This window comes from Pongo pygmaeus, chromosome 11, assembly GCF_028885625.2.
Source record: "Pongo pygmaeus isolate AG05252 chromosome 11, NHGRI_mPonPyg2-v2.0_pri, whole genome shotgun sequence".
NCBI lineage: Eukaryota > Metazoa > Chordata > Mammalia > Primates > Hominidae > Pongo > Pongo pygmaeus.
Genome location: NC_072384.2, coordinates 12,767,087 through 12,839,175, shown reverse-complemented (window position 1 = coordinate 12,839,175; position 72,089 = coordinate 12,767,087).

Here is a 72,089-nt window from a genome sequence, read left to right as displayed (position 1 = left end):
TCAACTCTGTGAGTTGAATGAATGCATCGTGAAGAACTTTCTGAGAATGCTTCTCTGTAGTTTTTAGGTGAAGATATTCCATATCCCAGCACAGGCCTCGAAGTGCTCCAAATAACCACTTGCAGATTTTACCAAAAGAGTGTTTCAAAACTGCTCTTTCTACAGGTAAGTTCAAGTCTGTGAGTTGAATGCACTCAACACAAAGAAGTTTCTGAGAATGCTTCTGTTCAGTTTTTATGTGAAGATATTTCCTTTTCCAGCATAGGCCTCAAACGGCTCCAAATATCCACTTGCAGATTCTACAAAAAGAGTGTTTCCAAACTTCTCTATCAATTGGTAGGTTCAACTCTGTGAGTTGAATGAACTCATCACAAAGAAGTTTCTGAGAATCCTTCTCTCTAGTTTTTATGTGAAGATATTTCCTTTTCCAACATAGGCCTCAAGGTGCTCCGAATAAACACTTGCAGATTCTACAAACGTAATGTTTCAAAACTGTTCTATCAAAAGAAACGTTCAAGTCTGTGAGTTGAATGCACTCATCGCACAGAAGTTTCTGAGAATGCTTCTGTCTAGTTTTTAGGTGAAGATATTTCCTTTTCCAGCATAGGCCTCAAAACGCTCCAAATATCCTCTTGCAGATTCCACAAAAAGAGTGTTTCAAAACTGTTCTATCAAAAGGAAGGTTCAACTCTGTGAGTTGAATGAATGCATCGTGAAGAAATTTCTGAGAATGCTTCTCTGTAGTTTTTAGGTGAAGATATTCCATATCCCAGCACAGGCCTCGAAGTGCTCCAAATAACCACTTGCAGATTTCACCAAAAGAGTGTTTCAAAACTGCTCTTTCTACAGGTAAGTTCAAGTCCGTGAGTTGAATACACTCAACACAAAGAAGTTTCTGAGAATGCTTCTGTTCAGTTTTTATGTGAAGATATTTCCTTTTCCAGCATAGGCCTCAAAAGGCTCCAAATATCCACTTGCAGATTCTACAAAAAGAGTGTTTCCAAACTTCTCTATCAATTGCTAGGTTCAACTCTGTGAGTTGAATGAACTCATCACAAAGAAGTTTCTGAGAATCCTTCTCTCTAGTTTTTATGTGAAGATATTTCCTTTTCCAACATAGGCCTCAAGGTGCTCCGAATAAACACTTGCAGATTCTACAAACGTAATGTTTCAAAACTGTTCTATCAAAAGAAACGTTCAAGTCTGTGAGTTGAATGCACTCATCGCACAGAAGTTTCTGAGAAGGCTTCTGTCTAGTTTTTAGGTGAAGATATTTCCTTTTCCAGCATAGGCCTCAAAACGCTCCAAATATCCTCTTGCAGATTCCACAAAAAGAGTGTTTCAAAACTGTTCTATCAAAAGGAAGGTTCAACTCTGTGAGTTGAATGAATGCATCGTGAAGAACTTTCTGAGAATGCTTCTCTGTAGTTTTTAGGTGAAGATATTCCGTATCCCAGCACAGGCCTCGAAGTGCTCCAAATAACCACTTGCAGATTTTACCAAAAGAGTGTTTCAAAACTGCTCTTTCTACAGGTAAGTTCAAGTCTGTGAGTTGAATGCACTCAACACAAAGAAGTTTCTGAGAATGCTTCTGTTCAGTTTTTATGTGAAGATATTTCCTTTTCCAGCATAGGCCTCAAACGGCTCCAAATATCCACTTGCAGATTCTACAAAAAGAGTGTTTCCAAACTTCTCTATCAATTGCTAGGTTCAACTCTGTGAGTTGAATGAACTCATCACAAAGAAGTTTCTGAGAATCCTTCTCTCTAGTTTTTATGTGAAGATATTTCCTTTTCCAACATAGGCCTCAAGGTGCTCCGAATAAACACTTGCAGATTCTACAAACGTAATGTTTCAAAACTGTTCTATCAAAAGAAACGTTCAAGTCTGTGAGTTGAATGCACTCATCGCACAGAAGTTTCTGAGAATGCTTCTGTCTAGTTTTTAGGTGAAGATATTTCCTTTTCCAGCATAGGCCTCAAAACGCTCCAAATATCCTCCTGCAGATTCTACAGAAAGAGTGTTTCAAAACTGTTCTATCAAAAGGAAGGTTCAACTCTGTGAGTTGAATGAATGCATCGTGAAGAACTTTCTGAGAATGCTTCTCTGTAGTTTTTAGGTGAAGATATTCCATATCCCAGCACAGGCCTCGAAGTGCTCCAAATAACCACTTGCAGATTTTACCAAAAGAGTGTTTCAAAACTGCTCTTTCTATAGGTAAGTTCAAGTCTGTGAGTTGAATGCACTCAACACAAAGAAGTTTCTGAAAATGCTTCTGTTCAGTTTTTATGTGAAGATATTTCCTTTTCCAGCATAGGCCTCAAACGGCTCCAAATATCCACTTGCAGATTCTACAAAAAGAGTGTTTCCAAACTTCTCTATCAATTGGTAGGTTCAACTCTGTGAGTTGAATGAACTCATCACAAAGAAGTTTCTGAGAATCCTTCTCTCTAGTTTTTATGTGAAGATATTTCCTTTTCCAACATAGGCCTCAAGGTGCTCCGAATAAACACTTGCAGATTCTACAAACGTAATGTTTCAAAACTGTTCTATCAAAAGAAACGTTCAAGTCTGTGAGTTGAATGCACTCATCGCACAGAAGTTTCTGAGAATGCTTCTGTCTAGTTTTTAGGTGAAGATATTTCCTTTTCCAGCATAGGCCTCAAAACGCTCCAAATATCCTCTTGCAGATTCCACAAAAAGAGTGTTTCAAAACTGTTCTATCAAAAGGAAGGTTCAACTCTGTGAGTTGAATGAATGCATCGTGAAGAACTTTCTGAGAATGCTTCTCTGTAGTTTTTAGGTGAAGATATTCCATATCCCAGCACAGGCCTCGAAGTGCTCCAAATAACCACTTGCAGATTTTACCAAAACAGTGTTTCAAAACTGCTCTTTCTACAGGTAAGTTCAAGTCTGTGAGTTGAATGCACTCAACACAAAGAAGTTTCTGAGAATGCTTCTGTTCAGTTTTTATGTGAAGATATTTCCTTTTCCAGCATAGGCCTCAAACGGCTCCAAATATCCACTTGCAGATTCTACAAAAAGAGTGTTTCCAAACTTCTCTATCAATTGGTAGGTTCAACTCTGTGAGTTGAATGAACTCATCACAAAGAAGTTTCTGAGAATCCTTCTCTCTAGTTTTTATGTGAAGATATTTACTTTTCCAACATAGGCCTCAAGGTGCTCCGAATAAACACTTGCAGATTCTACAAACGTAATGTTTCAAAACTGTTCTATCAAAAGAAACGTTCAAGTCTGTGAGTTGAATGCACTCATCGCACAGAAGTTTCTGAGAATGCTTCTGTCTAGTTTTTAGGTGAAGATATTTCCTTTTCCAGCATAGGCCTCAAAACGCTCCAAATATCCTCTTGCAGATTCCACAAAAAGAGTGTTTCAAAACTGTTCTATCAAAAGGAAGGTTCAACTCTGTGAGTTGAATGAATGCATCGTGAAGAACTTTCTGAGAATGCTTCTCTGTAGTTTTTAGGTGAAGATATTCCATATCCCAGCACAGGCCTCGAAGGGCTCCAAATAACCACTTGCAGATTTTACCAAAAGAGTGTTTCAAAACTGCTCTTTCTACAGGTAAGTTCAAGTCCGTGAGTTGAATGCACTCAACACAAAGAAGTTTCTGAGAATGCTTCTGTTCAGTTTTTATGTGAAGATATTTCCTTTTCCAGCTAGGCCTCAAAAGGCTCCAAATATCCACTTGCAGATTCTACAAAAAGAGTGTTTCCAAACTTCTCTATCAATTGCTAGGTTCAACTCTGTGAGTTGAATGAACTCATCACAAAGAAGTTTCTGAGAATCCTTCTCTCTAGTTTTTATGTGAAGATATTTCCTTTTCCAACATAGGCCTCAAGGTGCTCCGAATAAACACTTGCAGATTCTACAAACGTAATGTTTCAAAACTGTTCTATCAAAAGAAACGTTCAAGTCTGTGAGTTGAATGCACTCATCGCACAGAAGTTTCTGAGAATGCTTCTGTCTAGTTTTTAGGTGAAGATATTTCCTTTTCCAGCATAGGCCTCAAAACGCTCCAAATATCCTCTTGCAGATTCCACAAAAAGAGTGTTTCAAAACTGTTCTATCAAAAGGAAGGTTCAACTCTGTGAGTTGAATGAATGCATCGTGAAGAAATTTCTGAGAATGCTTCTCTGTAGTTTTTAGGTGAAGATATTCCATATCCCAGCACAGGCCTCGAAGTGCTCCAAATAACCACTTGCAGATTTTATCAAAAGAGTGTTTCAAAACTGCTCTTTCTACAGGTAAGTTCAAGTCTGTGAGTTGAATGCACTCAACACAAAGAAGTTTCTGAGAATGCTTCTGTTCAGTTTTTATGTGAAGATATTTCCGTTTCCAGCATAGGCCTCAAACGGCTCCAAATATCCACTTGCAGATTCTACAAAAAGAGTGTTTCCAAACTTCTCTATCAATTGGTAGGTTCAACTCTGTGAGTTGAATGAACTCATCACAAAGAAGTTTCTGAGAATCCTTCTCTCTAGTTTTTATGTGAAGATATTTCCTTTTCCAACATAGGCCTCAAGGTGCTCCGAATAAACACTTGCAGATTCTACAAACGTAATGTTTCAAAACTGTTCTATCAAAAGAAACGTTCAAGTCTGTGAGTTGAATGCACTCATCGCACAGAAGTTTCTGAGAACGCTTCTGTCTAGTTTTTAGGTGAAGATATTTCCTTTTCCAGCATAGGCCTCAAAACGCTCCAAATATCCTCTTGCAGATTCCACAAAAAGAGTGTTTCAAAACTGTTCTATCAAAAGGAAGGTTCAACTCTGTGAGTTGAATGAATGCATCGTGAAGAACTTTCTGAGAATGCTTCTCTGTAGTTTTTAGGTGAAGATATTCCATATCCCAGCACAGGCCTCGAAGTGCTCCAAATAACCACTTGCAGATTTTACCAAAAGAGTGTTTCAAAACTGCTCTTTCTACAGGTAAGTTCAAGTCCGTGAGTTGAATGCACTCAACACAAAGAAGTTTCTGAGAATGCTTCTGTTCAGTTTTTATGTGAAGATATTTCCTTTTCCAGCATAGGCCTCAAACGGCTCCAAATATCCACTTGCAGATTCTACAAAAAGAGTGTTTCCAAACTTCTCTATCAATTGCTAGGTTCAACTCTGTGAGTTGAATGAACTCATCACAAAGAAGTTTCTGAGAATCCTTCTCTCTAGTTTTTATGTGAAGATATTTCCTTTTCCAACATAGGCCTCAAGGTGCTCCGAATAAACACTTGCAGATTCTACAAACGTAATGTTTCAAAACTGTTCTATCAAAAGAAACGTTCAAGTCTGTGAGTTGAATGCACTCATCGCACAGAAGTTTCTGAGAATGCTTCTGTCTAGTTTTTAGGTGAAGATATTTCCTTTTCCAGCATAGGCCTCAAAACGCTCCAAATATCCTCTTGCAGATTCCACAAAAAGAGTGTTTCAAAACTGTTCTATCAAAAGGAAGGTTCAACTCTGTGAGTTGAATGAATGCATCATGAAGAACTTTCTGAGAATGCTTCTCTGTAGTTTTTAGGTGAAGATATTCCATATCACAGCACAGGCCTCGAAGTGCTCCAAATAACCACTTGCAGATTTTACCAAAAGAGTGTTTCAAAACTGCTCTTTCTACAGGTAAGTTCAAGTCTGTGAGTTGAATGCACTCAACACAAAGAAGTTTCTGAGAATGCTTCTGTTCAGTTTTTATGTGAAGATATTTCCTTTTCCAGCATAGGCCTCAAACGGCTCCAAATATCCACTTGCAGATTCTACAAAAAGAGTGTTTCCAAACTTCTCTATCAATTGGTAGGTTCAACTCTGTGAGTTGAATGAACTCATCACAAAGAAGTTTCTGAGAATCCTTCTCTCTAGTTTTTATGTGAAGATATTTCCTTTTCCAACATAGGCCTCAAGGTGCTCCGAATAAACACTTGCAGATTCTACAAACGTAATGTTTCAAAACTGTTCTATCAAAAGAAACGTTCAAGTCTGTGAGTTGAATGCACTCATCGCACAGAAGTTTCTGAGAATGCTTCTGTCTAGTTTTTAGGTGAAGATATTTCCTTTTCCAGCATAGGCCTCAAAACGCTCCAAATATCCTCTTGCAGATTCTACAGAAAGAGTGTTTCAAAACTGTTCTATCAAAAGGAAGGTTCAACTCTGTGAGTTGAATGAATGCATCGTGAAGAACTTTCTGAGAATGCTTCTCTGTAGTTTTTAGGTGAAGATATTCCATATCCCAGCACAGGCCTCGAAGTGCTCCAAATAACCACTTGCAGATTTTACCAAAAGAGTGTTTCAAAACTGCTCTTTCTACAGGTAAGTTCAAGTCTGTGAGTTGAATGCACTCAACACAAAGAAGTTTCTGAGAATGCTTCTGTTCAGTTTTTATGTGAAGATATTTCCTTTTCCAGCATAGGCCTCAAACGGCTCCAAATATCCACTTGCAGATTCTACAAAAAGAGTGTTTCCAAACTTCTCTATCAATTGGTAGGTTCAACTCTGTGAGTTGAATGAACTCATCACAAAGAAGTTTCTGAGAATCCTTCTCTCTAGTTTTTATGTGAAGATATTTCCTTTTCCAACATAGGCCTCAAGGTGCTCCGAATAAACACTTGCAGATTCTACAAACGTAATGTTTCAAAACTGTTCTATCAAAAGAAACCTTCAAGTCTGTGAGTTGAATGCACTCATCGCACAGAAGTTTCTGAGAATGCTTCTGTCTAGTTTTTAGGTGAAGATATTTCCTTTTCCAGCATAGGCCTCAAAACGCTCCAAATATCCTCTTGCAGATTCCACAAAAAGAGTGTTTCAGAACTGTTCTATCAAAAGGAAGGTTCAACTCTGTGAGTTGAATGAATGCATCATGAAGAACTTTCTGAGAATGCTTCTCTGTAGTTTTTAGGTGAAGATATTCCATATCCCAGCACAGACCTCGAAGTGCTCCAAATAACCACTTGCAGATTTTACCAAAAGAGTGTTTCAAAACTGCTCTTTCTACAGGTAAGTTCAAGTCTGTGAGTTGAATGCACTCAACACAAAGAAGTTTCTGAGAATGCTTCTATTCAGTTTTTATGTGAAGATATTTCCTTTTCCAGCATAGGCCTCAAACGGCTCCAAATATCCACTTGCAGATACTACAAAAAGAGTGTTTCTAAACTTCTCTATCAATTGCTAGGTTCAACTCTGTGAGTTGAATGAACTCATCACAAAGAAGTTTCTGAGAATCCTTCTCTCTAGTTTTTATGTGAAGATATTTCCTTTTCCAACATAGGCCTCAAGGTGCTCCGAATAAACACTTGCAGATTCTACAAACGTAATGTTTCAAAACTGTTCTATCAAAAGAAACGTTCAAGTCTGTGAGTTGAATGCACTCATCGCACAGAAGTTTCTGAGAATGCTTCTGTCTAGTTTTTAGGTGAAGATATTTCCTTTTCCAGCATAGGCCTCAAAACGCTCCAAATATCCTCTTGCAGATTCTACAGAAAGAGTGTTTCAAAACTGTTCTATCAAAAGGAAGGTTCAACTCTGTGAGTTGAATGAATGCATCGTGAAGAACTTTCTGAGAATGCTTCTCTGTAGTTTTTAGGTGAAGATATTCCATATCCCAGCACAGGCCTCGAAGGGCTCCAAATAACCACTTGCAGATTTTACCAAAAGAGTGTTTCAAAACTGCTCTTTCTATAGGTAAGTTCAAGTCTGTGAGTTGAATGCACTCAACACAAAGAAGTTTCTGAGAATGCTTCTGTTCAGTTTTTATGTGAAGATATTTCCTTTTCCAGCATAGGCCTCAAAAGGCTCCAAATATCCACTTGCAGATTCTACAAAAAGAGTGTTTCCAAACTTCTCTATCAATTGGTAGGTTCAACTCTGTGAGTTGAATGAACTCATCACAAAGAAGTTTCTGAGAATCCTTCTCTCTAGTTTTTATGTGAAGATATTTCCTTTTCCAACATAGGCCTCAAGGTGCTCAGAATAAACACTTGCAGATTCTACAAACGTAATGTTTCAAAACTCTTCTATCAAAAGAAACGTTCAAGTCTGTGAGTTGAATGCACTCATCGCACAGAAGTTTCTGAGAATGCTTCTGTCTAGTTTTTAGGTGAAGATATTTCCTTTTCCAGCATAGGCCTCAAAACGCTCCAAATATCCTCTTGCAGATTCCACAGAAAGAGTGTTTCAAAACTGTTCTATCAAAAGGAAGGTTCAACTCTGTGAGTTGAATGAATGCATAGTGAAGAACTTTCTGAGAATGCTTCTCTGTAGTTTTTAGGTGAAGATATTCCATATCCCAGCACAGGCCTCGAAGTGCTCCAAATAACCACTTGCAGATTTTATCAAAAGAGTGTTTCAAAACTGCTCTTTCTACAGGTAAGTTCAAGTCCGTGAGTTGAATGCACTCAACACAAAGAAGTTTCTGAGAATGCTTCTGTTCAGTTTTTATGTGAAGATATTTCCTTTTCCAGCATAGGCCTCAAAAGGCTCCAAATATCCACTTGCAGATTCTACAAAAAGAGTGTTTCCAAACTTCTCTATCAATTGCTAGGTTCCACTCTGTGAGTTGAATGAACTCATCACAAAGAAGTTTCTGAGAATCCTTCTCTCTAGTTTTTATGTGAAGATATTTCCTTTTCCAACATAGGCCTCAAGGTGCTCCGAATAAACACTTGCAGATTCTACAAACGTAATGTTTCAAAACTGTTCTATCAAAAGAAACGTTCAAGTCTGTGAGTTGAATGCACTCATCGCACAGAAGTTTCTGAGAAGGCTTCTGTCTAGTTTTTAGGTGAAGATATTTCTTTTTCCAGCATAGGCCTCAAAACGCTCCAAATATCCTCTTGCAGATTCCACAAAAAGAGTGTTTCAAAACTGTTCTATCAAAAGGAAGGTTCAACTCTGTGAGTTGAATGAATGCATCGTGAAGAAATTTCTGAGAATGCTTCTCTGTAGTTTTTAGGTGAAGATATTCCATATCCCAGCACAGGCCTCGAAGTGCTCCAAATAACCACTTGCAGATTTTATCAAAAGAGTGTTTCAAAACTGCTCTTTCTACAGGTAAGTTCAAGTCTGTGAGTTGAATGCACTCAACACAAAGAAGTTTCTGAGAATGCTTCTGTTCAGTTTTTATGTGAAGATATTTCCTTTTCCAGCATAGGCCTCAAACGGCTCCAAATATCCACTTGCAGATTCTACAAAAAGAGTGTTTCCAAACTTCTCTATCAATTGGTAGGTTCAACTCTGTGAGTTGAATGAACTCATCACAAAGAAGTTTCTGAGAATCCTTCTCTATAGTTTTTATGTGAAGATATTTCCTTTTCCAACATAGGCCTCAAGGTGCTCCGAATAAACACTTGCAGATTCTACAAACGTAATGTTTCAAAACTGTTCTATCAAAAGAAACGTTCAAGTCTGTGAGTTGAATGCACTCATCGCACAGAAGTTTCTGAGAACGCTTCTGTCTAGTTTTTAGGTGAAGATATTTCCTTTTCCAGCATAGGCCTCAAAACGCTCCAAATATCCTCTTGCAGATTCCACAAAAAGAGTGTTTCAAAACTGTTCTATCAAAAGGAAGTTTCAACTCTGTGAGTTGAATGAATGCATCGTGAAGAACTTTCTGAGAATGCTTCTCTGTAGTTTTTAGGTGAAGATATTCCATATCCCAGCACAGGCCTCGAAGTGCTCCAAATAACCACTTGCAGATTTTACCAAAAGAGTGTTTCAAAACTGCTCTTTCTACAGGTAAGTTCAAGTCTGTGAGTTGAATGCACTCAACACAAAGAAGTTTCTGAGAATGCTTCTATTCAGTTTTTATGTGAAGATATTTCCTTTTCCAGCATAGGCCTCAAACGGCTCCAAATATCCACTTGCAGATTCTACAAAAAGAGTGTTTCCAAACTTCTCTATCAATTGCTAGGTTCAACTCTGTGAGTTGAATGAACTCATCACAAAGAAGTTTCTGAGAATCCTTCTCTCTAGTTTTTATGTGAAGATATTTCCTTTTCCAACATAGGCCTCAAGGTGCTCCGAATAAACACTTGCAGATTCTACAAACGTAATGTTTCAAAACTGTTCTATCAAAAGAAACGTTCAAGTCTGTGAGTTGAATGCACTCATCGCACAGAAGTTTCTGAGAATGCTTCTGTCTAGTTTTTAGGTGAAGATATTTCCTTTTCCAGCATAGGCCTCAAAACGCTCCAAATATCCTCTTGCAGATTCTACAGAAAGAGTGTTTCAAAACTGTTCTATCAAAAGGAAGGTTCAACTCTGTGAGTTGAATGAATGCATCGTGAAGAACTTTCTGAGAATGCTTCTCTGTAGTTTTTAGGTGAAGATATTCCATATCCCAGCACAGGCCTCGAAGTGCTCCAAATAACCACTTGCAGATTTTACCAAAAGAGTGTTTCAAAACTGCTCTTTCTACGGGTAAGTTCAAGTCCATGAGTTGAATGCACTCAACACAAAGAAGTTTCTGAGAATGCTTCTGTTCAGTTTTTATGTGAAGATATTTCCTTTTCCAGCATAGGCCTCAAAAGGCTCCAAATATCCACTTGCAGATTCTACAAAAAGAGTGTTTCCAAACTTCTCTATCAATTGGTAGGTTCAACTCTGTGAGTTGAATGAACTCATCACAAAGAAGTTTCTGAGAATCCTTCTCTCTAGTTTTTATGTGAAGATATTTCCTTTTCCAACATAGGCCTCAAGGTGCTCAGAATAAACACTTGCAGATTCTACAAACGTAATGTTTCAAAACTCTTCTATCAAAAGAAACGTTCAAGTCTGTGAGTTGAATGCACTCATCGCACAGAAGTTTCTGAGAATGCTTCTGTCTAGTTTTTAGGTGAAGATATTTCCTTTTCCAGCATAGGCCTCAAAACGCTCCAAATATCCTCTTGCAGATTCCACAGAAAGAGTGTTTCAAAACTGTTCTATCAAAAGGAAGGTTCAACTCTGTGAGTTGAATGAATGCATAGTGAAGAACTTTCTGAGAATGCTTCTCTGTAGTTTTTAGGTGAAGATATTCCATATCCCAGCACAGGCCTCGAAGTGCTCCAAATAACCACTTGCAGATTTTATCAAAAGAGTGTTTGAAAACTGCTCTTTCTACAGGTAAGTTCAAGTCCGTGAGTTGAATGCACTCAACACAAAGAAGTTTCTGAGAATGCTTCTGTTCAGTTTTTATGTGAAGATATTTCCTTTTCCAGCATAGGCCTCAAACGGCTCCAAATATCCACTTGCAGATTCTACAAAAAGAGTGTTTCCAAACTTCTCTATCAATTGCTAGGTTCAACTCTGTGAGTTGAATGAACTCATCACAAAGAAGTTTCTGAGAATCCTTCTCTCTAGTTTTTATGTGAAGATATTTCCTTTTCCAACATAGGCCTCAAGGTGCTCCGAATAAACACTTGCAGATTCTACAAACGTAATGTTTCAAAACTGTTCTATCAAAAGAAACGTTCAAGTCTGTGAGTTGAATGCACTCATCGCACAGAAGTTTCTGAGAATGCTTCTGTCTAGTTTTTAGGTGAAGATATATCCTTTTCCAGCATAGGCCTCAAAACGCTCCAAATATCCTCTTGCAGATTCCACAAAAAGAGTGTTTCAAAACTGTTCTATCAAAAGGAAGGTTCAACTCTGTGAGTTGAATGAATGCATCATGAAGAACTTTCTGAAAATGCTTCTCTGTAGTTTTTAGGTGAAGATATTCCATATCCCAGCACAGGCCTCGAAGTGCTCCAAATAACCACTTGCAGATTTTACCAAAAGAGTGTTTCAAAACTGCTCTTTCTACAGGTAAGTTCAAGTCTGTGAGTTGAATGCACTCAACACAAAGAAGTTTCTGAGAATGCTTCTGTTCAGTTTTTATATGAAGATATTTCCTTTTCCAGCATAGGCCTCAAACGGCTCCAAATATCCACTTGCAGATTCTACATAAAGAGTGTTTCCAAACTTCTCTATCAATTGGTAGGTTCAACTCTGTGAGTTGAATGAACTCATCACAAAGAAGTTTCTGAGAATCCTTCTCTCTAGTTTTTATGTGAAGATATTTCCTTTTCCAACATAGGCCTCAAGGTGCTCCGAATAAACACTTGCAGATTCTACAAACGTAATGTTTCAAAACTGTTCTATCAAAAGAAACGTTCAAGTCTGTGAGTTGAATGCACTCATCGCACAGAAGTTTCTGAGAACGCTTCAGTCTAGTTTTTAGGTGAAGATATTTCCTTTTCCAGCATAGGCCTCAAAACGCTCCAAATATCCTCTTGCAGATTCCACAAAAAGAGTGTTTCAAAACTGTTCTATCAAAAGGAAGGTTCAACTCTGTGAGTTGAATGAATGCATCGTGAAGAACTTTCTGAGAATGCTTCTCTGTAGTTTTTAGGTGAAGATATTCCATATCCCAGCACAGGCCTCGAAGTGCTCCAAATAACCACTTGCAGATTTTACCAAAAGAGTGTTTCAAAACTGCTCTTTCTACAGGTAAGTTCAAGTCCGTGAGTTGAATGCACTCAACACAAAGAAGTTTCTGAGAATGCTTCTGTTCAGTTTTTATGTGAAGATATTTCCTTTTCCAGCATAGGCCTCAAACGGCTCCAAATATCCACTTGCAGATTCTACAAAAAGAGTGTTTCCAAACTTCTCTATCAATTGGTAGGTTCAACTCTGTGAGTTGAATGAACTCATCACAAAGAAGTTTCTGAGAATCCTTCTCTCTAGTTTTTATGTGAAGATATTTCCTTTTCCAACATAGGCCTCAAGGTGCTCCGAATAAACACTTGCAGATTCTACAAACGTAATGTTTCAAAACTGTTCTATCAAAAGAAACGTTCAAGTCTGTGAGTTGAATGCACTCATCGCACAGAAGTTTCTGAGAATGCTTGTCTAGTTTTTAGGTGAAGATATTTCCTTTTCCAGCATAGGCCTCAAAACGCTCCAAATATCCTCTTGCAGATTCTACAGAAAGAGTGTTTCAAAACTGTTCTATCAAAAGGAAGGTTCAACTCTGTGAGTTGAATGAATGCATCGTGAAGAACTTTCTGAGAATGCTTCTCTGTAGTTTTTAGGTGAAGATATTCCATATCCCAGCACAGGCCTCGAAGTGCTCCAAATAACCACTTGCAGATTTTACCAAAAGAGTGTTTCAAAACTGCTCTTTCTACGGGTAAGTTCAAGTCCGTGAGTTGAATGCACTCAACACAAAGAAGTTTCTGAGAATGCTTCTGTTCAGTTTTTATGTGAAGATATTTCCTTTTCCAGCATAGGCCTCAAAAGGCTCCAAATATCCACTTGCAGATTCTACAAAAAGAGTGTTTCCAAACTTCTCTATCAATTGGTAGGTTCAACTCTGTGAGTTGAATGAACTCATCACAAAGAAGTTTCTGAGAATCCTTCTCTCTAGTTTTTATGTGAAGATATTTCCTTTTCCAACATAGGCCTCAAGGTGCTCAGAATAAACACTTGCAGATTCTACAAACGTAATGTTTCAAAACTCTTCTATCAAAAGAAACGTTCAAGTCTGTGAGTTGAATGCACTCATCGCACAGAAGTTTCTGAGAATGCTTCTGTCTAGTTTTTAGGTGAAGATATTTCCTTTTCCAGCATAGGCCTCAAAACGCTCCAAATATCCTCTTGCAGATTCCACAGAAAGAGTGTTTCAAAACTGTTCTATCAAAAGGAAGGTTCAACTCTGTGAGTTGAATGAATGCATAGTGAAGAACTTTCTGAGAATGCTTCTCTGTAGTTTTTAGGTGAAGATATTCCATATCCCAGCACAGGCCTCGAAGTGCTCCAAATAACCACTTGCAGATTTTATCAAAAGAGTGTTTGAAAACTGCTCTTTCTACAGGTAAGTTCAAGTCCGTGAGTTGAATGCACTCAACACAAAGAAGTTTCTGAGAATGCTTCTGTTCAGTTTTTATGTGAAGATATTTCCTTTTCCAGCATAGGCCTCAAAAGGCTCCAAATATCCACTTGCAGATTCTACAAAAAGAGTGTTTCCAAACTTCTCTATCAATTGCTAGGTTCCACTCTGTGAGTTGAATGAACTCATCACAAAGAAGTTTCTGAGAATCCTTCTCTCTAGTTTTTATGTGAAGATATTTCCTTTTCCAACATAGGCCTCAAGGTGCTCCGAATAAACACTTGCAGATTCTACAAACGTAATGTTTCAAAACTGTTCTATCAAAAGAAACGTTCAAGTCTGTGAGTTGAATGCACTCATCGCACAGAAGTTTCTGAGAAGGCTTCTGTCTAGTTTTTAGGTGAAGATATTTCTTTTTCCAGCATAGGCCTCAAAACGCTCCAAATATCCTCTTGCAGATTCCACAAAAAGAGTGTTTCAAAACTGTTCTATCAAAAGGAAGGTTCAACTCTGTGAGTTGAATGAATGCATCGTGAAGAAATTTCTGAGAATGCTTCTCTGTAGTTTTTAGGTGAAGATATTCCATATCCCAGCACAGGCCTCGAAGTGCTCCAAATAACCACTTGCAGATTTTATCAAAAGAGTGTTTCAAAACTGCTCTTTCTACAGGTAAGTTCAAGTCTGTGAGTTGAATGCACTCAGCACAAAGAAGTTTCTGAGAATGCTTCTGTTCAGTTTTTATGTGAAGATATTTCCTTTTCCAGCATAGGCCTCAAACGGCTCCAAATATCCACTTGCAGATTCTACAAAAAGAGTGTTTCCAAACTTCTCTATCAATTGGTAGGTTCAACTCTGTGAGTTGAATGAACTCATCACAAAGTAGTTTCTGAGAATCCTTCTCTATAGTTTTTATGTGAAGATATTTCCTTTTCCAACATAGGCCTCAAGGTGCTCCGAATAAACACTTGCAGATTCTACAAACGTAATGTTTCAAAACTGTTCTATCAAAAGAAACGTTCAAGTCTGTGAGTTGAATGCACTCATCGCACAGAAGTTTCTGAGAACGCTTCTGTCTAGTTTTTAGGTGAAGATATTTCCTTTTCCAGCATAGGCCTCAAAACGCTCCAAATATCCTCTTGCAGATTCCACAAAAAGAGTGTTTCAAAACTGTTCTATCAAAAGGAAGTTTCAACTCTGTGAGTTGAATGAATGCATCGTGAAGAACTTTCTGAGAATGCTTCTCTGTAGTTTTTAGGTGAAGATATTCCATATCCCAGCACAGGCCTCGAAGTGCTCCAAATAACCACTTGCAGATTTTACCAAAAGAGTGTTTCAAAACTGCTCTTTCTACAGGTAAGTTCAAGTCTGTGAGTTGAATGCACTCAACACAAAGAAGTTTCTGAGAATGCTTCTATTCAGTTTTTATGTGAAGAGATTTCCTTTTCCAGCATAGGCCTCAAACGGCTCCAAATATCCACTTGCAGATTCTACAAAAAGAGTGTTTCCAAACTTCTCTATCAATTGCTAGGTTCAACTCTGTGAGTTGAATGAACTCATCACAAAGAAGTTTCTGAGAATCCTTCTCTCTAGTTTTTATGTGAAGATATTTCCTTTTCCAACATAGGCCTCAAGGTGCTCCGAATAAACACTTGCAGATTCTACAAACGTAATGTTTCAAAACTGTTCTATCAAAAGAAACGTTCAAGTCTGTGAGTTGAATGCACTCATCGCACAGAAGTTTCTGAGAATGCTTCTGTCTAGTTTTTAGGTGAAGATATTTCCTTTTCCAGCATAGGCCTCAAAACGCTCCAAATATCCTCTTGCAGATTCTACAGAAAGAGTGTTTCAAAACTGTTCTATCAAAAGGAAGGTTCAACTCTGTGAGTTGAATGAATGCATCGTGAAGAACTTTCTGAGAATGCTTCTCTGTAGTTTTTAGGTGAAGATATTCCATATCCCAGCACAGGCCTCGAAGTGCTCCAAATAACCACTTGCAGATTTTACCAAAAGAGTGTTTCAAAACTGCTCTTTCTATAGGTAAGTTCAAGTCTGTGAGTTGAATGAACTCAACACAAAGAAGTTTCTGAGAATGCTTCTGTTCAGTTTTTATGTGAAGATATTTCCTTTTCCAGCATAGGCCTCAAACGGCTCCAAATATCCACTTGCAGATTCTACAAAAAGAGTGTTTCCAAACTTCTCTATCAATTGGTAGGTTCAACTCTGTGAGTTGAATGAACTCATCACAAAGAAGTTTCTGAGAATCCTTCTCTCTAGTTTTTATGTGAAGATATTTCCTTTTCCAACATAGGCCTCAAGGTGCTCCGAATAAACACTTGCAGATTCTACAAACGTAATGTTTCAAAACTGTTCTATCAAAAGAAACGTTCAAGTCTGTGAGTTGAATGCACTCATCGCACAGAAGTTTCTGAGAATGCTTCTGTCTAGTTTATAGGTGAAGATATTTCCTTTTCCAGCATAGGCCTCAAAACGCTCCAAATATCCTCTTGCAGATTCCACAAAAAGAGTGTTTCAAAACTGTTCTATCAAAAGGAAGGTTCAACTCTGTGAGTTGAATGAATGCATCGTGAAGAACTTTCTGAGAATGCTTCTCTGTAGTTTTTAGGTGAAGATATTCTATATCCCAGCACAGGCCTCGAAGTGCTCCAAATAACCACTTGCAGATTTTACCAAAAGAGTGTTTCAAAACTGCTCTTTCTACAGGTAAGTTCAAGTCCGTGAGTTGAATGCACTCAACACAAAGAAGTTTCTGAGAATGCTTCTGTTCAGTTTTTATGTGAAGATATTTCCTTTTCCAGCATAGGCCTCAAACGGCTCCAAATATCCACTTGCAGATTCTACAAAAAGAGTGTTTCCAAACTTCTCTATCAATTGGTAGGTTCAACTCTGTGAGTTGAATGAACTCATCACAAAGAAGTTTCTGAGAATCCTTCTCTCTAGTTTTTATGTGAAGATATTTCCTTTTCCAACATAGGCCTCAAGGTGCTCCGAATAAACACTTGCAGATTCTACAAACGTAATGTTTCAAAACTGTTCTATCAAAAGAAACGTTCAAGTCTGTGAGTTGAATGCACTCATCGCACAGAAGTTTCTGAGAATGATTCTGTCTAGTTTTTAGGTGAAGATATATCCTTTTCCAGCATAGGCCTCAAAACGCTCCAAATATCCTCTTGCAGATTCCACAAAAAGAGTGTTTCAAAACTGTTCTATCAAAAGGAAGGTTCAACTCTGTGAGTTGAATGAATGCATCATGAAGAACTTTCTGAAAATGCTTCTCTGTAGTTTTTAGGTGAAGATATTCCATATCCCAGCACAGGCCTCGAAGTGCTCCAAATAACCACTTGCAGATTTTACCAAAAGAGTGTTTCAAAACTGCTCTTTCTACAGGTAAGTTCAAGTCTGTGAGTTGAATGCACTCAACACAAAGAAGTTTCTGAGAATGCTTCTGTTCAGTTTTTATATGAAGATATTTCCTTTTCCAGCATAGGCCTCAAACGGCTCCAAATATCCACTTGCAGATTCTACAAAAAGAGTGTTTCCAAACTTCTCTATCAATTGGTAGGTTCAACTCTGTGAGTTGAATGAACTCATCACAAAGAAGTTTCTGAGAATCCTTCTCTCTAGTTTTTATGTGAAGATATTTCCTTTTCCAACATAGGCCTCAAGGTGCTCCGAATAAACACTTGCAGATTCTACAAACGTAATGTTTCAAAACTGTTCTATCAAAAGAAACGTTCAAGTCTGTGAGTTGAATGCACTCATCGCACAGAAGTTTCTGAGAATGCTTCTGTCTAGTTTTTAGGTGAAGATATTTCCTTTTCCAGCATAGGCCTCAAAACGCTCCAAATATCCTCTTGCAGATTCCACAAAAAGAGTGTTTCAAAACTGTTCTATCAAAAGGAAGGTTCAACTCTGTGAGTTGAATGAATGCATCGTGAAGAAATTTCTGAGAATGCTTCTCTGTAGTTTTTAGGTGAAGATATTCCATATCCCAGCCCAGGCCTCGAAGTGCTCCAAATAACCACTTGCAGATTTTATCAAAAGAGTGTTTCAAAACTGCTCTTTCTACAGGTAAGTTCAAGTCTGTGAGTTGAATGCACTCAACACAAAGAAGTTTCTGAGAATGCTTCTGTTCAGTTTTTATGTGAAGATATTTCCTTTTCCAGCATAGGCCTCAAACGGCTCCAAATATCCACTTGCAGATTCTACATAAAGAGTGTTTCCAAACTTCTCTATCAATTGGTAGGTTCAACTCTGTGAGTTGAATGAACTCATCACAAAGAAGTTTCTGAGAATCCTTCTCTCTAGTTTTTATGTGAAGATATTTCCTTTTCCAACATAGGCCTCAAGGTGCTCCGAATAAACACTTGCAGATTCTACAAACGTAATGTTTCAAAACTGTTCTATCAAAAGAAACGTTCAAGTCTGTGAGTTGAATGCACTCATCGCACAGAAGTTTCTGAGAACGCTTCAGTCTAGTTTTTAGGTGAAGATATTTCCTTTTCCAGCATAGGCCTCAAAACGCTCCAAATATCCTCTTGCAGATTCCACAAAAAGAGTGTTTCAAAACTGTTCTATCAAAAGGAAGGTTCAACTCTGTGAGTTGAATGAATGCATCGTGAAGAACTTTCTGAGAATGCTTCTCTGTAGTTTTTAGGTGAAGATATTCCATATCCCAGCACAGGCCTCGAAGTGCTCCAAATAACCACTTGCAGATTTTACCAAAAGAGTGTTTCAAAACTGCTCTTTCTACAGGTAAGTTCAAGTCCGTGAGTTGAATGCACTCAACACAAAGAAGTTTCTGAGAATGCTTCTGTTCAGTTTTTATGTGAAGATATTTCCTTTTCCAGCATAGGCCTCAAACGGCTCCAAATATCCACTTGCAGATTCTACAAAAAGAGTGTTTCCAAACTTCTCTATCAATTGGTAGGTTCAACTCTGTGAGTTGAATGAACTCATCACAAAGAAGTTTCTGAGAATCCTTCTCTCTAGTTTTTATGTGAAGATATTTCCTTTTCCAACATAGGCCTCAAGGTGCTCCGAATAAACACTTTCAGATTCTACAAACGTAATGTTTCAAAACTGTTCTATCAAAAGAAACGTTCAAGTCTGTGAGTTGAATGCACTCATCGCACAGAAGTTTCTGAGAATGCTTGTCTAGTTTTTAGGTGAAGATATTTCCTTTTCCAGCATAGGCCTCAAAACGCTCCAAATATCCTCTTGCAGATTCTACAGAAAGAGTGTTTCAAAACTGTTCTATCAAAAGGAAGGTTCAACTCTGTGAGTTGAATGAATGCATCGTGAAGAACTTTCTGAGAATGCTTCTCTGTAGTTTTTAGGTGAAGATATTCCATATCCCAGCACAGGCCTCGAAGTGCTCCAAATAACCACTTGCAGATTTTACCAAAAGAGTGTTTCAAAACTGCTCTTTCTACGGGTAAGTTCAAGTCCGTGAGTTGAATGCACTCAACACAAAGAAGTTTCTGAGAATGCTTCTGTTCAGTTTTTATGTGAAGATATTTCCTTTTCCAGCATAGGCCTCAAAAGGCTCCAAATATCCACTTGCAGATTCTACAAAAAGAGTGTTTCCAAACTTCTCTATCAATTGGTAGGTTCAACTCTGTGAGTTGAATGAACTCATCACAAAGAAGTTTCTGAGAATCCTTCTCTCTAGTTTTTATGTGAAGATATTTCCTTTTCCAACATAGGCCTCAAGGTGCTCCGAATAAACACTTGCAGATTCTACAAACGTAATGTTTCAAAACTGTTCTATCAAAAGAAACGTTCAAGTCTGTGAGTTGAATGCACTCATCGCACAGAAGTTTCTGAGAATGCTTCTGTCTAGTTTTTAGGTGAAGATATTTCCTTTTCCAGCATAGGCCTCAAAACGCTCCAAATATCCTCTTGCAGATTCCACAGAAAGAGTGTTTCAAAACTGTTCTATCAAAAGGAAGGTTCAACTCTGTGAGTTGAATGAATGCATCGTGAAGAACTTTCTGAGAATGCTTCTCTGTAGTTTTTAGGTGAAGATATTCCATATCCCAGCCCAGGCCTCGAAGTGCTCCAAATAACCACTTGCAGATTTTACCAAAAGAGTGTTTCAAAACTGCTCTTTCTACAGGTAAGTTCAAGTCCGTGAGTTGAATGCACTCAACACAAAGAAGTTTCTGAGAATGCTTCTGTTCAGTTTTTATGTGAAGATATTTCCTTTTCCAGCATAGGCCTCAAACGGCTCCAAATATCCACTTGCAGATTCTACAAAAAGAGTGTTTTCAAACTTCTCTATCAATTGGTAGGTTCAACTCTGTGAGTTGAATGAACTCATCACAAAGAAGTTTCTGAGAATCCTTCTCTCTAGTTTTTATGTGAAGATATTTCCTTTTCCAACATAGGCCTCAAGGTGCTCCGAATAAACACTTGCAGATTCTACAAACGTAATGTTTCAAAACTGTTCTATCAAAAGAAACGTTCAAGTCTGTGAGTTGAATGCACTCATCGCACAGAAGTTTCTGAGAATGCTTCTGTCTAGTTTTTAGGTGAAGATATTTCCTTTTCCAGCATAGGCCTCAAAACGCTCCAAATATCCTCTTGCAGATTCCACAAAAAGAGTGTTTCAAAACTGTTCTATCAAAAGGAAGGTTCAACTCTGTGAGTTGAATGAATGCATCGTGAAGAACTTTCTGAGAATGCTTCTCTGTAGTTTTTAGGTGAAGATATTCCATATCCCAGCACAGGCCTCGAAGTGCTCCAAATAACCACTTGCAGATTTTACCAAAAGAGTGTTTCAAAACTGCTCTTTCTACAGGTAAGTTCAAGTCTGTGAGTTGAATGCACTCAACACAAAGAAGTTTCTGAGAATGCTTCTGTTCAGTTTTTATGTGAAGATATTTCCTTTTCCAGCATAGGCCTCAAACGGCTCCAAATATCCACTTGCAGATTCTACAAAAAGAGTGTTTCCAAACTTCTCTATCAATTGGTAGGTTCAACTCTGTGAGTTGAATGAACTCATCACAAAGAAGTTTCTGAGAATCCTTCTCTCTAGTTTTTATGTGAAGATATTTCCTTTTCCAACATAGGCCTCAAGGTGCTCCAAATAAACACTTGCAGATTCTACAAACGTAATGTTTCAAAACTGTTCTATCAAAAGAAACGTTCAAGTCTGTGAGTTGAATGCACTCATCGCACAGAAGTTTCTGAGAATGCTTCTGTCTAGTTTTTAGGTGAAGATATTTAATTTTCCAGCATAGGCCTCAAAACGCTCCAAATATCCTCTTGCAGATTCCACAAAAAGAGTGTTTCAAAACTGTTCTATCAAAAGGAAGGTTCAACTCTGTGAGTTGAATGAATGCATCGTGAAGAACTTTCTGAGAATGCTTCTCTGTAGTTTTTAGGTGAAGATATTCCATATCCCAGCACAGGCCTCGTAGTGCTCCAAATAACCACTTGCAGATTTTACCAAAAGAGTGTTTCAAAACTGCTCTTTCTACAGGTAAGTTCAAGTCCGTGAGTTGAATGCACTCAACACAAAGAAGTTTCTGAGAATGCTTCTGTTCAGTTTTTATGTGAAGATATTTCCTTTTCCAGCATAGGCCTCAAACGGCTCCAAATATCCACTTGCAGATTCTACAAAAAGAGTGTTTCCAAACTTCTCTATCAATTGGTAGGTTCAACTCTGTGAGTTGAATGAACTCATCACAAAGAAGTTTCTGAGAATCCTTCTCTCTAGTTTTTATGTGAAGATATTTCCTTTTCCAACATAGGCCTCAAGGTGCTCCGAATAAACACTTGCAGATTCTACAAACGTAATGTTTCAAAACTGTTCTATCAAAAGAAACGTTCAAGTCTGTGAGTTGAATGCACTCATCGCACAGAAGTTTCTGAGAATGCTTCTGTCTAGTTTTTAGGTGAAGATATTTCCTTTTCCAGCATAGGCCTCAAAACGCTCCAAATATCCTCTTGCAGATTCCACAAAAAGAGTGTTTCAAAACTGTTCTATCAAAAGGAAGGTTCAACTCTGTGAGTTGAATGAATGCATCATGAAGAACTTTCTGAGAATGCTTCTCTGTAGTTTTTAGGTGAAGATATTCCATATCCCAGCACAGGCCTCGAAGTGCTCCAAATAACCACTTGCAGATTTTACCAAAACAGTGTTTCAAAACTGCTCTTTCTACAGGTAAGTTCAAGTCTGTGAGTTGAATGCACTCAACACAAAGAAGTTTCTGAGAATGCTTCTGTTCAGTTTTTATGTGAAGATATTTCCTTTTCCAGCATAGGCCTCAAACGGCTCCAAATATCCACTTGCAGATTCTACAAAAAGAGTGTTTCCAAACTTCTCTATCAATTGGTAGGTTCAACTCTGTGAGTTGAATGAACTCATCACAAAGAAGTTTCTGAGAATCCTTCTCTCTAGTTTTTATGTGAAGATATTTCCTTTTCCAACATAGGCCTCAAGGTGCTCCGAATAAACACTTGCAGATTCTACAAACGTAATGTTTCAAAACTGTTCTATCAAAAGAAACGTTCAAGTCTGTGAGTTGAATGCACTCATCGCACAGAAGTTTCTGAGAATGCTTCTGTCTAGTTTTTAGGTGAAGATATTTCCTTTTCCAGCATAGGCCTCAAAACGCTCCAAATATCCTCTTGGAGATTCTACAGAAAGAGTGTTTCAAAACTCTTCTATCAAAAGGAAGGTTCAACTCTGTGAGTTGAATGAATGCATCGTGAAGAACTTTCTGAGAATGCTTCTCTGTAGTTTTTAGGTGAAGATATTCCATATCCCAGCACAGGCCTCGAAGTGCTCCAAATAACCACTTGCAGATTTTACCAAAAGAGTGTTTCAAGACTGCTCTTTCTATAGGTAAGTTCAAGTCCGTGAGTTGAATGCACTCAACACAAAGAAGTTTCTGAGAATGCTTCTGTTCAGTTTTTATGTGAAGATATTTCCTTTTCCAGCATAGGCCTCAAACGGCTCCAAATATCCACTTGCAGATTCTACAAAAAGAGTGTTTCCAAACTTCTCTATCAATTGCTAGGTTCAACTCTGTGAGTTGAATGAACTCATCACAAAGAAGTTTCTGAGAATCCTTCTCTCTAGTTTTTATGTGAAGATATTTCCTTTTCCAACATAGGCCTCAAGGTGCTCCGAATAAACACTTGCAGATTCTACAAACGTAATGTTTCAAAACTGTTCTATCAAAAGAAACGTTCAAGTCTGTGAGTTGAATGCACTCATCGCACAGAAGTTTCTGAGAATGCTTCTGTCTAGTTTTTAGGTGAAGATATTTCCTTTTCCAGCATAGGCCTCAAAACGCTCCAAATATCCTCTTGCAGATTCCACAAAAAGAGTGTTTCAAAACTGTTCTATCAAAAGGAAGGTTCAACTCTGTGAGTTGAATGAATGCATCGTGAAGAACTTTCTGAGAATGCTTCTCTGTAGTTTTTAGGTGAAGATATTCCATATCCCAGCACAGGCCTCGAAGTGCTCCAAATAACCACTTGCAGATTTTACCAAAAGAGTGTTTCAAAACTGCTCTTTCTACAGGTAAGTTCAAGTCTGTGAGTTGAATGCACTCAACACAAAGAAGTTTCTGAGAATGCTTCTGTTCAGTTTTTATGTGAAGATATTTCCTTTTCCAGCATAGGCCTCAAACGGCTCCAAATATCCACTTGCAGATTCTACAAAAAGAGTGTTTCCAAACTTCTCTATCAATTGGTAGGTTCAACTCTGTGAGTTGAATGAACTCATCACAAAGAAGTTTCTGAGAATCCTTCTCTCTAGTTTTTATGTGAAGAGATTTCCTTTTCCAACATAGGCCTCAAGGTGCTCCGAATAAACACTTGCAGATTCTACAAACGTAATGTTTCAAAACTGTTCTATCAAAAGAAACGTTCAAGTCTGTGAGTTGAATGCACTCATCGCACAGAAGTTTCTGAGAATGCTTCTGTCTAGTTTTTAGGTGAAGATATTTCCTTTTCCAGCATAGGCCACAAAACGCTCCAAATATCCTCTTGCAGATTCCACAAAAAGAGTGTTTCAAAACTGTTCTATCAAAAGGAAGGTTCAACTCTGTGAGTTGAATGAATGCATCGTGAAGAAATTTCTGAGAATGCTTCTCTGTAGTTTTTAGGTGAAGATATTCCATATCCCAGCACAGGCCTCGAAGTGCTCCAAATAACCACTTGCAGATTTCACCAAAAGAGTGTTTCAAAACTGCTCTTTCTACAGGTAAGTTCAAGTCCGTGAGTTGAATACACTCAACACAAAGAAGTTTCTGAGAATGCTTCTGTTCAGTTTTTATGTGAAGATATTTCCTTTTCCAGCATAGGCCTCAAAAGGCTCCAAATATCCACTTGCAGATTCTACAAAAAGAGTGTTTCCAAACTTCTCTATCAATTGCTAGGTTCAACTCTGTGAGTTGAATGAACTCATCACAAAGAAGTTTCTGAGAATCCTTCTCTCTAGTTTTTATGTGAAGATATTTCCTTTTCCAACATAGGCCTCAAGGTGCTCCGAATAAACACTTGCAGATTCTACAAACGTAATGTTTCAAAACTGTTCTATCAAAAGAAACGTTCAAGTCTGTGAGTTGAATGCACTCATCGCACAGAAGTTTCTGAGAAGGCTTCTGTCTAGTTTTTAGGTGAAGATATTTCCTTTTCCAGCATAGGCCTCAAAACGCTCCAAATATCCTCTTGCAGATTCCACAAAAAGAGTGTTTCAAAACTGTTCTATCAAAAGGAAGGTTCAACTCTGTGAGTTGAATGAATGCATCGTGAAGAACTTTCTGAGAATGCTTCTCTGTAGTTTTTAGGTGAAGATATTCCGTATCCCAGCACAGGCCTCGAAGTGCTCCAAATAACCACTTGCAGATTTTACCAAAAGAGTGTTTCAAAACTGCTCTTTCTACAGGTAAGTTCAAGTCTGTGAGTTGAATGCACTCAACACAAAGAAGTTTCTGAGAATGCTTCTGTTCAGTTTTTATGTGAAGATATTTCCTTTTCCAGCATAGGCCTCAAACGGCTCCAAATATCCACTTGCAGATTCTACAAAAAGAGTGTTTCCAAACTTCTCTATCAATTGCTAGGTTCAACTCTGTGAGTTGAATGAACTCATCACAAAGAAGTTTCTGAGAATCCTTCTCTCTAGTTTTTATGTGAAGATATTTCCTTTTCCAACATAGGCCTCAAGGTGCTCCGAATAAACACTTGCAGATTCTACAAACGTAATGTTTCAAAACTGTTCTATCAAAAGAAACGTTCAAGTCTGTGAGTTGAATGCACTCATCGCACAGAAGTTTCTGAGAATGCTTCTGTCTAGTTTTTAGGTGAAGATATTTCCTTTTCCAGCATAGGCCTCAAAACGCTCCAAATATCCTCTTGCAGATTCCACAAAAAGAGTGTTTCAAAACTGTTCTATCAAAAGGAAGGTTCAACTCTGTGAGTTGAATGAATGCATCGTGAAGAAATTTCTGAGAATGCTTCTCTGTAGTTTTTAGGTGAAGATATTCCATATCCCAGCCCAGGCCTCGAAGTGCTCCAAATAACCACTTGCAGATTTTATCAAAAGAGTGTTTCAAAACTGCTCTTTCTACAGGTAAGTTCAAGTCTGTGAGTTGAATGCACTCAACACAAAGAAGTTTCTGAGAATGCTTCTGTTCAGTTTTTATGTGAAGATATTTCCTTTTCCAGCATAGGCCTCAAACGGCTCCAAATATCCACTTGCAGATTCTACATAAAGAGTGTTTCCAAACTTCTCTATCAATTGGTAGGTTCAACTCTGTGAGTTGAATGAACTCATCACAAAGAAGTTTCTGAGAATCCTTCTCTCTAGTTTTTATGTGAAGATATTTCCTTTTCCAACATAGGCCTCAAGGTGCTCCGAATAAACACTTGCAGATTCTACAAACGTAATGTTTCAAAACTGTTCTATCAAAAGAAACGTTCAAGTCTGTGAGTTGAATGCACTCATCGCACAGAAGTTTCTGAGAACGCTTCAGTCTAGTTTTTAGGTGAAGATATTTCCTTTTCCAGCATAGGCCTCAAAACGCTCCAAATATCCTCTTGCAGATTCCACAAAAAGAGTGTTTCAAAACTGTTCTATCAAAAGGAAGGTTCAACTCTGTGAGTTGAATGAATGCATCGTGAAGAACTTTCTGAGAATGCTTCTCTGTAGTTTTTAGGTGAAGATATTCCATATCCCAGCACAGGTCTCGAAGTGCTCCAAATAACCACTTGCAGATTTTACCAAAAGAGTGTTTCAAAACTGCTCTTTCTACAGGTAAGTTCAAGTCCGTGAGTTGAATGCACTCAACACAAAGAAGTTTCTGAGAATGCTTCTGTTCAGTTTTTATGTGAAGATATTTCCTTTTCCAGCATAGGCCTCAAACGGCTCCAAATATCCACTTGCAGATTCTACAAAAAGAGTGTTTCCAAACTTCTCTATCAATTGGTAGGTTCAACTCTGTGAGTTGAATGAACTCATCACAAAGAAGTTTCTGAGAATCCTTCTCTCTAGTTTTTATGTGAAGATATTTCCTTTTCCAACATAGGCCTCAAGGTGCTCCGAATAAACACTTGCAGATTCTACAAACGTAATGTTTCAAAACTGTTCTATCAAAAGAAACGTTCAAGTCTGTGAGTTGAATGCACTCATCGCACAGAAGTTTCTGAGAATGCTTGTCTAGTTTTTAGGTGAAGATATTTCCTTTTCCAGCATAGGCCTCAAAACGCTCCAAATATCCTCTTGCAGATTCTACAGAAAGAGTGTTTCAAAACTGTTCTATCAAAAGGAAGGTTCAACTCTGTGAGTTGAATGAATGCATCGTGAAGAACTTTCTGAGAATGCTTCTCTGTAGTTTTTAGGTGAAGATATTCCATATCCCAGCACAGGCCTCGAAGTGCTCCAAATAACCACTTGCAGATTTTACCAAAAGAGTGTTTCAAAACTGCTCTTTCTACGGGTAAGTTCAAGTCCGTGAGTTGAATGCACTCAACACAAAGAAGTTTCTGAGAATGCTTCTGTTCAGTTTTTATGTGAAGATATTTCCTTTTCCAGCATAGGTCTCAAAAGGCTCCAAATATCCACTTGCAGATTCTACAAAAAGAGTGTTTCCAAACTTCTCTATCAATTGGTAGGTTCAACTCTGTGAGTTGAATGAACTCATCACAAAGAAGTTTCTGAGAATCCTTCTCTCTAGTTTTTATGTGAAGATATTTCCTTTTCCAACATAGGCCTCAAGGTGCTCCGAATAAACACTTGCAGATTCTACAAACGTAATGTTTCCAAACTGTTCTATCAAAAGAAACGTTCAAGTCTGTGAGTTGAATGCACTCATCGCACAGAAGTTTCTGAGAATGCTTCTGTCTAGTTTTTAGGTGAAGATATTTCCTTTTCCAGCATAGGCCTCAAAACGCTCCAAATATCCTCTTGCAGATTCCACAGAAAGAGTGTTTCAAAACTGTTCTATCAAAAGGAAGGTTCAACTCTGTGAGTTGAATGAATGCATCGTGAAGAACTTTCTGAGAATGCTTCTCTGTAGTTTTTAGGTGAAGATATTCCATATCCCAGCCCAGGCCTCGAAGTGCTCCAAATAACCACTTGCAGATTTTACCAAAAGAGTGTTTCAAAACTGCTCTTTCTACAGGTAAGTTCAAGTCCGTGAGTTGAATGCACTCAACACAAAGAAGTTTCTGAGAATGCTTCTGTTCAGTTTTTATGTGAAGATATTTCCTTTTCCAGCATAGGCCTCAAACGGCTCCAAATATCCACTTGCAGATTCTACAAAAAGAGTGTTTTCAAACTTCTCTATCAATTGGTAGGTTCAACTCTGTGAGTTGAATGAACTCATCACAAAGAAGTTTCTGAGAATCCTTCTCTCTAGTTTTTATGTGAAGATATTTCCTTTTCCAACATAGGCCTCAAGGTGCTCCGAATAAACACTTGCAGATTCTACAAACGTAATGTTTCAAAACTGTTCTATCAAAAGAAACGTTCAAGTCTGTGAGTTGAATGCACTCATCGCACAGAAGTTTCTGAGAATGCTTCTGTCTAGTTTTTAGGTGAAGATATTTCCTTTTCCAGCATAGGCCTCAAAACGCTCCAAATATCCTCTTGCAGATTCCACAAAAAGAGTGTTTCAAAACTGTTCTATCAAAAGGAAGGTTCAACTCTGTGAGTTGAATGAATGCATCGTGAAGAACTTTCTGAGAATGCTTCTCTGTAGTTTTTAGGTGAAGATATTCCATATCCCAGCACAGGCCTCGAAGTGCTCCAAATAACCACTTGCAGATTTTACCAAAAGAGTGTTTCAAAACTGCTCTTTCTACAGGTAAGTTCAAGTCTGTGAGTTGAATGCACTCAACACAAAGAAGTTTCTGAGAATGCTTCTGTTCAGTTTTTATGTGAAGATATTTCCTTTTCCAGCATAGGCCTCAAACGGCTCCAAATATCCACTTGCAGATTCTACAAAAAGAGTGTTTCCAAACTTCTCTATCAATTGCTAGGTTCAACTCTGTGAGTTGAATGAACTCATCACAAAGAAGTTTCTGAGAATCCTTCTCTCTAGTTTTTATGTGAAGATATTTCCTTTTCCAACATAGGCCTCAAGGTGCTCCAAATAAACACTTGCAGATTCTACAAACGTAATGTTTCAAAACTGTTCTATCAAAAGAAACGTTCAAGTCTGTGAGTTGAATGCACTCATCGCACAGAAGTTTCTGAGAATGCTTCTGTCTAGTTTTTAGGTGAAGATATTTAATTTTCCAGCATAGGCCTCAAAACGCTCCAAATATCCTCTTGCAGATTCCACAAAAAGAGTGTTTCAAAACTGTTCTATCAAAAGGAAGGTTCAACTCTGTGAGTTGAATGAATGCATCGTGAAGAACTTTCTGAGAATGCTTCTCTGTAGTTTTTAGGTGAAGATATTCCATATCCCAGCACAGGCCTCGTAGTGCTCCAAATAACCACTTGCAGATTTTACCAAAAGAGTGTTTCAAAACTGCTCTTTCTACAGGTAAGTTCAAGTCCGTGAGTTGAATGCACTCAACACAAAGAAGTTTCTGAGAATGCTTCTGTTCAGTTTTTATGTGAAGATATTTCCTTTTCCAGCATAGGCCTCAAACGGCTCCAAATATCCACTTGCAGATTCTACAAAAAGAGTGTTTCCAAACTTCTCTATCAATTGGTAGGTTCAACTCTGTGAGTTGAATGAACTCATCACAAAGAAGTTTCTGAGAATCCTTCTCTCTAGTTTTTATGTGAAGATATTTCCTTTTCCAACATAGGCCTCAAGGTGCTCCGAATAAACACTTGCAGATTCTACAAACGTAATGTTTCAAAACTGTTCTATCAAAAGAAACGTTCAAGTCTGTGAGTTGAATGCACTCATCGCACAGAAGTTTCTGAGAATGCTTCTGTCTAGTTTTTAGGTGAAGATATTTCCTTTTCCAGCATAGGCCTCAAAACGCTCCAAATATCCTCTTGCAGATTCCACAAAAAGAGTGTTTCAAAACTGTTCTATCAAAAGGAAGGTTCAACTCTGTGAGTTGAATGAATGCATCATGAAGAACTTTCTGAGAATGCTTCTCTGTAGTTTTTAGGTGAAGATATTCCATATCCCAGCACAGGCCTCGAAGTGCTCCAAATAACCACTTGCAGATTTTACCAAAACAGTGTTTCAAAACTGCTCTTTCTACAGGTAAGTTCAAGTCTGTGAGTTGAATGCACTCAACACAAAGAAGTTTCTGAGAATGCTTCTGTTCAGTTTTTATGTGAAGATATTTCCTTTTCCAGCATAGGCCTCAAACGGCTCCAAATATCCACTTGCAGATTCTACAAAAAGAGTGTTTCCAAACTTCTCTATCAATTGGTAGGTTCAACTCTGTGAGTTGAATGAACTCATCACAAAGAAGTTTCTGAGAATCCTTCTCTCTAGTTTTTATGTGAAGATATTTCCTTTTCCAACATAGGCCTCAAGGTGCTCCGAATAAACACTTGCAGATTCTACAAACGTAATGTTTCAAAACTGTTCTATCAAAAGAAACGTTCAAGTCTGTGAGTTGAATGCACTCATCGCACAGAAGTTTCTGAGAATGCTTCTGTCTAGTTTTTAGGTGAAGATATTTCCTTTTCCAGCATAGGCCTCAAAACGCTCCAAATATCCTCTTGGAGATTCTACAGAAAGAGTGTTTCAAAACTCTTCTATCAAAAGGAAGGTTCAACTCTGTGAGTTGAATGAATGCATCGTGAAGAACTTTCTGAGAATGCTTCTCTGTAGTTTTTAGGTGAAGATATTCCATATCCCAGCACAGGCCTCGAAGTGCTCCAAATAACCACTTGCAGATTTTACCAAAAGAGTGTTTCAAGACTGCTCTTTCTATAGGTAAGTTCAAGTCCGTGAGTTGAATGCACTCAACACAAAGAAGTTTCTGAGAATGCTTCTGTTCAGTTTTTATGTGAAGATATTTCCTTTTCCAGCATAGGCCTCAAACGGCTCCAAATATCCACTTGCAGATTCTACAAAAAGAGTGTTTCCAAACTTCTCTATCAATTGCTAGGTTCAACTCTGTGAGTTGAATGAACTCATCACAAAGAAGTTTCTGAGAATCCTTCTCTCTAGTTTTTATGTGAAGATATTTCCTTTTCCAACATAGGCCTCAAGGTGCTCCGAATAAACACTTGCAGATTCTACAAACGTAATGTTTCAAAACTGTTCTATCAAAAGAAACGTTCAAGTCTGTGAGTTGAATGCACTCATCGCACAGAAGTTTCTGAGAATGCTTCTGTCTAGTTTTTAGGTGAAGATATTTCCTTTTCCAGCATAGGCCTCAAAACGCTCCAAATATCCTCTTGCAGATTCCACAAAAAGAGTGTTTCAAAACTGTTCTATCAAAAGGAAGGTTCAACTCTGTGAGTTGAATGAATGCATCGTGAAGAACTTTCTGAGAATGCTTCTCTGTAGTTTTTAGGTGAAGATATTCCATATCCCAGCACAGGCCTCGAAGTGCTCCAAATAACCACTTGCAGATTTTACCAAAAGAGTGTTTCAAAACTGCTCTTTCTACAGGTAAGTTCAAGTCTGTGAGTTGAATGCACTCAACACAAAGAAGTTTCTGAGAATGCTTCTGTTCAGTTTTTATGTGAAGATATTTCCTTTTCCAGCATAGGCCTCAAACGGCTCCAAATATCCACTTGCAGATTCTACAAAAAGAGTGTTTCCAAACTTCTCTATCAATTGGTAGGTTCAACTCTGTGAGTTGAATGAACTCATCACAAAGAAGTTTCTGAGAATCCTTCTCTCTAGTTTTTATGTGAAGATATTTCCTTTTCCAACATAGGCCTCAAGGTGCTCCGAATAAACACTTGCAGATTCTACAAACGTAATGTTTCAAAACTGTTCTATCAAAAGAAACGTTCAAGTCTGTGAGTTGAATGCACTCATCGCACAGAAGTTTCTGAGAATGCTTCTGTCTAGTTTTTAGGTGAAGATATTTCCTTTTCCAGCATAGGCCTCAAAACGCTCCAAATATCCTCTTGCAGATTCCACAAAAAGAGTGTTTCAAAACTGTTCTATCAAAAGGAAGGTTCAACTCTGTGAGTTGAATGAATGCATCGTGAAGAAATTTCTGAGAATGCTTCTCTGTAGTTTTTAGGTGAAGATATTCCATATCCCAGCACAGGCCTCGAAGTGCTCCAAATAACCACTTGCAGATTTCACCAAAAGAGTGTTTCAAAACTGCTCTTTCTACAGGTAAGTTCAAGTCCGTGAGTTGAATACACTCAACACAAAGAAGTTTCTGAGAATGCTTCTGTTCAGTTTTTATGTGAAGATATTTCCTTTTCCAGCATAGGCCTCAAAAGGCTCCAAATATCCACTTGCAGATTCTACAAAAAGAGTGTTTCCAAACTTCTCTATCAATTGCTAGGTTCAACTCTGTGAGTTGAATGAACTCATCACAAAGAAGTTTCTGAGAATCCTTCTCTCTAGTTTTTATGTGAAGATATTTCCTTTTCCAACATAGGCCTCAAGGTGCTCCGAATAAACACTTGCAGATTCTACAAACGTAATGTTTCAAAACTGTTCTATCAAAAGAAACGTTCAAGTCTGTGAGTTGAATGCACTCATCGCACAGAAGTTTCTGAGAAGGCTTCTGTCTAGTTTTTAGGTGAAGATATTTCCTTTTCCAGCATAGGCCTCAAAACGCTCCAAATATCCTCTTGCAGATTCCACAAAAAGAGTGTTTCAAAACTGTTCTATCAAAAGGAAGGTTCAACTCTGTGAGTTGAATGAATGCATCGTGAAGAACTTTCTGAGAATGCTTCTCTGTAGTTTTTAGGTGAAGATATTCCGTATCCCAGCACAGGCCTCGAAGTGCTCCAAATAACCACTTGCAGATTTTACCAAAAGAGTGTTTCAAAACTGCTCTTTCTACAGGTAAGTTCAAGTCTGTGAGTTGAATGCACTCAACACAAAGAAGTTTCTGAGAATGCTTCTGTTCAGTTTTTATGTGAAGATATTTCCTTTTCCAGCATAGGCCTCAAACGGCTCCAAATATCCACTTGCAGATTCTACAAAAAGAGTGTTTCCAAACTTCTCTATCAATTGCTAGGTTCAACTCTGTGAGTTGAATGAACTCATCACAAAGAAGTTTCTGAGAATCCTTCTCTCTAGTTTTTATGTGAAGATATTTCCTTTTCCAACATAGGCCTCAAGGTGCTCCGAATAAACACTTGCAGATTCTACAAACGTAATGTTTCAAAACTGTTCTATCAAAAGAAACGTTCAAGTCTGTGAGTTGAATGCACTCATCGCACAGAAGTTTCTGAGAATGCTTCTGTCTAGTTTTTAGGTGAAGATATTTCCTTTTCCAGCATAGGCCTCAAAACGCTCCAAATATCCTCTTGCAGATTCTACAGAAAGAGTGTTTCAAAACTGTTCTATCAAAAGGAAGGTTCAACTCTGTGAGTTGAATGAATGCATCGTGAAGAACTTTCTGAGAATGCTTCTCTGTAGTTTTTAGGTGAAGATATTCCATATCCCAGCACAGGCCTCGAAGTGCTCCAAATAACCACTTGCAGATTTTACCAAAAGAGTGTTTCAAAACTGCTCTTTCTATAGGTAAGTTCAAGTCTGTGAGTTGAATGCACTCAACACAAAGAAGTTTCTGAAAATGCTTCTGTTCAGTTTTTATGTGAAGATATTTCCTTTTCCAGCATAGGCCTCAAACGGCTCCAAATATCCACTTGCAGATTCTACAAAAAGAGTGTTTCCAAACTTCTCTATCAATTGGTAGGTTCAACTCTGTGAGTTGAATGAACTCATCACAAAGAAGTTTCTGAGAATCCTTCTCTCTAGTTTTTATGTGAAGATATTTCCTTTTCCAACATAGGCCTCAAGGTGCTCCGAATAAACACTTGCAGATTCTACAAACGTAATGTTTCAAAACTGTTCTATCAAAAGAAACGTTCAAGTCTGTGAGTTGAATGCACTCATCGCACAGAAGTTTCTGAGAATGCTTCTGTCTAGTTTTTAGGTGAAGATATTTCCTTTTCCAGCATAGGCCTCAAAACGCTCCAAATATCCTCTTGCAGATTCCACAAAAAGAGTGTTTCAAAACTGTTCTATCAAAAGGAAGGTTCAACTCTGTGAGTTGAATGAATGCATCGTGAAGAAATTTCTGAGAATGCTTCTCTGTAGTTTTTAGGTGAAGATATTCCATATCCCAGCACAGGCCTCGAAGTGCTCCAAATAACCACTTGCAGATTTCACCAAAAGAGTGTTTCAAAACTGCTCTTTCTACAGGTAAGTTCAAGTCCGTGAGTTGAATGCACTCAACACAAAGCAGTTTCTGAGAATGCTTCTGTTCAGTTTTTATGTGAAGATATTTCCTTTTCCAGCATAGGCCTCAAAAGGCTCCAAATATCCACTTGCAGATTCTACAAAAAGAGTGTTTCCAAACTTCTCTATCAATTGGTAGGTTCAACTCTGTGAGTTGAATGAACTCATCGCAAAGAAGTTTCTGAGAATCCTTCTCTCTAGTTTTTATGTGAAGATATTTCCTTTTCCAACATAGGCCTCAAGGTGCTCCGAATAAACACTTGCAGATTCTACAAACGTAATGTTTCAAAACTCTTCTATCAAAAGAAACGTTCAAGTCTGTGAGTTGAATGCACTCATCGCACAGAAGTTTCTGAGAATGCTTCTGTCTAGTTTTTAGGTGAAGATATTTCCTTTTCCAGCATAGGCCTCAAAACGCTCCAAATATCCTCTTGCAGATTCCACAGAAAGAGTGTTTCAAAACTGTTCTATCAAAAGGAAGGTTCAACTCTGTGAGTTGAATGAATGCATAGTGAAGAACTTTCTGAGAATGCTTCTCTGTAGTTTTTAGGTGAAGATATTCCATATCCCAGCACAGGCCTCGAAGTGCTCCAAATAACCACTTGCAGATTTTATCAAAAGAGTGTTTCAAAACTGCTCTTTCTACAGGTAAGTTCAAGTCCGTGAGTTGAATGCACTCAACACAAAGAAGTTTCTGAGAATGCTTCTGTTCAGTTTTTATGTGAAGATATTTCCTTTTCCAGCATAGGCCTCAAAAGGCTCCAAATATCCACTTGCAGATTCTACAAAAAGAGTGTTTCCAAACTTCTCTATCAATTGCTAGGTTCAACTCTGTGAGTTGAATGAACTCATCACAAAGAAGTTTCTGAGAATCCTTCTCTCTAGTTTTTATGTGAAGATATTTCCTTTTCCAACATAGGCCTCAAGGTGCTCCGAATAAACACTTGCAGATTCTACAAACGTAATGTTTCAAAACTGTTCTATCAAAAGAAACGTTCAAGTCTGTGAGTTGAATGCACTCATCGCACAGAAGTTTCTGAGAATGCTTCTGTCTAGTTTTTAGGTGAAGATATTTCCTTTTCCAGCATAGGCCTCAAAACGCTCCAAATATCCTCTTGCAGATTCCACAAAAAGAGTGTTTCAAAACTGTTCTATCAAAAGGAAGGTTCAACTCTGTGAGTTGAATGAATGCATCGTGAAGAAATTTCTGAGAATGCTTCTCTGTAGTTTTTAGGTGAAGATATTCCATATCCCAGCACAGGCCTCGAAGTGCTCCAAATAACCACTTGCAGATTTTATCAAAAGAGTGTTTCAAAACTGCTCTTTCTACAGGTAAGTTCAAGTCCGTGAGTTGAATGCACTCAACACAAAGAAGTTTCTGAGAATGCTTCTGTTCAGTTTTTATGTGAAGATATTTCCTTTTCCAGCATAGGCCTCAAAAGGCTCCAAATATCCACTTGCAGATTCTACAAAAAGAGTGTTTCCAAACTTCTCTATCAATTGCTAGGTTCAACTCTGTGAGTTGAATGAACTCATCACAAAGAAGTTTCTGAGAATCCTTCTCTCTAGTTTTTATGTGAAGATATTTCCTTTTCCAACATAGGCCTCAAGGTGCTCCGAATAAACACTTGCAGATTCTACAAACGTAATGTTTCAAAACTGTTCTATCAAAAGAAACGTTCAAGTCTGTGAGTTGAATGCACTCATCGCACAGAAGTTTCTGAGAATGCTTCTGTCTAGTTTTTAGGTGAAGATATTTCCTTTTCCAGCATAGGCCTCAAAACGCTCCAAATATCCTCTTGCAGATTCCACAAAAAGAGTGTTTCAAAACTGTTCTATCAAAAGGAAGGTTCAACTCTGTGAGTTGAATGAATGCATCGTGAAGAAATTTCTGAGAATGCTTCTCTGTAGTTTTTAGGTGAAGATATTCCATATCCCAGCACAGGCCTCGAAGTGCTCCAAATAACCACTTGCAGATTTTATCAAAAGAGTGTTTCAAAACTGCTCTTTCTACAGGTAAGTTCAAGTCTGTGAGTTGAATGCACTCAACACAAAGAAGTTTCTGAGAATGCTTCTGTTCAGTTTTTATGTGAAGATATTTCCTTTTCCAGCATAGGCCTCAAACGGCTCCAAATATCCACTTGCAGATTCTACAAAAAGAGTGTTTCCAAACTTCTCTATCAATTGGTAGGTTCAACTCTGTGAGTTGAATGAACTCATCACAAAGAAGTTTCTGAGAATCCTTCTCTCTAGTTTTTATGTGAAGATATTTCCTTTTCCAACATAGGCCTCAAGGTGCTCCGAATAAACACTTGCAGATTCTACAAACGTAATGTTTCAAAACTGTTCTATCAAAAGAAACGTTCAAGTCTGTGAGTTGAATGCACTCATCGCACAGAAGTTTCTGAGAACGCTTCTGTCTAGTTTTTAGGTGAAGATATTTCCTTTTCCAGCATAGGCCTCAAAACGCTCCAAATATCCTCTTGCAGATTCCACAAAAAGAGTGTTTCAAAACTGTTCTATCAAAAGGAAGGTTCAACTCTGTGAGTTGAATGAATGCATCGTGAAGAACTTTCTGAGAATGCTTCTCTGTAGTTTTTAGGTGAAGATATTCCATATCCCAGCACAGGCCTCGAAGTGCTCCAAATAACCACTTGCAGATTTTACCAAAAGAGTGTTTCAAAACTGCTCTTTCTACAGGTAAGTTCAAGTCCGTGAGTTGAATGCACTCAACACAAAGAAGTTTCTGAGAATGCTTCTGTTCAGTTTTTATGTGAAGATATTTCCTTTTCCAGCATAGGCCTCAAACGGCTCCAAATATCCACTTGCAGATTCTACAAAAAGAGTGTTTCCAAACTTCTCTATCAATTGGTAGGTTCAACTCTGTGAGTTGAATGAACTCATCACAAAGAAGTTTCTGAGAATCCGTCTCTCTAGTTTTTATGTGAAGATATTTCCTTTTCCAACATAGGCCTCAAGGTGCTCCGAATAAACACTTGCAGATTCTACAAACGTAATGTTTCAAAACTGTTCTATCAAAAGAAACGTTCAAGTCTGTGAGTTGAATGCACTCATCGCACAGAAGTTTCTGAGAATGCTTGTCTAGTTTTTAGGTGAAGATATTTCCTTTTCCAGCATAGGTCTCAAAACGCTCCAAATATCCTCTTGCAGATTCTACAGAAAGAGTGTTTCAAAACTGTTCTATCAAAAGGAAGGTTCAACTCTGTGAGTTGAATGAATGCATCGTGAAGAACTTTCTGAGAATGCTTCTCTGTAGTTTTTAGGTGAAGATATTCCATATCCCAGCACAGGCCTCGAAGTGCTCCAAATAAACACTTGCAGATTTTACCAAAAGAGTGTTTCAAAACTGCTCTTTCTACAGGTAAGTTCAAGTCCGTGAGTTGAATGCACTCAACACAAAGAAGTTTCTGAGAATGCTTCTGTTGAGTTTTTATGTGAAGATATTTCCTTTTCCAGCATAGGCCTCAAAAGGCTCCAAATATCCACTTGCAGATTCTACAAAAAGAGTGTTTCCAAACTTCTCTATCAATTGGTAGGTTCAACTCTGTGAGTTGAATGAACTCATCACAAAGAAGTTTCTGAGAATCCTTCTCTCTAATTTTTATGTGAAGATATTTCCTTTTCCAACATAGGCCTCAAGGTGCTCCGAATAAACACTTGCAGATTCTACAAACGTAATGTTTCAAAACTGTTCTATCAAAAGAAACGTTCAAGTCTGTGAGTTGAATGCACTCATCGCACAGAAGTTTCTGAGAATGCTTCTGTCTAGTTTTTAGGTGAAGATATTTCCTTTTCCAGCATAGGCCTCAAAACGCTCCAAATATCCTCTTGCAGATTCCACAAAAAGAGTGTTTCAAAACTGTTCTATCAAAAGGAAGGTTCAACTCTGTGAGTTGAATGAATGCATCGTGAAGAACTTTCTGAGAATGCTTCTCTGTAGTTTTTAGGTGAAGATATTCCATATCCCAGCACAGGCCTCGAAGTGCTCCAAATAACCACTTGCAGATTTTACCAAAACAGTGTTTCAAAACTGCTCTTTCTACAGGTAAGTTCAAGTCCGTGAGTTGAATGCACTCAACACAAAGAAGTTTCTGAGAATGCTTCTGTTCAGTTTTTATGTGAAGATATTTCCTTTTCCAGCATAGGCCTCAAACGGCTCCAAATATCCACTTGCAGATTCTACAAAAAGAGTGTTTCCAAACTTCTCTATCAATTGGTAGGTTCAACTCTGTGAGTTGAATGAACTCATCACAAAGAAGTTTCTGAGAATCCTTCTCTCTAGTTTTTATGTGAAGATATTTCCTTTTCCAACATAGGCCTCAAGGTGCTCCGAATAAACACTTGCAGATTCTACAAACGTAATGTTTCAAAACTGTTCTATCAAAAGAAACGTTCAAGTCTGTGAGTTGAATGCACTCATCGCACAGAAGTTTCTGAGAATGCTTCTGTCTAGTTTTTAGGTGAAGATATTTCCTTTTCCAGCATAGGCCTCAAAACGCTCCAAATATCCTCTTGCAGATTCCACAAAAAGAGTGTTTCAAAACTGTTCTATCAAAAGGAAGGTTCAACTCTGTGAGTTGAATGAATGCATCGTGAAGAACTTTCTGAGAATGCTTCTCTGTAGTTTTTAGGTGAAGATATTCCATATCCCAGCACAGGCCTCGAAGTGCTCCAAATAACCACTTGCAGATTTTACCAAAAGAGTGTTTCAAAACTGCTCTTTCTACAGGTAAGTTCAAGTCCGTGAGTTGAATGCACTCAACACAAAGAAGTTTCTGAGAATGCTTCTGTTCAGTTTTTATGTGAAGATATTTCCTTTTCCAGCATAGGCCTCAAACGGCTCCAAATATCCACTTGCAGATTCTACAAAAAGAGTGTTTCCAAACTTCTCTATCAATTGGTAGGTTCAACTCTGTGAGTTGAATGAACTCATCACAAAGAAGTTTCTGAGAATCCTTCTCTCTAGTTTTTATGTGAAGATATTTCCTTTTCCAACATAGGCCTCAAGGTGCTCCGAATAAACACTTGCAGATTCTACAAACGTAATGTTTCAAAACTGTTCTATCAAAAGAAACGTTCAAGTCTGTGAGTTGAATGCACTCATCGCACAGAAGTTTCTGAGAATGCTTGTCTAGTTTTTAGGTGAAGATATTTCCTTTTCCAGCATAGGCCTCAAAACGCTCCAAATATCCTCTTGCAGATTCTACAGAAAGAGTGTTTCAAAACTGTTCTATTAAAAGGAAGGTTCAACTCTGTGAGTTGAATGAATGCATCGTGAAGAACTTTCTGAGAATGCTTCTCTGTAGTTTTTAGGTGAAGATATTCCATATCCCAGCACAGGCCTCGAAGTGCTCCAAATAACCACTTGCAGATTTTACCAAAAGAGTGTTTCAAAACTGCTCTTTCTATAGGTAAGTTCAAGTCCGTGAGTTGAATGCACTCAACACAAAGAAGTTTCTGAGAATGCTTCTGTTCAGTTTTTATGTGAAGATATTTCCTTTTCCAGCATAGGCCTCAAAAGGCTCCAAATATCCACTTGCAGATTCTACAAAAAGAGTGTTTCCAAACTTCTCTATCAATTGGTAGGTTCAACTCTGTGAGTTGAATGAACTCATCACAAAGAAGTTTCTGAGAATCCTTCTCTCTAGTTTTTATGTGAAGATATTTCCTTTTCCAACATAGGCCTCAAGGTGCTCCGAATAAACACTTGCAGATTCTACAAACGTAATGTTTCAAAACTGTTCTATCAAAAGAAACGTTCAAGTCTGTGAGTTGAATGCACTCATCCCACAGAAGTTTCTGAGAATGCTTCTGTCTAGTTTTTAGGTGAAGATATTTCCTTTTCCAGCATAGGCCTCAAAACGCTCCAAATATCCTCTTGCAGATTCCACACAAAGAGTGTTTCAAAACTGTTCTATCAAAAGGAAGGTTCAACTCTGTGAGTTGAATGAATGCATCGTGAAGAACTTTCTGAGAATGCTTCTCTGTAGTTTTTAGGTGAAGATATTCCATATCCCAGCACAGGCCTCGAAGTGCTCCAAATAACCACTTGCAGATTTTACCAAAAGAGTGTTTCAAAACTGCTCTTTCTACAGGTAAGTTCAAGTCTGTGAGTTGAATGCACTCAACACAAAGAAGTTTCTGAGAATGCTTCTGTTCAGTTTTTATGTGAAGATATTTCCTTTTCCAGCATAGGCCTCAAACGGCTCCAAATATCCACTTGCAGATTCTACAAAAAGAGTGTTTCCAAACTTCTCTATCAATTGCTAGGTTCAACTCTGTGAGTTGAATGAACTCATCACAAAGAAGTTTCTGAGAATCCTTCTCTCTAGTTTTTATGTGAAGATATTTCCTTTTCCAACATAGGCCTCAAGGTGCTCCGAATAAACACTTGCAGATTCTACAAACGTAATGTTTCAAAACTGTTCTATCAAAAGAAACGTTCAAGTCTGTGAGTTGAATGCACTCATCGCACAGAAGTTTCTGAGAATGCTTCTGTCTAGTTTTTAGGTGAAGATATTTCCTTTTCCAGCATAGGCCTCAAAACGCTCCAAATATCCTCTTGCAGATTCCACAAAAAGAGTGTTTCATAACTGTTCTATCAAAAGGAAGGTTCAACTCTGTGAGTTGAATGAATGCATCGTGAAGAACTTTCTGAGAATGCTTCTCTGTAGTTTTTAGGTGAAGATATTCCGTATCCCAGCACAGGCCTCGAAGTGCTCCAAATAACCACTTGCAGATTTTACCAAAAGAGTGTTTCAAAACTGCTCTTTCTACAGGTAAGTTCAAGTCCGTGAGTTGAATGCACTCAACACAAAGAAGTTTCTGAGAATGCTTCTGTTCAGTTTTTATGTGAAGATACTTCCTTTTCCAGCATAGGCCTCAAAAGGCTCCAAATATCCACTTGCAGATTCTACAAAAAGAGTGTTTCCAAACTTCTCTATCAATTGCTAGGTTCAACTCTGTGAGTTGAATGAACTCATCACAAAGAAGTTTCTGAGAATCCTTCTCTCTAGTTTTTATGTGAAGATATTTCCTTTTCCAACATAGGCCTCAAGGTGCTCCGAATAAACACTTGCAGATTCTACAAACGTAATGTTTCAAAACTGTTCTATCAAAAGAAACGTTCAAGTCTGTGAGTTGAATGCACACATCGCACAGAAGTTTCTGAGAATGCTTCTGTCTAGTTTTTAGGTGAAGATATTTCCTTTTCCAGCATAGGCCTCAAAACGCTCCAAATATCCTCTTGCAGATTCCACAGAAAGAGTGTTTCAAAACTGTTCTATCAAAAGGAAGGTTCAACTCTGTGAGTTGAATGAATGCATCGTGAAGAACTTTCTGAGAATGCTTCTCTGTAGTTTTTAGGTGAAGATATTCCATATCCCAGCACAGGCTTCGAAGTGCTGCAAATAACCACTTGCAGATTTTACCAAAAGAGTGTTTCAAAACTGCTCTTTCTACAGGTAAGTTCAAGTCCGTGAGTTGAATGCACTCAACACAAAGAAGTTTCTGAGAATGCTTCTGTTCAGTTTTTATGTGAAGATATTTCCTTTTCCAGCATAGGCCTCAAAAGGCTCCAAATATCCACTTGCAGATTCTACAAAAAGAGTGTTTCCAAACTTCTCTATCAATTGCTAGGTTCAACTCTGTGAGTTGAATGAACTCATCACAAAGAAGTTTCTGAGAATCCTTCTCTCTAGTTTTTATGTGAAGATATTTCCTTTTCCAACATAGGCCTCAAGGTGCTCCGAATAAACACTTGCAGATTCTACAAACGTAATGTTTCAAAACTGTTCTATCAAAAGAAACGTTCAAGTCTATGAGTTGAATGCACTCATCGCACAGAAGTTTCTGAGAATGCTTCTGTCTAGTTTTTAGGTGAAGATATTTCCTTTTCCAGCATAGGCCTCAAAACGCTCCAAATATCCTCTTGCAGATTCCACAGAAAGAGTGTTTCAAAACTGTTCTATCAAAAGGAAGGTTCAACTCTGTGAGTTGAATGAATGCATCGTGAAGAACTTTCTGAGAATGCTTCTCTGTAGTTTTTAGGTGAAGATATTCCATATCCCAGCACAGGCCTCGAAGTGCTCCAAATAACCACTTGCAGATTTTACCAAAAGAGTGTTTCAAAACTGCTCTTTCTACAGGTAAGTTCAAGTCCGTGAGTTGAATGCACTCAACACAAAGAAGTTTCTGAGAATGCTTCTGTTCAGTTTTTATGTGAAGATATTTCCTTTTCCAGCATAGGCCTCAAACGGCTCCAAATATCCACTTGCAGATTCTACAAAAAGAGTGTTTCCAAACTTCTCTATCAATTGGTAGGTTCAACTCTGTGAGTTGAATGAACTCATCACAAAGAAGTTTCTGAGAATCCTTCTCTCTAGTTTTTATGTGAAGATATTTCCTTTTCCAACATAGGCCTCAAGGTGCTCCGAATAAACACTTGCAGATTCTACAAACGTAATGTTTCAAAACTGTTCTATCAAAAGAAACGTTCAAGTCTGTGAGTTGAATGCACTCATCGCACAGAAGTTTCTGAGAATGCTTCTGTCTAGTTTTTAGGTGAAGATATTTCCTTTTCCAGCATAGGCCTCAAAACGCTCCAAATATCCTCTTGGAGATTCTACAGAAAGAGTGTTTCAAAACTGTTCTATCAAAAGGAAGGTTCAACTCTGTGAGTTGAATGAATGCATCGTGAAGAACTTTCTGAGAATGCTTCTCTGTAGTTTTTAGGTGAAGATATTCCATATCCCAGCACAGGCCTCGAAGTGCTCCAAATAACCACTTGCAGATTTTACCAAAAGAGTGTTTCAAAACTGCTCTTTCTACAGGTAAGTTCAAGTCCGTGAGTTGAATGCACTCAACACAAAGAAGTTTCTGAGAATGCTTCTGTTCAGTTTTTATGTGAAGATATTTCCTTTTCCAGCATAGGCCTCAAACGGCTCCAAATATCCACTTGCAGATTCTACAAAAAGAGTGTTTCCAAACTTCTCTATCAATTGGTAGGTTCAACTCTGTGAGTTGAATGAACTCATCACAAAGAAGTTTCTGAGAATCCTTCTCTCTAGTTTTTATGTGAAGATATTTCCTTTTCCAACATAGGCCTCAAGGTGCTCCACATAAACACTTGCAGATTCTACAAACGTAATGTTTCAAAACTGTTCTATCAAAAGAAACGTTCAAGTCTGTGAGTTGAATGCACTCATCGCACAGAAGTTTCTGAGAATGCTTCTGTCTAGTTTTTAGGTGAAGATATTTCCTTTTCCAGCATAGGCCTCAAAACGCTCCAAATATCCTCTTGCAGATTCCACAAAAAGAGTGTTTCAAAACTGTTCTATCAAAAGGAAGGTTCAACTCTGTGAGTTGAATGAATGCATCGTGAAGAACTTTCTGAGAATGCTTCTCTGTAGTTTTTAGGTGAAGATATTCCATATCCCAGCACAGGCCTCGAAGTGCTCCAAATAACCACTTGCAGATTTTACCAAAAGAGTGTTTCAAAACTGCTCTTTCTACAGGTAAGTTCAAGTCCGTGAGTTGAATGCACTCAACACAAAGAAGTTTCTGAGAATGCTTCTGTTCAGTTTTTATGTGAAGATATTTCCTTTTCCAGCATAGGCCTCAAACGGCTCCAAATATCCACTTGCAGATTCTACAAAAAGAGTGTTTCCAAACTTCTCTATCAATTGGTAGGTTCAACTCTGTGAGTTGAATGAACTCATCACAAAGAAGTTTCTGAGAATCCTTCTCTCTAGTTTTTATGTGAAGATATTTCCTTTTCCAACATAGGCCTCAAGGTGCTCCGAATAAACACTTGCAGATTCTACAAACGTAATGTTTCAAAACTGTTCTATCAAAAGAAACGTTCAAGTCTGTGAGTTCAATGCACTCATCGCACAGAAGTTTCTGAGAATGCTTCTGTCTAGTTTTTAGGTGAAGATATTTCCTTTTCCAGCATAGGCCTCAAAACGCTCCAAATATCCTCTTGCAGATTCCACAAAAAGAGTGTTTCAAAACTGTTCTATCAAAAGGAAGGTTCAACTCTGTGAGTTGAATGAATGCATCGTGAAGAACTTTCTGAGAATGCTTCTCTGTAGTTTTTAGGTGAAGATATTCCATATCCCAGCACAGGCCTCGAAGTGCTCCAAATAACCACTTGCAGATTTTACCAAAAGAGTGTTTCAAAACTGCTCTTTCTACAGGTAAGTTCAAGTCCGTGAGTTGAATGCACTCAACACAAAGAAGTTTCTGAGAATGCTTCTGTTCAGTTTTTATGTGAAGATATTTCCTTTTCCAGCATAGGCCTCAAACGGCTCCAAATATCCACTTGCAGATTCTACAAAAAGAGTGTTTCCAAACTTCTCTATCAATTGCTAGGTTCAACTCTGTGAGTTGAATGAACTCATCACAAAGAAGTTTCTGAGAATCCTTCTCTCTAGTTTTTATGTGAAGATATTTCCTTTTCCAACATAGGCCTCAAGGTGCTCCACATAAACACTTGCAGATTCTACAAACGTAATGTTTCAAAACTGTTCTATCAAAAGAAACGTTCAAGTCTGTGAGTTGAATGCACTCATCGCACAGAAGTTTCTGAGAATGCTTCTGTCTAGTTTTTAGGTAAAGATATTTCCTTTTCCAGCATAGGCCTCAAAACGCTCCAAATATCCTCTTGCAGATTCCACAAAAAGAGTGTTTCAAAACTGTTCTATCAAAAGGAAGGTTCAACTCTGTGAGTTGAATGAATGCATCGTGAAGAACTTTCTGAGAATGCTTCTCTGTAGTTTTTAGGTGAAGATATTCCATATCCCAGCACAGGCCTCGAAGTGCTCCAAATAACCACTTGCAGATTTTACCAAAAGAGTGTTTCAAAACTGCTCTTTCTACAGGTAAGTTCAAGTCCGTGAGTTGAATGCACTCAACACAAAGAAGTTTCTGAGAATGCTTCTGTTCAGTTTTTATGTGAAGATATTTCCTTTTCCAGCATAGGCCTCAAACGGCTCCAAATATCCACTTGCAGATTCTACAAAAAGAGTGTTTCCAAACTTCTCTATCAATTGGTAGGTTCAACTCTGTGAGTTGAATGAACTCATCACAAAGAAGTTTCTGAGAATCCTTCTCTCTAGTTTTTATGTGAAGATACTTCCTTTTCCAACATAGGCCTCAAGGTGCTCCGAATAAACACTTGCAGATTCTACAAACGTAATGTTTCAAAACTGTTCTATCAAAAGAAACGTTCAAGTCTGTGAGTTGAATGCACTCATCGCACAGAAGTTTCTGAGAATGCTTCTGTCTAGTTTTTAGGTGAAGATATTTCCTTTTCCAGCATAGGCCTCAAGACGCTCCAAATATCCTCTTGCAGATTCCACAAAAAGAGTGTTTCAAAACTGTTCTATCAAAAGGAAGGTTCAACTCTGTGAGTTGAATGAATGCATCATGAAGAACTTTCTGAGAATGCTTCTCTGTAGTTTTTAGGTGAAGATATTCCATATCCCAGCACAGGCCTCGAAGTGCTCCAAATAACCACTTGCAGATTTTACCAAAAGAGTGTTTCAAAACTGCTCTTTCTACAGGTAAGTTCAAGTCTGTGAGTTGAATGCACTCAACACAAAGAAGTTTCTGAGAATGCTTCTGTTCAGTTTTTATGTGAAGATATTTCCTTTTCCAGCATAGGCCTCAAACGGCTCCAAATATCCACTTGCAGATTCTACAAAAAGAGTGTTTCCAAACTTCTCTATCAATTGGTAGGTTCAACTCTGTGAGTTGAATGAACTCATCACAAAGAAGTTTCTGAGAATCCTTCTCTCTAGTTTTTATGTGAAGATATTTCCTTTTCCAACATAGGCCTCAAGGTGCTCCGAATAAACACTTGCAGATTCTACAAACGTAATGTTTCAAAACTGTTCTATCAAAAGAAACGTTCAAGTCTGTGAGTTGAATGCACTCATCGCACAGAAGTTTCTGAGAATGCTTCTGTCTAGTTTTTAGGTGAAGATATTTCCTTTTCCAGCATAGGCCTCAAAACGCTCCAAATATCCTCTTGCAGATTCCACAAAAAGAGTGTTTCATAACTGTTCTATCAAAAGGAAGGTTCAACTCTGTGAGTTGAATGAATGCATCGTGAAGAACTTTCTGAGAATGCTTCTCTGTAGTTTTTAGGTGAAGATATTCCGTATCCCAGCACAGGCCTCGAAGTGCTCCAAATAACCACTTGCAGATTTTACCAAAAGAGTGTTTCAAAACTGCTCTTTCTACAGGTAAGTTCAAGTCCGTGAGTTGAATGCACTCAACACAAAGAAGTTTCTGAGAATGCTTCTGTTCAGTTTTTATGTGAAGATATTTCCTTTTCCAGCATAGGCCTCAAACGGCTCCAAATATCCACTTGCAGATTCTACAAAAAGAGTGTTTCCAAACTTCTCTATCAATTGCTAGGTTCAACTCTGTGAGTTGAATGAACTCATCACAAAGAAGTTTCTGAGAATCCTTCTCTCTAGTTTTTATGTGAAGATATTTCCTTTTCCAACATAGGCCTCAAGGTGCTCCGAATAAACACTTGCAGATTCTACAAACGTAATGTTTCAAAACTGTTCTATCAAAAGAAACGTTCAAGTCTGTGAGTTGAATGCACTCATCGCACAGAAGTTTCTGAGAATGCTTCTGTCTAGTTTTTAGGTGAAGATATTTCCTTTTCCAGCATAGGCCTCAAAACGCTCCAAATATCCTCTTGCAGATTCCACAAAAAGAGTGTTTCAAAACTGTTCTATCAAAAGGAAGGTTCAACTCTGTGAGTTGAATGAATGCATCGTGAAGAACTTTCTGAGAATGCTTCTCTGTAGTTTTTAGGTGAAGATATTCCATATCCCAGCACAGGCCTCGAAGTGCTCCAAATAACCACTTGCAGATTTTACCAAAAGAGTGTTTCAAAACTGCTCTTTCTACAGGTAAGTTCAAGTCTGTGAGTTGAATGCACTCAACACAAAGAAGTTTCTGAGAATGCTTCTGTTCAGTTTTTATGTGAAGATATTTCCTTTTCCAGCATAGGCCTCAAACGGCTCCAAATATCCACTTGCAGATTCTACAAAAAGAGTGTTTCCAAACTTCTCTATCAATTGGTAGGTTCAACTCTGTGAGTTGAATGAACTCATCACAAAGAAGTTTCTGAGAATCCTTCTCTCTAGTTTTTATGTGAAGATATTTCCTTTTCCAACATAGGCCTCAAGGTGCTCCGAATAAACACTTGCAGATTCTACAAACGTAATGTTTCAAAACTGTTCTATCAAAAGAAACGTTCAAGTCTGTGAGTTGAATGCACTCATCGCACAGAAGTTTCTGAGAATGCTTCTGTCTAGTTTTTAGGTGAAGATATTTCCTTTTCCAGCATAGGCCTCAAAACGCTCCAAATATCCTCTTGCAGATTCCACAAAAAGAGTGTTTCAAAACTGTTCTATCAAAAGGAAGGTTCAACTCTGTGAGTTGAATGAATGCATCGTGAAGAAATTTCTGAGAATGCTTCTCTGTAGTTTTTAGGTGAAGATATTCCATATCCCAGCACAGGCCTCGAAGTGCTCCAAATAACCACTTGCAGATTTCACCAAAAGAGTGTTTCAAAACTGCTCTTTCTACAGGTAAGTTCAAGTCCGTGAGTTGAATACACTCAACACAAAGAAGTTTCTGAGAATGCTTCTGTTCAGTTTTTATGTGAAGATATTTCCTTTTCCAGCATAGGCCTCAAAAGGCTCCAAATATCCACTTGCAGATTCTACAAAAAGAGTGTTTCCAAACTTCTCTATCAATTGCTAGGTTCAACTCTGTGAGTTGAATGAACTCATCACAAAGAAGTTTCTGAGAATCCTTCTCTCTAGTTTTTATGTGAAGATATTTCCTTTTCCAACATAGGCCTCAAGGTGCTCCGAATAAACACTTGCAGATTCTACAAACGTAATGTTTCAAAACTGTTCTATCAAAAGAAACGTTCAAGTCTGTGAGTTGAATGCACTCATCGCACAGAAGTTTCTGAGAAGGCTTCTGTCTAGTTTTTAGGTGAAGATATTTCCTTTTCCAGCATAGGCCTCAAAACGCTCCAAATATCCTCTTGCAGATTCCACAAAAAGAGTGTTTCAAAACTGTTCTATCAAAAGGAAGGTTCAACTCTGTGAGTTGAATGAATGCATCGTGAAGAACTTTCTGAGAATGCTTCTCTGTAGTTTTTAGGTGAAGATATTCCGTATCCCAGCACAGGCCTCGAAGTGCTCCAAATAACCACTTGCAGATTTTACCAAAAGAGTGTTTCAAAACTGCTCTTTCTACAGGTAAGTTCAAGTCTGTGAGTTGAATGCACTCAACACAAAGAAGTTTCTGAGAATGCTTCTGTTCAGTTTTTATGTGAAGATATTTCCTTTTCCAGCATAGGCCTCAAACGGCTCCAAATATCCACTTGCAGATTCTACAAAAAGAGTGTTTCCAAACTTCTCTATCAATTGCTAGGTTCAACTCTGTGAGTTGAATGAACTCATCACAAAGAAGTTTCTGAGAATCCTTCTCTCTAGTTTTTATGTGAAGATATTTCCTTTTCCAACATAGGCCTCAAGGTGCTCCGAATAAACACTTGCAGATTCTACAAACGTAATGTTTCAAAACTGTTCTATCAAAAGAAACGTTCAAGTCTGTGAGTTGAATGCACTCATCGCACAGAAGTTTCTGAGAATGCTTCTGTCTAGTTTTTAGGTGAAGATATTTCCTTTTCCAGCATAGGCCTCAAAACGCTCCAAATATCCTCTTGCAGATTCTACAGAAAGAGTGTTTCAAAACTGTTCTATCAAAACGAAGGTTCAACTCTGTGAGTTGAATGAATGCATCGTGAAGAACTTTCTGAGAATGCTTCTCTGTAGTTTTTAGGTGAAGATATTCCATATCCCAGCACAGGCCTCGAAGTGCTCCAAATAACCACTTGCAGATTTTACCAAAAGAGTGTTTCAAAACTGCTCTTTCTATAGGTAAGTTCAAGTCTGTGAGTTGAATGCACTCAACACAAAGAAGTTTCTGAAAATGCTTCTGTTCAGTTTTTATGTGAAGATATTTCCTTTTCCAGCATAGGCCTCAAACGGCTCCAAATATCCACTTGCAGATTCTACAAAAAGAGTGTTTCCAAACTTCTCTATCAATTGGTAGGTTCAACTCTGTGAGTTGAATGAACTCATCACAAAGAAGTTTCTGAGAATCCTTCTCTCTAGTTTTTATGTGAAGATATTTCCTTTTCCAACATAGGCCTCAAGGTGCTCCGAATAAACACTTGCAGATTCTACAAACGTAATGTTTCAAAACTGTTCTATCAAAAGAAACGTTCAAGTCTGTGAGTTGAATGCACTCATCGCACAGAAGTTTCTGAGAATGCTTCTGTCTAGTTTTTAGGTGAAGATATTTCCTTTTCCAGCATAGGCCTCAAAACGCTCCAAATATCCTCTTGCAGATTCCACAAAAAGAGTGTTTCAAAACTGTTCTATCAAAAGGAAGGTTCAACTCTGTGAGTTGAATGAATGCATCGTGAAGAAATTTCTGAGAATGCTTCTCTGTAGTTTTTAGGTGAAGATATTCCATATCCCAGCACAGGCCTCGAAGTGCTCCAAATAACCACTTGCAGATTTCACCAAAAGAGTGTTTCAAAACTGCTCTTTCTACAGGTAAGTTCAAGTCCGTGAGTTGAATGCACTCAACACAAAGAAGTTTCTGAGAATGCTTCTGTTCAGTTTTTATGTGAAGATATTTCCTTTTCCAGCATAGGCCTCAAAAGGCTCCAAATATCCACTTGCAGATTCTACAAAAAGAGTGTTTCCAAACTTCTCTATCAATTGGTAGGTTCAACTCTGTGAGTTGAATGAACTCATCACAAAGAAGTTTCTGAGAATCCTTCTCTCTAGTTTTTATGTGAAGATATTTCCTTTTCCAACATAGGCCTCAAGGTGCTCCGAATAAACACTTGCAGATTCTACAAACGTAATGTTTCAAAACTGTTCTATCAAAAGAAACGTTCAAGTCTGTGAGTTGAATGCACTCATCGCACAGAAGTTTCTGAGAACGCTTCTGTCTAGTTTTTAGGTGAAGATATTTCCTTTTCCAGCATAGGCCTCAAAACGCTCCAAATATCCTCTTGCAGATTCCACAGAAAGAGTGTTTCAAAACTGTTCTATCAAAAGGAAGGTTCAACTCTGTGAGTTGAATGAATGCATAGTGAAGAACTTTCTGAGAATGCTTCTCTGTAGTTTTTAGGTGAAGATATTCCATATCCCAGCACAGGCCTCGAAGTGCTCCAAATAACCACTTGCAGATTTTATCAAAAGAGTGTTTCAAAACTGCTCTTTCTACAGGTAAGTTCAAGTCCGTGAGTTGAATGCACTCAACACAAAGAAGTTTCTGAGAATGCTTCTGTTCAGTTTTTATGTGAAGATATTTCCTTTTCCAGCATAGGCCTCAAAAGGCTCCAAATATCCATTTGCAGATTCTACAAAAAGAGTGTTTCCAAACTTCTCTATCAATTGCTAGGTTCAACTCTGTGAGTTGAATGAACTGATCACAAAGAAGTTTCTGAGAATCCTTCTCTCTAGTTTTTATGTGAAGATATTTCCTTTTCCAACATAGGCCTCAAGGTGCTCCGAATAAACACTTGCAGATTCTACAAACGTAATGTTTCAAAACTGTTCTATCAAAAGAAACGTTCAAGTCTGTGAGTTGAATGCACTCATCGCACAGAAGTTTCTGAGAATGCTTCTGTCTAGTTTTTAGGTGAAGATATTTCCTTTTCCAGCATAGGCCTCAAAACGCTCCAAATATCCTCTTGCAGATTCCACAAAAAGAGTGTTTCAAAACTGTTCTATCAAAAGGAAGGTTCAACTCTGTGAGTTGAATGAATGCATCGTGAAGAAATTTCTGAGAATGCTTCTCTGTAGTTTTTAGGTGAAGATATTCCATATCCCAGCACAGGCCTCGAAGTGCTCCAAATAACCACTTGCAGATTTTATCAAAAGAGTGTTTCAAAACTGCTCTTTCTACAGGTAAGTTCAAGTCTGTGAGTTGAATGCACTCAACACAAAGAAGTTTCTGAGAATGCTTCTGTTCAGTTTTTATGTGAAGATATTTCCTTTTCCAGCATAGGCCTCAAACGGCTCCAAATATCCACTTGCAGATTCTACAAAAAGAGTGTTTCCAAACTTCTCTATCAATTGGTAGGTTCAACTCTGTGAGTTGAATGAACTCATCACAAAGAAGTTTCTGAGAATCCTTCTCTCTAGTTTTTATGTGAAGATATTTCCTTTTCCAACATAGGCCTCAAGGTGCTCCGAATAAACACTTGCAGATTCTACAAACGTAATGTTTCAAAACTGTTCTATCAAAAGAAACGTTCAAGTCTGTGAGTTGAATGCACTCATCGCACAGAAGTTTCTGAGAACGCTTCTGTCTAGTTTTTAGGTGAAGATATTTCCTTTTCCAGCATAGGCCTCAAAACGCTCCAAATATCCTCTTGCAGATTCCACAAAAAGAGTGTTTCAAAACTGTTCTATCAAAAGGAAGGTTCAACTCTGTGAGTTGAATGAATGCATCGTGAAGAACTTTCTGAGAATGCTTCTCTGTAGTTTTTAGGTGAAGATATTCCATATCCCAGCACAGGCCTCGAAGTGCTCCAAATAACCACTTGCAGATTTTACCAAAAGAGTGTTTCAAAACTGCTCTTTCTACAGGTAAGTTCAAGTCCGTGAGTTGAATGCACTCAACACAAAGAAGTTTCTGAGAATGCTTCTGTTCAGTTTTTATGTGAAGATATTTCCTTTTCCAGCATAGGCCTCAAACGGCTCCAAATATCCACTTGCAGATTCTACAAAAAGAGTGTTTCCAAACTTCTCTATCAATTGGTAGGTTCAACTCTGTGAGTTGAATGAACTCATCACAAAGAAGTTTCTGAGAATCCTTCTCTCTAGTTTTTATGTGAAGATATTTCCTTTTCCAACATAGGCCTCAAGGTGCTCCGAATAAACACTTGCAGATTCTACAAACGTAATGTTTCAAAACTGTTCTATCAAAAGAAACGTTCAAGTCTGTGAGTTGAATGCACTCATCGCACAGAAGTTTCTGAGAATGCTTGTCTAGTTTTTAGGTGAAGATATTTCCTTTTCCAGCATAGGCCTCAAAACGCTCCAAATATCCTCTTGCAGATTCTACAGAAAGAGTGTTTCAAAACTGTTCTATCAAAAGGAAGGTTCAACTCTGTGAGTTGAATGAATGCATCGTGAAGAACTTTCTGAGAATGCTTCTCTGTAGTTTTTAGGTGAAGATATTCCATATCCCAGCACAGGCCTCGAAGTGCTCCAAATAACCACTTGCAGATTTTACCAAAAGAGTGTTTCAAAACTGCTCTTTCTACGGGTAAGTTCAAGTCCGTGAGTTGAATGCACTCAACACAAAGAAGTTTCTGAGAATGCTTCTGTTCAGTTTTTATGTGAAGATATTTCCTTTTCCAGCATAGGCCTCAAACGGCTCCAAATATCCACTTGCAGATTCTACAAAAAGAGTGTTTCCAAACTTCTCTATCAATTGGTAGGTTCAACTCTGTGAGTTGAATGAACTCATCACAAAGAAGTTTCTGAGAATCCTTCTCTCTAGTTTTTATGTGAAGATATTTCCTTTTCCAACATAGGCCTCAAGGTGCTCCGAATAAACACTTGCAGATTCTACAAACGTAATGTTTCAAAACTGTTCTATCAAAAGAAACGTTCAAGTCTGTGAGTTGAATGCACTCATCGCACAGAAGTTTCTGAGAATGCTTCTGTCTAGTTTTTAGGTGAAGATATTTCCTTTTCCAGCATAGGCCTCAAAACGCTCCAAATATCCTCTTGCAGATTCCACAAAAAGAGTGTTTCAAAACTGTTCTATCAAAAGGAAGGTTCAACTCTGTGAGTTGAATGAATGCATCGTGAAGAACTTTCTGAGAATGCTTCTCTGTAGTTTTTAGGTGAAGATATTCCATATCCCAGCACAGGCCTCGAAGTGCTCCAAATAACCACTTGCAGATTTTACCAAAAGAGTGTTTCAAAACTGCTCTTTCTACAGGTAAGTTCAAGTCCGTGAGTTGAATGCACTCAACACAAAGAAGTTTCTGAGAATGCTTCTGTTCAGTTTTTATGTGAAGATATTTCCTTTTCCAGCATAGGCCTCAAACGGCTCCAAATATCCACTTGCAGATTCTACAAAAAGAGTGTTTCCAAACTTCTCTATCAATTGGTAGGTTCAACTCTGTGAGTTGAATGAACTCATCACAAAGAAGTTTCTGAGAATCCTTCTCTCTAGTTTTTATGTGAAGATATTTCCTTTTCCAACATAGGCCTCAAGGTGCTCCGAATAAACACTTGCAGATTCTACAAACGTAATGTTTCAAAACTGTTCTATCAAAAGAAACGTTCAAGTCTGTGAGTTCAATGCACTCATCGCACAGAAGTTTCTGAGAATGCTTCTGTCTAGTTTTTAGGTGAAGATATTTCCTTTTCCAGCATAGGCCTCAAAACGCTCCAAATATCCTCTTGCAGATTCCACAAAAAGAGTGTTTCAAAACTGTTCTATCAAAAGGAAGGTTCAACTCTGTGAGTTGAATGAATGCATCGTGAAGAACTTTCTGAGAATGCTTCTCTGTAGTTTTTAGGTGAAGATATTCCATATCCCAGCACAGGCCTCGAAGTGCTCCAAATAACCACTTGCAGATTTTACCAAAAGAGTGTTTCAAAACTGCTCTTTCTACAGGTAAGTTCAAGTCCGTGAGTTGAATGCACTCAACACAAAGAAGTTTCTGAGAATGCTTCTGTTCAGTTTTTATGTGAAGATATTTCCTTTTCCAGCATAGGCCTCAAACGGCTCCAAATATCCACTTGCAGATTCTACAAAAAGAGTGTTTCCAAACTTCTCTATCAATTGCTAGGTTCAACTCTGTGAGTTGAATGAACTCATCACAAAGAAGTTTCTGAGAATCCTTCTCTCTAGTTTTTATGTGAAGATATTTCCTTTTCCAACATAGGCCTCAAGGTGCTCCACATAAACACTTGCAGATTCTACAAACGTAATGTTTCAAAACTGTTCTATCAAAAGAAACGTTCAAGTCTGTGAGTTGAATGCACTCATCGCACAGAAGTTTCTGAGAATGCTTCTGTCTAGTTTTTAGGTAAAGATATTTCCTTTTCCAGCATAGGCCTCAAAACGCTCCAAATATCCTCTTGCAGATTCCACAAAAAGAGTGTTTCAAAACTGTTCTATCAAAAGGAAGGTTCAACTCTGTGAGTTGAATGAATGCATCGTGAAGAACTTTCTGAGAATGCTTCTCTGTAGTTTTTAGGTGAAGATATTCCATATCCCAGCACAGGCCTCGAAGTGCTCCAAATAACCACTTGCAGATTTTACCAAAAGAGTGTTTCAAAACTGCTCTTTCTACAGGTAAGTTCAAGTCCGTGAGTTGAATGCACTCAACACAAAGAAGTTTCTGAGAATGCTTCTGTTCAGTTTTTATGTGAAGATATTTCCTTTTCCAGCATAGGCCTCAAACGGCTCCAAATATCCACTTGCAGATTCTACAAAAAGAGTGTTTCCAAACTTCTCTATCAATTGGTAGGTTCAACTCTGTGAGTTGAATGAACTCATCACAAAGAAGTTTCTGAGAATCCTTCTCTCTAGTTTTTATGTGAAGATACTTCCTTTTCCAACATAGGCCTCAAGGTGCTCCGAATAAACACTTGCAGATTCTACAAACGTAATGTTTCAAAACTGTTCTATCAAAAGAAACGTTCAAGTCTGTGAGTTGAATGCACTCATCGCACAGAAGTTTCTGAGAATGCTTCTGTCTAGTTTTTAGGTGAAGATATTTCCTTTTCCAGCATAGGCCTCAAGACGCTCCAAATATCCTCTTGCAGATTCCACAAAAAGAGTGTTTCAAAACTGTTCTATCAAAAGGAAGGTTCAACTCTGTGAGTTGAATGAATGCATCATGAAGAACTTTCTGAGAATGCTTCTCTGTAGTTTTTAGGTGAAGATATTCCATATCCCAGCACAGGCCTCGAAGTGCTCCAAATAACCACTTGCAGATTTTACCAAAAGAGTGTTTCAAAACTGCTCTTTCTACAGGTAAGTTCAAGTCTGTGAGTTGAATGCACTCAACACAAAGAAGTTTCTGAGAATGCTTCTGTTCAGTTTTTATGTGAAGATATTTCCTTTTCCAGCATAGGCCTCAAACGGCTCCAAATATCCACTTGCAGATTCTACAAAAAGAGTGTTTCCAAACTTCTCTATCAATTGGTAGGTTCAACTCTGTGAGTTGAATGAACTCATCACAAAGAAGTTTCTGAGAATCCTTCTCTCTAGTTTTTATGTGAAGATATTTCCTTTTCCAACATAGGCCTCAAGGTGCTCCGAATAAACACTTGCAGATTCTACAAACGTAATGTTTCAAAACTGTTCTATCAAAAGAAACGTTCAAGTCTGTGAGTTGAATGCACTCATCGCACAGAAGTTTCTGAGAATGCTTCTGTCTAGTTTTTAGGTGAAGATATTTCCTTTTCCAGCATAGGCCTCAAAACGCTCCAAATATCCTCTTGCAGATTCCACAAAAAGAGTGTTTCATAACTGTTCTATCAAAAGGAAGGTTCAACTCTGTGAGTTGAATGAATGCATCGTGAAGAACTTTCTGAGAATGCTTCTCTGTAGTTTTTAGGTGAAGATATTCCGTATCCCAGCACAGGCCTCGAAGTGCTCCAAATAACCACTTGCAGATTTTACCAAAAGAGTGTTTCAAAACTGCTCTTTCTACAGGTAAGTTCAAGTCCGTGAGTTGAATGCACTCAACACAAAGAAGTTTCTGAGAATGCTTCTGTTCAGTTTTTATGTGAAGATATTTCCTTTTCCAGCATAGGCCTCAAACGGCTCCAAATATCCACTTGCAGATTCTACAAAAAGAGTGTTTCCAAACTTCTCTATCAATTGCTAGGTTCAACTCTGTGAGTTGAATGAACTCATCACAAAGAAGTTTCTGAGAATCCTTCTCTCTAGTTTTTATGTGAAGATATTTCCTTTTCCAACATAGGCCTCAAGGTGCTCCGAATAAACACTTGCAGATTCTACAAACGTAATGTTTCAAAACTGTTCTATCAAAAGAAACGTTCAAGTCTGTGAGTTGAATGCACTCATCGCACAGAAGTTTCTGAGAATGCTTCTGTCTAGTTTTTAGGTGAAGATATTTCCTTTTCCAGCATAGGCCTCAAAACGCTCCAAATATCCTCTTGCAGATTCCACAAAAAGAGTGTTTCAAAACTGTTCTATCAAAAGGAAGGTTCAACTCTGTGAGTTGAATGAATGCATCGTGAAGAACTTTCTGAGAATGCTTCTCTGTAGTTTTTAGGTGAAGATATTCCATATCCCAGCACAGGCCTCGAAGTGCTCCAAATAACCACTTGCAGATTTTACCAAAAGAGTGTTTCAAAACTGCTCTTTCTACAGGTAAGTTCAAGTCTGTGAGTTGAATGCACTCAACACAAAGAAGTTTCTGAGAATGCTTCTGTTCAGTTTTTATGTGAAGATATTTCCTTTTCCAGCATAGGCCTCAAACGGCTCCAAATATCCACTTGCAGATTCTACAAAAAGAGTGTTTCCAAACTTCTCTATCAATTGGTAGGTTCAACTCTGTGAGTTGAATGAACTCATCACAAAGAAGTTTCTGAGAATCCTTCTCTCTAGTTTTTATGTGAAGATATTTCCTTTTCCAACATAGGCCTCAAGGTGCTCCGAATAAACACTTGCAGATTCTACAAACGTAATGTTTCAAAACTGTTCTATCAAAAGAAACGTTCAAGTCTGTGAGTTGAATGCACTCATCGCACAGAAGTTTCTGAGAATGCTTCTGTCTAGTTTTTAGGTGAAGATATTTCCTTTTCCAGCATAGGCCTCAAAACGCTCCAAATATCCTCTTGCAGATTCCACAAAAAGAGTGTTTCAAAACTGTTCTATCAAAAGGAAGGTTCAACTCTGTGAGTTGAATGAATGCATCGTGAAGAAATTTCTGAGAATGCTTCTCTGTAGTTTTTAGGTGAAGATATTCCATATCCCAGCACAGGCCTCGAAGTGCTCCAAATAACCACTTGCAGATTTCACCAAAAGAGTGTTTCAAAACTGCTCTTTCTACAGGTAAGTTCAAGTCCGTGAGTTGAATACACTCAACACAAAGAAGTTTCTGAGAATGCTTCTGTTCAGTTTTTATGTGAAGATATTTCCTTTTCCAGCATAGGCCTCAAAAGGCTCCAAATATCCACTTGCAGATTCTACAAAAAGAGTGTTTCCAAACTTCTCTATCAATTGCTAGGTTCAACTCTGTGAGTTGAATGAACTCATCACAAAGAAGTTTCTGAGAATCCTTCTCTCTAGTTTTTATGTGAAGATATTTCCTTTTCCAACATAGGCCTCAAGGTGCTCCGAATAAACACTTGCAGATTCTACAAACGTAATGTTTCAAAACTGTTCTATCAAAAGAAACGTTCAAGTCTGTGAGTTGAATGCACTCATCGCACAGAAGTTTCTGAGAAGGCTTCTGTCTAGTTTTTAGGTGAAGATATTTCCTTTTCCAGCATAGGCCTCAAAACGCTCCAAATATCCTCTTGCAGATTCCACAAAAAGAGTGTTTCAAAACTGTTCTATCAAAAGGAAGGTTCAACTCTGTGAGTTGAATGAATGCATCGTGAAGAACTTTCTGAGAATGCTTCTCTGTAGTTTTTAGGTGAAGATATTCCGTATCCCAGCACAGGCCTCGAAGTGCTCCAAATAACCACTTGCAGATTTTACCAAAAGAGTGTTTCAAAACTGCTCTTTCTACAGGTAAGTTCAAGTCTGTGAGTTGAATGCACTCAACACAAAGAAGTTTCTGAGAATGCTTCTGTTCAGTTTTTATGTGAAGATATTTCCTTTTCCAGCATAGGCCTCAAACGGCTCCAAATATCCACTTGCAGATTCTACAAAAAGAGTGTTTCCAAACTTCTCTATCAATTGCTAGGTTCAACTCTGTGAGTTGAATGAACTCATCACAAAGAAGTTTCTGAGAATCCTTCTCTCTAGTTTTTATGTGAAGATATTTCCTTTTCCAACATAGGCCTCAAGGTGCTCCGAATAAACACTTGCAGATTCTACAAACGTAATGTTTCAAAACTGTTCTATCAAAAGAAACGTTCAAGTCTGTGAGTTGAATGCACTCATCGCACAGAAGTTTCTGAGAATGCTTCTGTCTAGTTTTTAGGTGAAGATATTTCCTTTTCCAGCATAGGCCTCAAAACGCTCCAAATATCCTCTTGCAGATTCTACAGAAAGAGTGTTTCAAAACTGTTCTATCAAAACGAAGGTTCAACTCTGTGAGTTGAATGAATGCATCGTGAAGAACTTTCTGAGAATGCTTCTCTGTAGTTTTTAGGTGAAGATATTCCATATCCCAGCACAGGCCTCGAAGTGCTCCAAATAACCACTTGCAGATTTTACCAAAAGAGTGTTTCAAAACTGCTCTTTCTATAGGTAAGTTCAAGTCTGTGAGTTGAATGCACTCAACACAAAGAAGTTTCTGAAAATGCTTCTGTTCAGTTTTTATGTGAAGATATTTCCTTTTCCAGCATAGGCCTCAAACGGCTCCAAATATCCACTTGCAGATTCTACAAAAAGAGTGTTTCCAAACTTCTCTATCAATTGGTAGGTTCAACTCTGTGAGTTGAATGAACTCATCACAAAGAAGTTTCTGAGAATCCTTCTCTCTAGTTTTTATGTGAAGATATTTCCTTTTCCAACATAGGCCTCAAGGTGCTCCGAATAAACACTTGCAGATTCTACAAACGTAATGTTTCAAAACTGTTCTATCAAAAGAAACGTTCAAGTCTGTGAGTTGAATGCACTCATCGCACAGAAGTTTCTGAGAATGCTTCTGTCTAGTTTTTAGGTGAAGATATTTCCTTTTCCAGCATAGGCCTCAAAACGCTCCAAATATCCTCTTGCAGATTCCACAAAAAGAGTGTTTCAAAACTGTTCTATCAAAAGGAAGGTTCAACTCTGTGAGTTGAATGAATGCATCGTGAAGAAATTTCTGAGAATGCTTCTCTGTAGTTTTTAGGTGAAGATATTCCATATCCCAGCACAGGCCTCGAAGTGCTCCAAATAACCACTTGCAGATTTCACCAAAAGAGTGTTTCAAAACTGCTCTTTCTACAGGTAAGTTCAAGTCCGTGAGTTGAATGCACTCAACACAAAGAAGTTTCTGAGAATGCTTCTGTTCAGTTTTTATGTGAAGATATTTCCTTTTCCAGCATAGGCCTCAAAAGGCTCCAAATATCCACTTGCAGATTCTACAAAAAGAGTGTTTCCAAACTTCTCTATCAATTGGTAGGTTCAACTCTGTGAGTTGAATGAACTCATCACAAAGAAGTTTCTGAGAATCCTTCTCTCTAGTTTTTATGTGAAGATATTTCCTTTTCCAACATAGGCCTCAAGGTGCTCCGAATAAACACTTGCAGATTCTACAAACGTAATGTTTCAAAACTGTTCTATCAAAAGAAACGTTCAAGTCTGTGAGTTGAATGCACTCATCGCACAGAAGTTTCTGAGAACGCTTCTGTCTAGTTTTTAGGTGAAGATATTTCCTTTTCCAGCATAGGCCTCAAAACGCTCCAAATATCCTCTTGCAGATTCCACAGAAAGAGTGTTTCAAAACTGTTCTATCAAAAGGAAGGTTCAACTCTGTGAGTTGAATGAATGCATAGTGAAGAACTTTCTGAGAATGCTTCTCTGTAGTTTTTAGGTGAAGATATTCCATATCCCAGCACAGGCCTCGAAGTGCTCCAAATAACCACTTGCAGATTTTATCAAAAGAGTGTTTCAAAACTGCTCTTTCTACAGGTAAGTTCAAGTCCGTGAGTTGAATGCACTCAACACAAAGAAGTTTCTGAGAATGCTTCTGTTCAGTTTTTATGTGAAGATATTTCCTTTTCCAGCATAGGCCTCAAAAGGCTCCAAATATCCATTTGCAGATTCTACAAAAAGAGTGTTTCCAAACTTCTCTATCAATTGCTAGGTTCAACTCTGTGAGTTGAATGAACTGATCACAAAGAAGTTTCTGAGAATCCTTCTCTCTAGTTTTTATGTGAAGATATTTCCTTTTCCAACATAGGCCTCAAGGTGCTCCGAATAAACACTTGCAGATTCTACAAACGTAATGTTTCAAAACTGTTCTATCAAAAGAAACGTTCAAGTCTGTGAGTTGAATGCACTCATCGCACAGAAGTTTCTGAGAATGCTTCTGTCTAGTTTTTAGGTGAAGATATTTCCTTTTCCAGCATAGGCCTCAAAACGCTCCAAATATCCTCTTGCAGATTCCACAAAAAGAGTGTTTCAAAACTGTTCTATCAAAAGGAAGGTTCAACTCTGTGAGTTGAATGAATGCATCGTGAAGAAATTTCTGAGAATGCTTCTCTGTAGTTTTTAGGTGAAGATATTCCATATCCCAGCACAGGCCTCGAAGTGCTCCAAATAACCACTTGCAGATTTTATCAAAAGAGTGTTTCAAAACTGCTCTTTCTACAGGTAAGTTCAAGTCTGTGAGTTGAATGCACTCAACACAAAGAAGTTTCTGAGAATGCTTCTGTTCAGTTTTTATGTGAAGATATTTCCTTTTCCAGCATAGGCCTCAAACGGCTCCAAATATCCACTTGCAGATTCTACAAAAAGAGTGTTTCCAAACTTCTCTATCAATTGGTAGGTTCAACTCTGTGAGTTGAATGAACTCATCACAAAGAAGTTTCTGAGAATCCTTCTCTCTAGTTTTTATGTGAAGATATTTCCTTTTCCAACATAGGCCTCAAGGTGCTCCGAATAAACACTTGCAGATTCTACAAACGTAATGTTTCAAAACTGTTCTATCAAAAGAAACGTTCAAGTCTGTGAGTTGAATGCACTCATCGCACAGAAGTTTCTGAGAACGCTTCTGTCTAGTTTTTAGGTGAAGATATTTCCTTTTCCAGCATAGGCCTCAAAACGCTCCAAATATCCTCTTGCAGATTCCACAAAAAGAGTGTTTCAAAACTGTTCTATCAAAAGGAAGGTTCAACTCTGTGAGTTGAATGAATGCATCGTGAAGAACTTTCTGAGAATGCTTCTCTGTAGTTTTTAGGTGAAGATATTCCATATCCCAGCACAGGCCTCGAAGTGCTCCAAATAACCACTTGCAGATTTTACCAAAAGAGTGTTTCAAAACTGCTCTTTCTACAGGTAAGTTCAAGTCCGTGAGTTGAATGCACTCAACACAAAGAAGTTTCTGAGAATGCTTCTGTTCAGTTTTTATGTGAAGATATTTCCTTTTCCAGCATAGGCCTCAAACGGCTCCAAATATCCACTTGCAGATTCTACAAAAAGAGTGTTTCCAAACTTCTCTATCAATTGGTAGGTTCAACTCTGTGAGTTGAATGAACTCATCACAAAGAAGTTTCTGAGAATCCTTCTCTCTAGTTTTTATGTGAAGATATTTCCTTTTCCAACATAGGCCTCAAGGTGCTCCGAATAAACACTTGCAGATTCTACAAACGTAATGTTTCAAAACTGTTCTATCAAAAGAAACGTTCAAGTCTGTGAGTTGAATGCACTCATCGCACAGAAGTTTCTGAGAATGCTTGTCTAGTTTTTAGGTGAAGATATTTCCTTTTCCAGCATAGGCCTCAAAACGCTCCAAATATCCTCTTGCAGATTCTACAGAAAGAGTGTTTCAAAACTGTTCTATCAAAAGGAAGGTTCAACTCTGTGAGTTGAATGAATGCATCGTGAAGAACTTTCTGAGAATGCTTCTCTGTAGTTTTTAGGTGAAGATATTCCATATCCCAGCACAGGCCTCGAAGTGCTCCAAATAACCACTTGCAGATTTTACCAAAAGAGTGTTTCAAAACTGCTCTTTCTACGGGTAAGTTCAAGTCCGTGAGTTGAATGCACTCAACACAAAGAAGTTTCTGAGAATGCTTCTGTTCAGTTTTTATGTGAAGATATTTCCTTTTCCAGCATAGGCCTCAAAAGGCTCCAAATATCCACTTGCAGATTCTACAAAAAGAGTGTTTCCAAACTTCTCTATCAATTGGTAGGTTCAACTCTGTGAGTTGAATGAACTCATCACAAAGAAGTTTCTGAGAATCCTTCTCTCTAGTTTTTATGTGAAGATATTTCCTTTTCCAACATAGGCCTCAAGGTGCTCCGAATAAACACTTGCAGATTCTACAAACGTAATGTTTCAAAACTGTTCTATCAAAAGAAACGTTCAAGTCTGTGAGTTGAATGCACTCATCGCACAGAAGTTTCTGAGAATGCTTCTGTCTAGTTTTTAGGTGAAGATATTTCCTTTTCCAGCATAGGCCTCAAAACGCTCCAAATATCCTCTTGCAGATTCCACAAAAAGAGTGTTTCAAAACTGTTCTATCAAAAGGAAGGTTCAACTCTGTGAGTTGAATGAATGCATCGTGAAGAACTTTCTGAGAATGCTTCTCTGTAGTTTTTAGGTGAAGATATTCCATATCCCAGCACAGGCCTCGAAGTGCTCCAAATAACCACTTGCAGATTTTACCAAAACAGTGTTTCAAAACTGCTCTTTCTACAGGTAAGTTCAAGTCTGTGAGTTGAATGCACTCAACACAAAGAAGTTTCTGAGAATGCTTCTGTTCAGTTTTTATGTGAAGATATTTCCTTTTCCAGCATAGGCCTCAAACGGCTCCAAATATCCACTTGCAGATTCTACAAAAAGAGTGTTTCCAAACTTCTCTATCAATTGGTAGGTTCAACTCTGTGAGTTGAATGAACTCATCACAAAGAAGTTTCTGAGAATCCTTCTCTCTAGTTTTTATGTGAAGATATTTCCTTTTCCAACATAGGCCTCAAGGTGCTCCGAATAAACACTTGCAGATTCTACAAACGTAATGTTTCAAAACTGTTCTATCAAAAGAAACGTTCAAGTCTGTGAGTTGAATGCACTCATCGCACAGAAGTTTCTGAGAATGCTTCTGTCTAGTTTTTAGGTGAAGATATATCCTTTTCCAGCATAGGCCTCAAAACGCTCCAAATATCCTCTTGCAGATTCCACAAAAAGAGTGTTTCAAAACTGTTCTATCAAAAGGAAGGTTCAACTCTGTGAGTTGAATGAATGCATCATGAAGAACTTTCTGAAAATGCTTCTCTGTAGTTTTTAGGTGAAGATATTCCATATCCCAGCACAGGCCTCGAAGTGCTCCAAATAACCACTTGCAGATTTTACCAAAAGAGTGTTTCAAAACTGCTCTTTCTACAGGTAAGTTCAAGTCTGTGAGTTGAATGCACTCAACACAAAGAAGTTTCTGAGAATGCTTCTGTTCAGTTTTTATATGAAGATATTTCCTTTTCCAGCATAGGCCTCAAACGGCTCCAAATATCCACTTGCAGATTCTACAAAAAGAGTGTTTCCAAACTTCTCTATCAATTGGTAGGTTCAACTCTGTGAGTTGAATGAACTCATCACAAAGAAGTTTCTGAGAATCCTTCTCTCTAGTTTTTATGTGAAGATATTTCCTTTTCCAACATAGGCCTCAAGGTGCTCCGAATAAACACTTGCAGATTCTACAAACGTAATGTTTCAAAACTGTTCTATCAAAAGAAACGTTCAAGTCTGTGAGTTGAATGCACTCATCGCACAGAAGTTTCTGAGAATGCTTCTGTCTAGTTTTTAGGTGAAGATATTTCCTTTTCCAGCATAGGCCTCAAAACGCTCCAAATATCCTCTTGCAGATTCCACAAAAAGAGTGTTTCAAAACTGTTCTATCAAAAGGAAGGTTCAACTCTGTGAGTTGAATGAATGCATCGTGAAGAAATTTCTGAGAATGCTTCTCTGTAGTTTTTAGGTGAAGATATTCCATATCCCAGCCCAGGCCTCGAAGTGCTCCAAATAACCACTTGCAGATTTTATCAAAAGAGTGTTTCAAAACTGCTCTTTCTACAGGTAAGTTCAAGTCTGTGAGTTGAATGCACTCAACACAAAGAAGTTTCTGAGAATGCTTCTGTTCAGTTTTTATGTGAAGATATTTCCTTTTCCAGCATAGGCCTCAAACGGCTCCAAATATCCACTTGCAGATTCTACATAAAGAGTGTTTCCAAACTTCTCTATCAATTGGTAGGTTCAACTCTGTGAGTTGAATGAACTCATCACAAAGAAGTTTCTGAGAATCCTTCTCTCTAGTTTTTATGTGAAGATATTTCCTTTTCCAACATAGGCCTCAAGGTGCTCCGAATAAACACTTGCAGATTCTACAAACGTAATGTTTCAAAACTGTTCTATCAAAAGAAACGTTCAAGTCTGTGAGTTGAATGCACTCATCGCACAGAAGTTTCTGAGAACGCTTCAGTCTAGTTTTTAGGTGAAGATATTTCCTTTTCCAGCATAGGCCTCAAAACGCTCCAAATATCCTCTTGCAGATTCCACAAAAAGAGTGTTTCAAAACTGTTCTATCAAAAGGAAGGTTCAACTCTGTGAGTTGAATGAATGCATCGTGAAGAACTTTCTGAGAATGCTTCTCTGTAGTTTTTAGGTGAAGATATTCCATATCCCAGCACAGGCCTCGAAGTGCTCCAAATAACCACTTGCAGATTTTACCAAAAGAGTGTTTCAAAACTGCTCTTTCTACAGGTAAGTTCAAGTCCGTGAGTTGAATGCACTCAACACAAAGAAGTTTCTGAGAATGCTTCTGTTCAGTTTTTATGTGAAGATATTTCCTTTTCCAGCATAGGCCTCAAACGGCTCCAAATATCCACTTGCAGATTCTACAAAAAGAGTGTTTCCAAACTTCTCTATCAATTGGTAGGTTCAACTCTGTGAGTTGAATGAACTCATCACAAAGAAGTTTCTGAGAATCCTTCTCTCTAGTTTTTATGTGAAGATATTTCCTTTTCCAACATAGGCCTCAAGGTGCTCCGAATAAACACTTGCAGATTCTACAAACGTAATGTTTCAAAACTGTTCTATCAAAAGAAACGTTCAAGTCTGTGAGTTGAATGCACTCATCGCACAGAAGTTTCTGAGAATGCTTGTCTAGTTTTTAGGTGAAGATATTTCCTTTTCCAGCATAGGCCTCAAAACGCTCCAAATATCCTCTTGCAGATTCTACAGAAAGAGTGTTTCAAAACTGTTCTATCAAAAGGAAGGTTCAACTCTGTGAGTTGAATGAATGCATCGTGAAGAACTTTCTGAGAATGCTTCTCTGTAGTTTTTAGGTGAAGATATTCCATATCCCAGCACAGGCCTCGAAGTGCTCCAAATAACCACTTGCAGATTTTACCAAAAGAGTGTTTCAAAACTGCTCTTTCTACGGGTAAGTTCAAGTCCGTGAGTTGAATGCACTCAACACAAAGAAGTTTCTGAGAATGCTTCTGTTCAGTTTTTATGTGAAGATATTTCCTTTTCCAGCATAGGCCTCAAAAGGCTCCAAATATCCACTTGCAGATTCTACAAAAAGAGTGTTTCCAAACTTCTCTATCAATTGGTAGGTTCAACTCTGTGAGTTGAATGAACTCATCACAAAGAAGTTTCTGAGAATCCTTCTCTCTAGTTTTTATGTGAAGATATTTCCTTTTCCAACATAGGCCTCAAGGTGCTCCGAATAAACACTTGCAGATTCTACAAACGTAATGTTTCCAAACTGTTCTATCAAAAGAAACGTTCAAGTCTGTGAGTTGAATGCACTCATCGCACAGAAGTTTCTGAGAATGCTTCTGTCTAGTTTTTAGGTGAAGATATTTCCTTTTCCAGCATAGGCCTCAAAACGCTCCAAATATCCTCTTGCAGATTCCACAGAAAGAGTGTTTCAAAACTGTTCTATCAAAAGGAAGGTTCAACTCTGTGAGTTGAATGAATGCATCGTGAAGAACTTTCTGAGAATGCTTCTCTGTAGTTTTTAGGTGAAGATATTCCATATCCCAGCCCAGGCCTCGAAGTGCTCCAAATAACCACTTGCAGATTTTACCAAAAGAGTGTTTCAAAACTGCTCTTTCTACAGGTAAGTTCAAGTCCGTGAGTTGAATGCACTCAACACAAAGAAGTTTCTGAGAATGCTTCTGTTCAGTTTTTATGTGAAGATATTTCCTTTTCCAGCATAGGCCTCAAACGGCTCCAAATATCCACTTGCAGATTCTACAAAAAGAGTGTTTTCAAACTTCTCTATCAATTGGTAGGTTCAACTCTGTGAGTTGAATGAACTCATCACAAAGAAGTTTCTGAGAATCCTTCTCTCTAGTTTTTATGTGAAGATATTTCCTTTTCCAACATAGGCCTCAAGGTGCTCCGAATAAACACTTGCAGATTCTACAAACGTAATGTTTCAAAACTGTTCTATCAAAAGAAACGTTCAAGTCTGTGAGTTGAATGCACTCATCGCACAGAAGTTTCTGAGAATGCTTCTGTCTAGTTTTTAGGTGAAGATATTTCCTTTTCCAGCATAGGCCTCAAAACGCTCCAAATATCCTCTTGCAGATTCCACAAAAAGAGTGTTTCAAAACTGTTCTATCAAAAGGAAGGTTCAACTCTGTGAGTTGAATGAATGCATCGTGAAGAACTTTCTGAGAATGCTTCTCTGTAGTTTTTAGGTGAAGATATTCCATATCCCAGCACAGGCCTCGAAGTGCTCCAAATAACCACTTGCAGATTTTACCAAAAGAGTGTTTCAAAACTGCTCTTTCTACAGGTAAGTTCAAGTCTGTGAGTTGAATGCACTCAACACAAAGAAGTTTCTGAGAATGCTTCTGTTCAGTTTTTATGTGAAGATATTTCCTTTTCCAGCATAGGCCTCAAACGGCTCCAAATATCCACTTGCAGATTCTACAAAAAGAGTGTTTCCAAACTTCTCTATCAATTGGTAGGTTCAACTCTGTGAGTTGAATGAACTCATCACAAAGAAGTTTCTGAGAATCCTTCTCTCTAGTTTTTATGTGAAGATATTTCCTTTTCCAACATAGGCCTCAAGGTGCTCCAAATAAACACTTGCAGATTCTACAAACGTAATGTTTCAAAACTGTTCTATCAAAAGAAACGTTCAAGTCTGTGAGTTGAATGCACTCATCGCACAGAAGTTTCTGAGAATGCTTCTGTCTAGTTTTTAGGTGAAGATATTTAATTTTCCAGCATAGGCCTCAAAACGCTCCAAATATCCTCTTGCAGATTCCACAAAAAGAGTGTTTCAAAACTGTTCTATCAAAAGGAAGGTTCAACTCTGTGAGTTGAATGAATGCATCGTGAAGAACTTTCTGAGAATGCTTCTCTGTAGTTTTTAGGTGAAGATATTCCATATCCCAGCACAGGCCTCGTAGTGCTCCAAATAACCACTTGCAGATTTTACCAAAAGAGTGTTTCAAAACTGCTCTTTCTACAGGTAAGTTCAAGTCCGTGAGTTGAATGCACTCAACACAAAGAAGTTTCTGAGAATGCTTCTGTTCAGTTTTTATGTGAAGATATTTCCTTTTCCAGCATAGGCCTCAAACGGCTCCAAATATCCACTTGCAGATTCTACAAAAAGAGTGTTTCCAAACTTCTCTATCAATTGGTAGGTTCAACTCTGTGAGTTGAATGAACTCATCACAAAGAAGTTTCTGAGAATCCTTCTCTCTAGTTTTTATGTGAAGATATTTCCTTTTCCAACATAGGCCTCAAGGTGCTCCGAATAAACACTTGCAGATTCTACAAACGTAATGTTTCAAAACTGTTCTATCAAAAGAAACGTTCAAGTCTGTGAGTTGAATGCACTCATCGCACAGAAGTTTCTGAGAATGCTTCTGTCTAGTTTTTAGGTGAAGATATTTCCTTTTCCAGCATAGGCCTCAAAACGCTCCAAATATCCTCTTGCAGATTCCACAAAAAGAGTGTTTCAAAACTGTTCTATCAAAAGGAAGGTTCAACTCTGTGAGTTGAATGAATGCATCATGAAGAACTTTCTGAGAATGCTTCTCTGTAGTTTTTAGGTGAAGATATTCCATATCCCAGCACAGGCCTCGAAGTGCTCCAAATAACCACTTGCAGATTTTACCAAAACAGTGTTTCAAAACTGCTCTTTCTACAGGTAAGTTCAAGTCTGTGAGTTGAATGCACTCAACACAAAGAAGTTTCTGAGAATGCTTCTGTTCAGTTTTTATGTGAAGATATTTCCTTTTCCAGCATAGGCCTCAAACGGCTCCAAATATCCACTTGCAGATTCTACAAAAAGAGTGTTTCCAAACTTCTCTATCAATTGGTAGGTTCAACTCTGTGAGTTGAATGAACTCATCACAAAGAAGTTTCTGAGAATCCTTCTCTCTAGTTTTTATGTGAAGATATTTCCTTTTCCAACATAGGCCTCAAGGTGCTCCGAATAAACACTTGCAGATTCTACAAACGTAATGTTTCAAAACTGTTCTATCAAAAGAAACGTTCAAGTCTGTGAGTTGAATGCACTCATCGCACAGAAGTTTCTGAGAATGCTTCTGTCTAGTTTTTAGGTGAAGATATTTCCTTTTCCAGCATAGGCCTCAAAACGCTCCAAATATCCTCTTGCGGATTCCACAAAAAGAGTGTTTCAAAACTGTTCTATCAAAAGGAAGGTTCAACTCTGTGAGTTGAATGAATGCATCGTGAAGAAATTTCTGAGAATGCTTCTCTGTAGTTTTTAGGTGAAGATATTCCATATCCCAGCACAGGCCTCGAAGTGCTCCAAATAACCACTTGCAGATTTCACCAAAAGAGTGTTTCAAAACTGCTCTTTCTACAGGTAAGTTCAAGTCCGTGAGTTGAATACACTCAACACAAAGAAGTTTCTGAGAATGCTTCTGTTCAGTTTTTATGTGAAGATATTTCCTTTTCCAGCATAGGCCTCAAAAGGCTCCAAATATCCACTTGCAGATTCTACAAAAAGAGTGTTTCCAAACTTCTCTATCAATTGCTAGGTTCAACTCTGTGAGTTGAATGAACTCATCACAAAGAAGTTTCTGAGAATCCTTCTCTCTAGTTTTTATGTGAAGATATTTCCTTTTCCAACATAGGCCTCAAGGTGCTCCGAATAAACACTTGCAGATTCTACAAACGTAATGTTTCAAAACTGTTCTATCAAAAGAAACGTTCAAGTCTGTGAGTTGAATGCACTCATCGCACAGAAGTTTCTGAGAAGGCTTCTGTCTAGTTTTTAGGTGAAGATATTTCCTTTTCCAGCATAGGCCTCAAAACGCTCCAAATATCCTCTTGCAGATTCCACAAAAAGAGTGTTTCAAAACTGTTCTATCAAAAGGAAGGTTCAACTCTGTGAGTTGAATGAATGCATCGTGAAGAACTTTCTGAGAATGCTTCTCTGTAGTTTTTAGGTGAAGATATTCCGTATCCCAGCACAGGCCTCGAAGTGCTCCAAATAACCACTTGCAGATTTTACCAAAAGAGTGTTTCAAAACTGCTCTTTCTACAGGTAAGTTCAAGTCTGTGAGTTGAATGCACTCAACACAAAGAAGTTTCTGAGAATGCTTCTGTTCAGTTTTTATGTGAAGATATTTCCTTTTCCAGCATAGGCCTCAAACGGCTCCAAATATCCACTTGCAGATTCTACAAAAAGAGTGTTTCCAAACTTCTCTATCAATTGCTAGGTTCAACTCTGTGAGTTGAATGAACTCATCACAAAGAAGTTTCTGAGAATCCTTCTCTCTAGTTTTTATGTGAAGATATTTCCTTTTCCAACATAGGCCTCAAGGTGCTCCGAATAAACACTTGCAGATTCTACAAACGTAATGTTTCAAAACTGTTCTATCAAAAGAAACGTTCAAGTCTGTGAGTTGAATGCACTCATCGCACAGAAGTTTCTGAGAATGCTTCTGTCTAGTTTTTAGGTGAAGATATTTCCTTTTCCAGCATAGGCCTCAAAACGCTCCAAATATCCTCTTGCAGATTCTACAGAAAGAGTGTTTCAAAACTGTTCTATCAAAAGGAAGGTTCAACTCTGTGAGTTGAATGAATGCATCGTGAAGAACTTTCTGAGAATGCTTCTCTGTAGTTTTTAGGTGAAGATATTCCATATCCCAGCACAGGCCTCGAAGTGCTCCAAATAACCACTTGCAGATTTTACCAAAAGAGTGTTTCAAAACTGCTCTTTCTATAGGTAAGTTCAAGTCTGTGAGTTGAATGCACTCAACACAAAGAAGTTTCTGAAAATGCTTCTGTTCAGTTTTTATGTGAAGATATTTCCTTTTCCAGCATAGGCCTCAAACGGCTCCAAATATCCACTTGCAGATTCTACAAAAAGAGTGTTTCCAAACTTCTCTATCAATTGGTAGGTTCAACTCTGTGAGTTGAATGAACTCATCACAAAGAAGTTTCTGAGAATCCTTCTCTCTAGTTTTTATGTGAAGATATTTCCTTTTCCAACATAGGCCTCAAGGTGCTCCGAATAAACACTTGCAGATTCTACAAACGTAATGTTTCAAAACTGTTCTATCAAAAGAAACGTTCAAGTCTGTGAGTTGAATGCACTCATCGCACAGAAGTTTCTGAGAATGCTTCTGTCTAGTTTTTAGGTGAAGATATTTCCTTTTCCAGCATAGGCCTCAAAACGCTCCAAATATCCTCTTGCAGATTCCACAAAAAGAGTGTTTCAAAACTGTTCTATCAAAAGGAAGGTTCAACTCTGTGAGTTGAATGAATGCATCGTGAAGAAATTTCTGAGAATGCTTCTCTGTAGTTTTTAGGTGAAGATATTCCATATCCCAGCACAGGCCTCGAAGTGCTCCAAATAACCACTTGCAGATTTCACCAAAAGAGTGTTTCAAAACTGCTCTTTCTACAGGTAAGTTCAAGTCCGTGAGTTGAATGCACTCAACACAAAGCAGTTTCTGAGAATGCTTCTGTTCAGTTTTTATGTGAAGATATTTCCTTTTCCAGCATAGGCCTCAAAAGGCTCCAAATATCCACTTGCAGATTCTACAAAAAGAGTGTTTCCAAACTTCTCTATCAATTGGTAGGTTCAACTCTGTGAGTTGAATGAACTCATCGCAAAGAAGTTTCTGAGAATCCTTCTCTCTAGTTTTTATGTGAAGATATTTCCTTTTCCAACATAGGCCTCAAGGTGCTCCGAATAAACACTTGCAGATTCTACAAACGTAATGTTTCAAAACTCTTCTATCAAAAGAAACGTTCAAGTCTGTGAGTTGAATGCACTCATCGCACAGAAGTTTCTGAGAATGCTTCTGTCTAGTTTTTAGGTGAAGATATTTCCTTTTCCAGCATAGGCCTCAAAACGCTCCAAATATCCTCTTGCAGATTCCACAGAAAGAGTGTTTCAAAACTGTTCTATCAAAAGGAAGGTTCAACTCTGTGAGTTGAATGAATGCATAGTGAAGAACTTTCTGAGAATGCTTCTCTGTAGTTTTTAGGTGAAGATATTCCATATCCCAGCACAGGCCTCGAAGTGCTCCAAATAACCACTTGCAGATTTTATCAAAAGAGTGTTTCAAAACTGCTCTTTCTACAGGTAAGTTCAAGTCCGTGAGTTGAATGCACTCAACACAAAGAAGTTTCTGAGAATGCTTCTGTTCAGTTTTTATGTGAAGATATTTCCTTTTCCAGCATAGGCCTCAAAAGGCTCCAAATATCCACTTGCAGATTCTACAAAAAGAGTGTTTCCAAACTTCTCTATCAATTGCTAGGTTCAACTCTGTGAGTTGAATGAACTCATCACAAAGAAGTTTCTGAGAATCCTTCTCTCTAGTTTTTATGTGAAGATATTTCCTTTTCCAACATAGGCCTCAAGGTGCTCCGAATAAACACTTGCAGATTCTACAAACGTAATGTTTCAAAACTGTTCTATCAAAAGAAACGTTCAAGTCTGTGAGTTGAATGCACTCATCGCACAGAAGTTTCTGAGAATGCTTCTGTCTAGTTTTTAGGTGAAGATATTTCCTTTTCCAGCATAGGCCTCAAAACGCTCCAAATATCCTCTTGCAGATTCCACAAAAAGAGTGTTTCAAAACTGTTCTATCAAAAGGAAGGTTCAACTCTGTGAGTTGAATGAATGCATCGTGAAGAAATTTCTGAGAATGCTTCTCTGTAGTTTTTAGGTGAAGATATTCCATATCCCAGCACAGGCCTCGAAGTGCTCCAAATAACCACTTGCAGATTTTATCAAAAGAGTGTTTCAAAACTGCTCTTTCTACAGGTAAGTTCAAGTCTGTGAGTTGAATGCACTCAACACAAAGAAGTTTCTGAGAATGCTTCTGTTCAGTTTTTATGTGAAGATATTTCCTTTTCCAGCATAGGCCTCAAACGGCTCCAAATAT